The sequence below is a fragment of the Capsicum annuum genome, chromosome 3, assembly GCF_002878395.1.
Source record: "Capsicum annuum cultivar UCD-10X-F1 chromosome 3, UCD10Xv1.1, whole genome shotgun sequence".
NCBI lineage: Eukaryota > Viridiplantae > Streptophyta > Magnoliopsida > Solanales > Solanaceae > Capsicum > Capsicum annuum.
Genome location: NC_061113.1, coordinates 229243993 through 229311515, shown reverse-complemented (window position 1 = coordinate 229311515; position 67523 = coordinate 229243993). Strand labels below are relative to the sequence as shown.

Here is a 67523-nt window from a genome sequence, read left to right as displayed (position 1 = left end):
ATATATATGGAGAATGGATTGGATATCATCATATTGCTTTGGTTGTGAGCATTATATCCTCATTCCATACATATACATTCTTAGATACGGATACCACATGTTTTTAAACAAAATGATAATTCTTTATAAAAACCCTCTTCATGAACACGAGCCAGAGAGGTAGGTTAAAATTTGAGATATGAGTCGTAGTACTCGCTCCGTTTAAAAAAAAAGACCTATTTTGACTTTTTAAGGAGTTTACTAAAATAAAGAAGATTTTTGAAACTTGTGATTTTAAATTAAAGTTATGTCAAATGTACCAAAGTGTCCTTTAATCTTTTTGTCTTAAACATGTCATGTGTAAAGTTGGAATTAAAGTATTGCCACAAAAAAATATGATTCTTTTTGAAACAGGCTAAAAAAAAATAGGTCATTCTTTTTTAAACGTAGAGAGTATATGGGTTGTGAACCGTCCATGGGTCCTATCTTGAGATCTGTGAGCTCGGTAGGTGTAATAATTTTCAAGTGAATAAGTCACCTCACAAGTCACCAAACTAAATCTGATACAAAACAGACCAAGAACACAAGAAAACAAACACCAAAACAGTCCACTAGTTCAAGGAACTATGGACCTCTTTTGGTGACCTCTCTCAAATTTAACACAATAAGAAGATCATGTAATGAGGTGTTTAACACCTATTTTCCAGTAGCAAATCAAACTATATTATAACAATAAAAATAAATAACAACAATGTTACAACAACAATAATCAAACTTCTTGAACAACAACAACACAAACTACAAGATTAGGACAAGAAACAAAGATAGATAGTTAGACAAGTGTTGATGTAGTCTTAACAACCCAAGAGAATATTCCACTCTTAGACCTTTAACACTTCATACAACAAAAACTTAACTCTTACAATAACATAAGTGGGGAATCCACCTCTCAAAGCACCAAAGTCTCAAGCTTTGCAACACACAAGAGAATCCACCCTTATGCTATGCCCTAATTTCAGTTTTGAGAGATCTCTCTCACAAGAGTAGTTCTCTTCAATATCAAGCATAAAATAAAACAATAAACCCTACCATGTTATATTTATTTTACAATGCAAAATAATAGATAAATGACAAAAGGGCCCTTCCATCAAAAAGGCCTCAAGGTCGCCCCATGGAGTGCATTCAAAAATTGATTTGGGCCTTATCCACACTTGGGATTGTGCATTCTTTAGTTGGTCTTCAAGTTTCTCAAAAAATATCTACGGTCATGATCATTCCCGTATCATCCTCTCTATCTTGAGAGGAATTTGTCCACAAATTCACAACCTCACCTCTTTAGAGAGGTATTTCACACGGCCACGCATCTTCTACATCCTCCTCAACTTGAATCCCAACCTCTTCATGCTCTCCATCTTGAGGCTTTCCATCAACCTTAGCCTATTCAATCACCAGTTCTTCTCCTAGGTAGTATAACTTCCCCTCCCTTAGGATCACATTCCTCCGATTTGGACACTCACTAGCCTAGTGCCCCCACCCTTGATACTTGAAGCATTGAAACCCCTTGGGATTGGAAGTAGAATTCAATTTACCTTCATACCTTGGAAGATGTTTTTGGAAAGCCTTAGGTATTTCGGGTTGGGCAGCCACGAAAGAGTTCTCTTTGAGCTCCCTCTCCAACTCTAAAGTCGCTTGGAAGATGCCCTCTATGGTATTAAATTTATGAAGCGTCATGCGAGTGGAGATGTCCTAGTTTAAACCAACCTTGAACCAGATGATGTCATTGCTTACTTGCTCTCCTCTATGATCAAGTTTCAAGATGAGTTGTTGAAATTCGTCATAGTAGGCTGCCATATTTTTGTTTCCTTGCTTCAAGTTGTACAATTTTGCAAGGATTTCATGTTGATAGCTTTCGAGAAGGTACCTTTGCCTCATAATATACCTTAACCAAAACCAAGGAGGGGGTTGCCCCTCAATCAATACATTGCCAAAATGGTTGACATACTCCCACCACGTGGTATCATATCCCTCAAAATGAGCAATGGTGTAGCAGTTTTTCTTCTCCTCCGTGAGATCATTCACTTGAAAGACTCTCTCACATGCAGATTCCCATACAAGAAACTCTTCGGTATCACTTTCTCCTTCAAAGATCGAAAGCCCCATTTTATGGTGTTGAGGCCAACATCCCTTTCCCGAACACCTTGGCCGCCCCTACCTTCAAGCCCTCGGCTATCCCTAGGTTCTACCCTTCTACCTCTCATCCCATCTTACATCAAATAAGAATCATCATACATTCCATACCCTCCCCTTCGGTTCTCCCTCACAAATCCCTCTTCTTGCATTGATGGGTTTTGGATATTTGAAATTTGGTATAGGGGATTGGCATTTAGTGGTGGAGGTCTTTGGATTGGCTGATTTTAGTTTGGACGAGTCAGATTTAAGGGTGGAATTCGGGTTCTAAATCCATCATGTGGGTCTTGGTGATGTGTAGAATGGCTAGGTACTTCAAGGCCTTGGCCTTGTGAATAATAGTGTGCTTGAGGTATGGCATTTGGTAGGTACATTTTTTGGTGTGTGGCTTCGGGGCTAATGGTTGGGTATGTGTTTTAGGTAGTTGAGGTACGAGAACTCCGTTGACTTTCTACCCTTTCCATTCGTCCACTAATAGAGGCCACTTCCACTCCGAACTTCTCCACCGTAGTATTCACTCTAGCCACGTCCCGAGACAAGGACTCAAGACTAGCTACAAGGGCATTCATAACATTATAATCCACGGTTTGTGAATTGGAAGTTTCAAGTTCCATATGTGGTGGTTCCATTTGTAAATCTACCTTACAAGTGTGCAAACTTAATGGAGTACCGTACTTGAGAGGTGAACCAAGACTCTACAACGACTCAAGGAAACAATAACAAAAGAACATACGAAGGATAGTAAACACAAAGAATGGTCACAAAACTAACTTACAAACTAGTAGGATATTACTAGGTTGTCGATTAGTGTCGAGTCAACAAACGAAACTATGAAACAATAATAGGAAACTAAGAAAAATCTAAAATTTGAGCTTATTAATAATGTGAACAGTAGCAAATGGGTGATGTGGCAGCATGAAATTGGTCTTGGTCCCATACAATTTAATCACAAATTCTGAAATTTAAATCTTCACACAATTTGGAAAGGATGACAATTTGTTTTGGAGGGAAAACATAAGTCTTGAATCTCTACAAGTCCACTCTCGAAAGGATGACTTTTTTCTTGTACTATTCCCACAAAACAAGGTTCTTGAAACAAGGAAAATAGCTTGTCCCACAAAACAAAGTTCTCAAAACAAGGAAAGTTAGCTTAAAAGTAGAAATCAAGTCTAGGGAGTGTTGGGTTCTAGTCTTCTCAAAACAAGCTTTACAACTTTCACCTTCACTTTTTGAATCTATATTGCACCCTCTTTTTTTTTGTCTTAAGCCCACGATTGATCTTGTTAGAACAAAATCAAAGATGGCTCTGATAGCAAATGATACAAAACAGCCCAAGAACACAAGAAAACAAACACCAAAACAGTCTACTAGTTCAAGGAACTATGGACCTCTTTTGGTGACCTCTCTCGGATTCAAGAACACAATAAGAAGACCATGTAATGAGGTGTTTAACACCTATTTTCCAGAATCAAACCAAACTATAATATGACAATAAAAATTAAGAACAACAATGTTACAACAACAATAACCAAACAGCTTGAACAACAACAACACAAACTACAAGATTAGGACAAAAAACAAAGATAGGTAGTTAGACAAGTGTTGATGTAGTCTTAACAACCCAAGAGTATATTCCACTCTTGGACCTTTAACACTTCATACAATAATCACCTAACTCTTACAATAACACAAGAGGGGCATCCACCTCTCAAAGCACCAAAGTCTCAAGCTTTGCAACACACAAGAGAATCCACCCTTATGCTATGCCCTAATTTTCGTTTTGAGACCTTTCTCTCACAAGAGTAGTGTTCTTCAATATCAAGCATAAACTAAGACAATAAACCCTACCATTTTATATTTATATTACAATGCAAAATAATAGATAAATAACAAAAGGGCCCTTCTATCAAAAAGCCGTCAAGGTCGCCCCATGGAGTGCATTCAAAAATTGATTTGGGCCTCATCCACACTTGGGCTTGTGCATTCTTTATTTGGTATTCAAGTTGCTCAAAAAACATCTAAGGTCATGATCATTCCCGTATCAAAATCATATTCAAAACAAAAATTCACCTTTCACCTACTTACATTTAATCATTTTCAAGTGACTAAGTCACCTCACAAGTCACCAAACTAAATCGCATTCGAAATAAAAATTCAACTTTCCCCTACTTACACTTAATCATTTTCAAGTGACTAAGTCACCTCACAACTCACCAAACTAAATCACATTCAAAACAAAAATTCACCTTTCACCTACTTACACTTAATCATTTTCAAGTGACTAAGTCACCTCACAAGTCACCAAACTAAACCACATTCAAAACAAAAATTAATCTTTCACCTACTTACACTTAATCAATTTCAACTCACTAAGTCATCACCCAAGTGACTAAACTAAACCTCATTTAAAACAAAAATTTTCAATTTACTAAGTCATCACCCAAGTCACCAAACTAAACCACATTCAAAACAAAAATTTACCTTTCACCTACTTACACTTAATCATTTTCAAATGACTAAGTCACCTCACAAGTCACCAAACTAAACCACATTCAAAACAAAAATTCACATTTCAACTACTTTCACTTAATCAATTTCAACTCACTAAGTCATCACCCAAGTCATCAAACTAAAACACATTCAAAACAAAAATTCACCTTTCACCTACTTACACTTAATCATTTTAAAGTGACTAAGTCACCTCCCAAATTACCAAACGTAGCAAAATTCACAATAAAAAGTCCACATTTCAAGTACCTACGCTTTAACAAAATTCAAAATAAAAGTTCACCTTCAAGTAACTACACTTATTCACTTTCAAGTAACATATTGATTTATAGTATAATAAGTCAAGAAATTGAACAAGTGTAACAAAACAAATAAGTATAGGCGTTGCATGACCCTCTCACACCATATAATCATCACAAAATTCTTACTGCTTTCAAAGCCTTCTACAGCGAACAATCCCAAACTAAACTATATTTAAAGACTTCATTATAAGAAAATAGGGAGAAAACAAATAGGGAGAAAACAACTAACCTTTGCTTGGTCTAAATTGAAGAGAAAGAGATAAGCGGTCACCAAAAAAATAGCAAAGCAATCCTTTTTCTGAATTTGGATTCTGTCAAACAGTAACATCAAATTCCAAGAAACCCATTAGGCAAGTAGAATAAAAAAATCTTGATCATTAGGTAAAATAACAAAAATATTGGGATCCTTATTTACTCATATTCTTTGATTAAAATCACCATAAACAAACCACCAAAATACTGAAACTATAATGGAGTATCAACAAAAGTAAACCCTAATTTACTTGCAAGAACACTTAAAGAGGGGGATCTTGATAAGCTTCACTTGACAAAATATACACATAAAGTGTCAAAATGAAGAAACAAATGAGATCTTGATAAGCCCCAAGTGACCAAAAACACACACAAATGCACAAAATATCAAAATGAAGAAATAAATTGAATCTTGAACTAACTAAAAGGCAATTTCCATTACTTCTTTTAGTTTAAACTAACTAAAATTATGTACTGAAACATAATAACTAGATCAGATGCTTTAGTACCAAATTAAAGTTGAAAAACAAAGATACTCAATAATCTTGACTCTTTTGCTAGTTTCTAACAAGGAAATCAAAGAATTTTTCCTTTAAGTTCAAAAGAGTTGATGTTTTTTGAACTAACCAGTGTAGAAACCTAATTTTGTCCCTCCCAAAGTTCAATTATATTCATATTTTGCCTCATCTTATCATACACCCTCACCTATTCACACTTTCCCCACAAGAAAACAAATACAACAAATCCTAACAAATTAAATATCTAATCCCTAATATTCCTTTATCCTAACTAACGTTTACACCTCACACCCCTACCCCACCCCCCACCCATGTGACCCCCAACCTATACCTTCTTTTGCATGTTTTATTTCCTTCTACAATAATAAGGGATGGAGAAGAGAATACCAAAATATACATACATGATTGGAGAAAAAAAGGGATGGAGAGGGAATTCACAAAGGGAGACTCTATTTTTCCTTCTTTTCTATACAGTAAGACACACAGAGGTTCCAGTTTCCTGGGGGACGAGGCCACTATCATCTTCTCTTCTTCTTTTCATTTTGGGACTCAACATAGTAACCACACGCATATTTGATATTCAATATAATAGAAACACAAAATTCCCACAAAAAATGGATTCTTCTTGACAACACGCAGACGCGATCTTAGGGGGTGGGGATTCTTTCTCTTTTTCTTGCTCCTAACGCACACACACACAAATTGCATACAAATATGGAAAAATAAAAAAATAAAAGAATAGAGGCAAAGGAGATGGAGAAACGATAGAGAAATAGAGAGATGGAATAGAATAGTGAAAAAAAAAGAGCGGAGAAAAGATCGAAAGGGAGTCTGTGAAATCGTATATGGGTTTTTCTCAGTTTATTTTCACCTTTTCTATTTCAATTGGTTTGATATTTTTCATGTTTGTTCTTCTGTTCGAATTGGGGGAAAATTTCTTTAGTTCTGGTTTGGTACCGAGTTGGATTTCGTCGTTAAGGTTTTCAATTTGGGAGTTTTGAGCTCAGATTTCTTTAAAATCGTTATTATCAACAAAATTCCATTATGAAAGGTCCAACTCTATCTTCTCTCTTTTATTTCATTGTATGTGTTTGATTTGCGTGAGATATGATTGAATATTAGGTGATGTTGATTCGTTTGCTTAATTTTGTTAAAAAAATGATTGTGGATTGTTGAAATCATAATTCGTGAATTGTGGAAATTTGGTATAAAAAGGAATTTGGGGTGGAATTGAGAAATTGATAAAAAGAGTTAATTTAGATTAATTTTGATTTATTTTTATGTTGTCTAATTCAGAATAAATATCAAGTTTATGAACTCGATAGGATCATATTTTAGGCCACAAGCTTAATAGGCAAAGTTTAGGTTCGGGTAGGAAAATTTAGGACTCGTGGAATATTGAATTCTTGAAATATGTGTTGAATGGATTGGTTTTATTGCTTTTTTGATCAAATGTATCATTTGGCCGAGGAATGACCTGAGGTATTTGTGTTTATTCGCCGGGAAATGCCCCAAAGTATTTTGTACCCAGAGAACATTTTCGCAGTTTTCTATTTTGAACTGTATAATTGGACTGGACATTATATTTTTGGGATTTAGTTTCCTTTTGTTTGTTTGTTTGTTTGATTATTGTGTGATTGATGTGGTTTATATACTCTTAGTGTTAAATTAGCCGATATGCTCCACCAAGCGATCGTGGTCGAATCACAGGACCGAGAGGTGTCTAAAACCTTCCCCTCGATCAACAGAATACCTTAGCTAGAATCTCTATTCGCGGATCAGTTTTAGAGTCAAACCGTTTTGAAAAAAGATTTCCAAAGGTGACTTGGCACACCCGATTATGCCAAGTAGTGACTCCGAATTTGAATGTAAAAATAATCCTTTTCTGAAATAAATTTTCATCTTTTGTCACTTTAATAATAAAAACCCTTTCGAACTTAAAATCTTAATCTTCTTTTTTGTTAAAAAAAAGAGGGGGGGGGGGGGGGGGTATGACAACTCTGGAGACTCTGTTGGGGATTTTTCAGAATTTGAGCTTACTTTTGGAGTTGTATCTGCTTAATTTGACATTCTGGGAGTATAAATATTGTTTGCACTATCATTTGTGTTTATTTTATCATTGTTGAGTGCCTATGTACTATGTATTTACATTTTTTCTTTATGTATTATCGCTTTATATCTGGCATCATTTGCATAACCCGAGTCAATTCTTTTGTGCAACTAGTCCCGAAGTGCACGTCATGTACATGAATTCTAGTTGAGTCTCGCTTATTTTAGGAGGGGGAGACGTCGGACGTATGGAGTGGGTGGAAAGTTTTCACAGCCACTATGACCATACGCTCCTCCTAATAGCCTTATTAGTGGACCCCAACATAGGTCAGCCTTTAGGTCATGCTTATTTGCATCATATTGAGACCTAGCGGGACTTACTTGGTCCTACATAGGAGACTCACCTTAACAGCATCCCTACATGCTAAATATTGTAATTTTTACGGTAATAGGGTTATTTAATAGATTTATTTAGGGAAAGCATATGCCAGAATTAAAGGAGTGTGCGTTTAGGCCAAAAAAGGGGGGAGGGGAGAAAAAAGTGAGTCAAAAAAAAGTTTCGTAGCTTTTAGTGTTCTTTATGACTTTTGTTTTTCACAATTCAAAAAAGATTTTTTATGTTTTGCACTCATTTTCCAAAAAATCAAAAACATCAAAAAGATTTTCCTTTTGTTTCTTTAGTAAGCATTCCCAATTCGAAAACTCCAAAAAAAATTCTTAATAGGAACTTTTTATAAAAGAAAAATGTAAAAAAAGATGGTAGAAGTTTTGTACATTTCATATAATGAAAATACCAAAAATATTTTACTTTTATAGTTGTTAGTGTCATTTTTTTGTGAAGTGTCAAATTGAAAACTCAAAAAGATTTTTTATTTACGTTCTTCATCTTCTGTTTATGGTCGTGTCTCTCAAGTCAGGATTCAATCGGCTATTTAATTTTTAATGGTCCAATCTGGACAAACTATGCATCCCTGATTCTCCTCTCTTGGGAGTGAGATACGTAGGCAGCCTTTTTGGGTTCGGAGATTTTATTTAAAAAATCAAAAAAAGATTTTTCTCACTCTTCATTTAGAGTAGCTGTCATATACATCTTTTAAAAGTAAACTATAAAAAGACTTTCCTTTAATAGTTTCATATTTTATTTTTGTGTGAAATTCAAAATCGAAAACCCAAAAAGATTTTTCTTTGGTAATAATAAGTTTCATTTTGTATAGAAATCTAAAAAATTCAAAAAGATTTTCTTCACTCTTCATTTAGAGTACATGTCATATACATCTCTAAAAGAAAACTTCAAAAAAAGATTTTCCTTTAATAGGTTAAGTTTCATTTTCGTATGAAATTTAAAATTGAACCAAAAAGATTTTCTTTGGTAATAATAGGTTTCATTTTGTGTAGGATTTTAAAGCTAAAAAAATTCAAAAAGATTTTCATCAATTCTTTTGACAATTTATTATTTTCTTTTCTTCTCAAAGTTTCAAAGAAAAAGAGAGAAAAAGAGTTTGATTGGCCATTTTTGCAAGACTTCATGAACTACGCACACCTGATTCTCCTCTTTCAGGAGTGATATACCTAGGCACCCTTCTTGGGTTTGATGATCTTTTCAAAAGAAAAAAGAGAAAGATTTTGAGAAAGCGTTGAACTCTAACACATTTGTTATCCCTTGTTCAGTTAGTTTAAGATGGTTGGTTTGTGGCATTCTGGTTGGTCCTCCATATCACACCAAGTCTAAGGAAGAGTTAGTCATGTCCAATAAGGATATAGAGAGTGACCTCATGGATCAAACAAAGAGTCAGGAAAATGAGAGTTTAAAGGAAGAGAATCTGAGACTAAGATAGGAAATGATGAAAATATATCGAGCTTGGACCAGTGGGTTGCCTCCTCCTTTATTCCCTACTATTGACCCTGCAAATATCTTGAGTTTTCCATCATAATTGCAAATTTAATTTTCTATTGTTGTTGACGCACCACAACATACCTCGAAATTCATTCCACTTCAGTTGCATCCCAATACTCCACCACTCCTTCTTTAGCTCCTTGGTATAAGCCTACTACATTCATAATACCATATATCATCTTTGATTGTGCTACTCAACCCTCTACTAAAGCTTCCATACTGGCTATCCATCCAACGATTGTGGTTTCTCAGGCCGTTGGTGAACTTATGTTCAATACTCTTGATGATCATTGCTGTTCTCCTGAGCCTATTTTTAAGTTAACTGGACCACCAAAATTTCTTACCAAAAAGTTTGACATAGCAAAAGAGTGAATGGTTGGAAAAATGAAGGGTACAGAAAATTCTATGTAAAGTTCCCTAGGACTCCCTGGTAAAGAATATGTTTCATATAAAGACTGGGGCACGTCTTCAAGTGTCAACCTTCTTCAAAGCTTTGAGATATATAAATTTGAGGAACATGATGGACATGAGGATTCTGTGAATCATTTGAGATGATACTCCAATCAATCAAGGGAAACTGAAGGAAAGAAGAAGGAAAATACACCTATTGTCATACCGGGGCCAAAGCAGAGTTTGAGAGGTCCAACCCACCAATAATGTCAGACTCAATGTCGAACTTATATATTATATCCACATAACCATTTGTAATAAGGTTCCTTTCTCAAAAATCCAAGAAATCCCATTTTACTTCCTCAATATCCTTTGAATAATGCACAATCGTATGCTCATCCATCTTCCTATCCACAATGGTGTTCCACGGTCCCTCAACGTCATCCTCGACCCCCACAAATTTACCAAGGAACCTCTAAATCCAAGTTTTATCCGAGGATAGAGTTTACAATGAGGAGGAAGACAAAGGATAACTTCACGCCAATTGAGAAGTCCTATACCAGTTTGTTCCAAAAATTAAGACAATGGGGCATGATTACTCCTATACTTGAGTATACTCTCGATCCACATTCAAAGTATTTTGATCTTAATGTACGATGTGCTTATCATTCTAATATGCAAGGTCACAGTACTGAAGATTGTCGTATTTTGAAAATAGAAATAGAGAAAATGATTCAAGAAAAATTAATTATGGAGCAAAACATTGGCACCTCAACCATCCCACGGAGTTCTTCGCTAGGACGTGGTACTACAAGATATGTGGGAAGTAATGAGTTAAGCATGGGACCCAGAACTTATTTGTTGAAGAGAATGTATCTGATCGTGGTGGAAACTCTATTCATGCTGATATGGAAACCAGTGCCTAAGTTGTCAGGCTGAGCAACTGAGAAGTCACCCTCTCCCTACTAAGAAGAGGTCTGGAAGTTTGTTTTATTTTCTTTACTATTTTTTGAATTATTTCAAGGTTGTAGTTCGGGATCTATCTTGTTTTGTCCCTTTACCGTTTATGTTAAAACCCTTCTATCTTTTATTTCAACTAAATGAAGTGTCCCTTTCCCTTTGTGTTTTAAATATATAATGTTTGTTTTCTTTATACAGTACATTTTATGTTGATTCTAGTGATATAACATGCGTTCGGAATTTTCAGTCGAATCTTAAAATCCAATTTAACCATGAAATATTGAATTAGAGGGCTAAGGTTAGAAAAAGCATCTAAGAAAATAGGTAAAGTGCTGAGAAATTTGGTGACAAGTTGAAGCCTTCTTTGAAAATTAAGGCAATTATTTTGAGAATCACAAGAATAACTTGGTCATCAATTGAAAGACATGTCTTAATAAGATCAAACAGTGGATGCGTGATCCTATGTCAAGAGGAACCCAAAAGATAACCAGCTCCACGAACGCATGAGTCATTTGACATGAGGAATGTACAACAAAGGTGGAGTTTGTAGAAGAAGTAGTGACGCACAGGCTCAGTTAAATTTAGTGCGAAAAATAAAATATCATAAATAATTTTCATATTTCACTTCATACTGCAGATGTGTACTTGCATTTTTAAGGATTGATATGACGAAGGCATTTCTTTTTGCTATCCAAACATTGTGTCATCCATTGTTTACCCATTTGAGCTTTAATTCTATTTTCTTTCACACCCCTCTTTTGGAATCAAGATAGAGTCAGCAAAGCTCAAAAGAAAAGTATCGAGCAAAAGAATAGAGTCAGAAAAGAAAAAAAAGAAAAAATTATGTGTCAAAAAGAAGGAAAAAAAAATGAGTGTCAAGAAAAAGAAAGTCAGAAAAGTTCCAAAGAGAAAAGAGTCAATGAAAAGAAAAATTAGAATCAAGCAAGAGAACGAGTTGTCAGAACTACACATGACCTGATTCTCTTCTCTCGAGGGTGAGATACATAGGCTGCCCAACTTTAGGCTCGGTCCAATCAAATGAATAGTTTAGAATCACCCAGAAAAAAGAAATTGGGGCATAAGTTAATTTTCATTGTTTGAGTCGATTTCAAAAGTTGTAAGTCCCACGCCACTTCAAGTGTCGTTTGGGCCTCATGTCATTCTTTCTTTCTAACCCTATACAAAAGCTAAGTTACAACCAAAAAAAGACCTTTAGGTCCAATCTTTGAGAATGTTAGGTCTAAGCATTCAATAAATATGATGACACATTTTGGGTACTAGTTGTTTTCCTCAGCATAAGGAATCAGGAGAGAAATAAAAATGAAAGAGTCTTATTGGTGAAAACCTTCACGGGCACCATAAGAAAATGGTGAGCTGAGAGAAATAAAAATGTTAGAGTCTCATGACTGAAAACCCTCAAAGACACCACAGGGAAATGGTGAGCTAAGATAAAAAAAAATGAGAGAGGCTTGTTGGAGAAAACCCTTCAAGGTGTCACTAGCCGAATGAGGTCTTAAATGTAATTGATCTAAGAAAGCAACTCAGTTTCAAGGAAATTAACTCAACAACAATTGGTGAAACTTTTGATGGAAAGACCAGGCAGCTTAATCCAAAATGCATGGCATAGTCATTAGAGTTGGCTGTCATTTTTAGATAAATTTTTTGTTTCTTTGTTTCAAAATGGGGACATTCATTGTCTTTTCTTTCTTATCTTTATTTTTTTATTTTTGTGAGTCAGTTATCCTAATAAGAAAATTATTATCATTTTTTCTCTTGTCTTTGAGTCAAGTCCATGTCAAAACAAGTGAGAAAAGATTTTAAAATTAGCTACCACCTTCTTCAATTGCATAAACAAAGACAAAAGGTGAATACATAAAAGAGACATGATTGTGAGACGAAATAAGGCAGAAAAGAAATTTTGTCCACAGAAAAGTTTGGGAACTCATGGATATACCAAGGTTCAAAAGGTATATCTGAGAAACATGGCAAAGCAGAGACACTGTGTTTTATTTCAGAATCACTCTTAATAATTTGAGTTCGGGCCAATGATGCAACAAGTCAATGACATATGCTAATGGTTTGAAGCAAGATTAAATGTGATGGGGGCAAGAACGATTGTCGCAAAAGCTAAAGCCATAAAATAGCCACCCTATTTTAAACTCACAAGTTTTCTTTGTATGAAACAAGAACGCATGTTACCTTCAAATCAAGGATTTTATAGCCTAAACATCAAAGGTCCTGATTTCTCACTTCTACAAAAGTAAGAAGCAATGTTGCTGTACAGGTTTGATAATCAAATCATGGTAAAAATTCATCATTCTATATCCCTCAGAGACATACTTCCTTGTCTAGGTATTTCAATTTTCAATTGCTAGGTGAGACACTTCTTAAATTGAACCTTCACTCCTAGAAGATGTACTTTCTAGTCGAGTCATTTCCTTTGACTCCTAGTAGATGTACCTCCTAGTCAAGTTATTTCCCTTGATTCCTAGAAGATGTATTTTCTAGTCGAGTCATCCCCCTTGATTCCTAGAATATGTACCTCTTAGTCGAGTCATTACCTTTGATTCCTATAAGACGTACCTTTTAGTCGAGCATTTCTCCTTGATTCCTATAAGACGTACCTTTTAGTCCGGTCATTATCCTTGATTCCTCTAAGATGTACCTTCTAGTCGAGTTATTCTCCTTGATTTCTATGAAATGTACCTTTTAGTCGAGTCATTCTCCTTGATTCGTACAAAATGTACATTTAGTCGAGTCATTCCCCTTGATTCCTATAAGACGTACCTTTTAGTCGAGTCATTCCCCTTGATTCCTATAAGACATACCTTCTAGACGAGTCATTCTCCTTGATTCCTATAAGATGTACCTTCTAGTCGAGTCATTCTCCTTAATTCCAATAAGATGTACCTTTTAGTCGAGTCATTCCCCTTGATTCCTATAAGATGTACGTTTTAGTCGAGTCATACCCCTTTATTCCTAGAAGATGTACCTCCTAGTTAAGTCATTACCTTTGACTCCCAAAAGATGTACCTCCTATTCAAGTCATTTCTCTTGATTCCTAGAAGAAGTACCTCCTAGCAAGTCATTCCCTTTGACTCCAAGAATATATAACTCCTAGTCGAGCTATTTCCCTTGATTCTTGGAAAATGTACTCTCTAGTCGAGTCATTCCCTTTAACTCCCAGAAGATGTACCTCCTAGTCGAGTCATTTTCTTTTACTCTTAGAAAATTCACTTTCTAGTCGAATAATTCCAATTAATCCATAGAAGATGCATTTCTTTGTTTGGGTTTTTCAAGTAGTTATGACGTGACTTTCACAAAAGTCTTCTGATGATAAATGGGACAAAAAAATTTAATTCCAGTTGTTTGAAACTTTACTTTTCTGGGAAATGGAATCTCTCTTTATCATAATCTTTATTTGAAATAATTTTCTTTCTATTTGTGATTTTAGGAGCCCGCCTGAAGAACAGGGAGAATAAATAAAAAAATCAAGAAATATGGTGAAGAAATTAAAAGTCAAGCAATAAGGTGAAAAAGTTGAAAATCAAGCAACAAGGTGAAGAAATTAAAAGTCAACAGATTGAAAAATAGCAAGTCAGGAGCCCGCATGAAGAACAGGATGAAGAAATTGAAAACCAAACAACAAGTTGAAGAAATTGCAAGTCAGGAGCCCGCCTAAAAAATAGGTTGAAGAAATAGCAAGTCAGGAGCCCGCCTAAAAAATAGGTTGAAGAAATAGCAAGTCAAGAGTCAAAGAACCTGCATGGATAGGATTTTTGTAATTTCATTTATGTTTTAACTTGTAATCTTCATTTTTGATATAATGACAGAACCGCAGACCGAAACTTCGACGGGACCTCACTCGACTTTCCAACTCGGTTGTCCTTCTTCCTTCTGTTTCTTTCCTTGAATAATAATCGGGTCAAAATTTGGTCTCGTTGTCTACTTTTTTGTCTGAAAACACATTTTTCTTACACCCAAAAAGGGGCATGATGTAGACACCTAATTTTGTCCTTCCCGAAGTTTAATTTTATTTATTTATTGCCTCACCTTATCATACACCCTCACCCATTCACACTTTTCCCACAAGAAAACAAATACAACAAATCCTAACAAATTAAATCCCTAATCCCTAATATTCCCTTATCCTAACTGACTTTTACACCTCACACCCCTACCCCACCCTCACCCACGTGACCCCTCTCTCCCCACTTATCCTTTCTTTTGCACATTTTATTTCCTTCTACAAAGAGGAGGGATAGACAGGAGAATACCAAAATATATATACACAATTGCAGAAACAAAAAAGGGATAGAGAGGAAATTCATAGAGGGAGACTCCATTTTCTCTTCTTTTCTATACAGTAAGACATAGAGAGGTTCCAGTTTTCTGGGGGAAGGAGGCCACTATTATCTACACTTCTTCTTTATTTTTTGGGACTCACCCTCACGACCACACACATATTTGAGATTCAATATACACAGAAACACAAAATTCCAATGAAAAATGGATTCTTCTTGACAAACCACAGAAGCGATCTTGGGGGGTAGTGATTCTTTCTCCTTTTCTTAATCCTAATGCACACACACATAAATCGCATATAGATACAAAAATAGAAAAAAAAAATAGAGGCAAAGAAGATAGAGAAATGATAGAGAAATCGAGAGAGGGAATAGAATAATGAAAAAGAAAGGAGCGGAGAAACGATCGAAAGGGAGTTTGTGAAATCACATGCGGGGTTTTCTCAATTTATTTTCTCATTTTCTATCTCATATGGTTTGATCTTTTGGGGTTTTGTTCATTTGTTTGAATCAGGGAAAAATTCTTTGGTTCGGGTTTGGTAACGAGTTGGATTTCGTCATTGAGGTTTTCTATTCGGGGGTTTCAAACTCGTATTTCTTTAAACTCGTTATTATCAACAAAAGTCCATTATCGAAAGATCCAACTCTATCTCTTCTCATTTTATTTCATTATACGTATTTGATTTGCGCGAGGCATGACTGAATATTGGGTGATGTTGATTTGTTTGCTTAATTTTGTTACAAAATGATTATGGATTATTGAAATTGTAATTAGTGAATTGTGGAAATTTAGTACAAAAAGGGAATTTGGGGTGGAATTGAGAAATTGATAAAAAGGGTGAATTTAGATTAATTTTGGTTTATTGTTATGTTGTCTAATTCAGAATAAATATCAAGTTTGTGAACTCGATAGGATCATATTTTAGGTCGAAAGCTTAATAGGCAAAGTTTAGGTTCAGGTAGGCAAATTTAGGACTCATGGAATATTGAATGCTTGAAATATGTGTTGAATGGCTTGGTTTTATTGTTTTTTGGATCAAATGTATCATTTGTCCGGAGAATTTCCTGAGGTATTTGTGTTTATTCACCGGGGTATGCCCCGAAGTATTTTTTTCTCGGAGGACGTTCGCGACGAAGGCTCGAGGTGCCGGTTGGAACTTAGACTAGGAATAGCTTAGACTAGAATAGGACTGTATAATTGGACTGGACATTATATTTTTGGGATTTATTTTGCTTGTCTTTGTTTGTTTGATTGTTGTGTGTTTTATGTGGTTTATACACTCTTAGTGTCAAATTAGCCGATATGTCCCACCAAGCGATCGTGGTCGAACTACGGGACCAAGGGGTGCCTAACACCTTCCCCTCGGTCAATAGAATTTCTTAGCTGAAATCTCTGTTTGTGGATCAATTTTAGTGTCAAACCATTTTGAAAAAAGCTTTCCAAAGGTGACTTGGCACACCTGATTATGCCAAGTGGCAACTCTGAATTTGAATGTAAAAATAATCCTTTTCCGAAATAAATTTTCATATTTTGTCACTTTAATAACAAAAATCCTTTCGAACTTAAAATCTTAATCTTTTTTTTTTATTAAAAAAGGGGTGTGACAACCGGAGTCACTGTGGTCGGCGAAGTCACTATAGTCAACGGCAAACGGCGGCAACGGGTCGATTTTGTGTATGTGTACGTTGAATTTGTGTGTGTGTTTGATTGGGGTTTGTTTTGTGTGTATGTGTTATAAACAGGTCGGGTTGGGTCTTGTGGGGGTGGGGTCGGGTAGGCTTTATTTTATAAAATAATTTTTTTTAATTAATTTCTAGAAAACCGACCACACATGGTCAGTTTTCTGGAAATTAATTAAAATTTTACAAAATTGTTCACAAAATAAAATATAAGTGTCGGGTGGAGCTTAGTCTAGGACTAGTTTAGAATAGGATTTATATTTTTGTATTTTTCTATTTTAGACTATATAATTGGACTGGACATTATATTTTTGGAATTTGTTTTGCTTGTGTTTGTTTGTTTGATTGTTGTGAGTTTTATGTGGTATACACTCTGAGTGTTAAATTAGCCGATATGCTCCACCAAGCAACCATGGTCGAACCATGGGATCGAGGGGTGCCTAACATCTTTCCCTCGGTGAACAAAATTCGTTAGCCAGAATCTCGATTCGCGGATCACTTTTTGAGTCAAATCGTATTGAAAAAGGATTTTCAAAGGTGACTTGGCACACCCGATTATGCAAAGTGGCGACTCTGAATTTGAATGTAAAAATAATTCTTTTCCAAAATAAATTTTCATCTTTTGTCACTTTAATAATAAAAATCCTTTTGAACTTAAAATCTTAATCTTCTTTTTTGTTAAAGAAAAAGGTGTGACAATCGGAGTCACTGTGTTCGGCGGCAAACGGCGGCAACGGGTCGATTTTGTGTGTGTGTATGTCGAATATGTGTGTGTGTGTTTGATTGGGTTTTTTTCTGTGTATGTGTTATAACCAGTCGGGTTGGATCTTGTGGGGGTGGGGTCGGGTGGGATTTATTTTATAAAATAATTTTTTTAATTAATTTCTAGAAAACCAACCACACGTGGTCGATTTTCTGGAAATTAATTAAAATTTAAAAAAATTGTTCACAAAATAAAATATAAGTGTTCGATTTAGTTTTAAAATAGTTATTATCGAAAAATGATCATATGTGGTCAATTTTATTAAAAAGGTTAAATCATATAATTAGTTATTTTATCATCATATTAACGCAATGCGTATATGTACAAATCAAATAGTTGGTTATTTTATCAACACATTCATCAATCGATCACTACATCATATATATATATATATATATAAAGATTTTTATATATATAAAATCTTGAATGCGTACTATATACATCACATCCATAAGTATATATTATCTTATAATAGAACACGTTCATTATATTCTGATGACTTATCGGTTATATATTACATTATTATGACTGCAATAGTAGTATAATACCATTATCACAACGGTATGATATATATACACACATATTCATTATACAAAGATTATGCATGTTTAACGTTATTCAACGTATATACAAAGAAAAATATTTATTTTATATATTGAAACATAAGTAAAAGATAAAGATTATGTTTAACGTAATTTGTTTATTTTATTTGATATATTTTTTAGTGTAATTTTTTCACAAAATCCAAGATTGATTGATTTTTATTATTATTATTATATTGGTTATTGACTATGTGTGATTATTGTAATTTCAAAAAATAATATATTAGATTATATATATAATTATTTTTTAATAAAAACCAACCACAAGTGGTCGATTTTTTTAAATTAAATTTTTTTATTTTAATTAAAAAATGACCACAAGTGGTCAGTTTTTTAAAATTATTTTATTTTTATTTTAATTAAAAACCGACCACAAGTGCTCGGTTCTTTAAATTTATTTTATTTTATTTTAATTAAAAACCGACCATTTTCTAAAATTAAATTTTTTTATTTTAATTAAAAAGAAACCACAAGTGGTCAGTTTTTTAAAATTATTTTATTTTTATTTTAATTAAAAACCAACCACAAGTGGTCGGTTTCTGAATTTTTTTTTAATTAAAAACCGACCACAAGTGGTCAGTTTTTAAAAATTATTTTCTTTTTTTCAATTAAAAATTGACTACTTGTGGTCAGTTTTGTTAAAAATATAATTTAAAAGTATTTTTAAAAGCCGACCACATGTAGTCGGTTTTTAAAAATATTTTTAATAATATTTTTTTAAAATAAAACTGACCACAAGTGGTCATTTTTTTTTGTAAAGGAAATAATAATTAGTATAAAAATTATTATTTTTATTGTAAATTATTTCTTTGGTGGATGTTCACATACTATTGTAGCTACACATACTACACATAATACGCATAGTACACATACTATTGTAGGATGTATTAGTTTGTGAATGTACTTTCACATAGTACACCTATTTCACATACTAGTGCTTATAAAAGGCTTTTCTTACTACATGATTTGTACACACACCAAGAAGAAAATAAAAGAAACACAGTCTTATATAGATCTCTCTCCTCTCCTCTTTCATTTTAGCATATTTCAGAATATTTATTTACAACACGTTATCAACACGAGATCCCTTATAAGATACGTATTTGTTATGTAACTATTTGTTTCCAGACTCTACACACATACACACAAATATAAGTTGCTAAAGGAAACAACCTTTTGATAATAATCTATTAACAATATATGATTCTATTTAAATTTATTTGAGCTGGTTATCTTATTTTGAAAATATCATTATATCTAACCTATTAATCTTTTTATGATAGTTTCACTATGTCAAATTTATCAAAACTTGAGTTTGTTGCACTGGACATTACCGAAAAGAATTATTTATCATGGGTTATGGATGTTGGAATTTACCTTGACATTAGAGGCCTTGGGGATACTATCAAACAAGAAAATAACACATCTTGTCAAGATAAGGCGAAATCCATGATTTTTCTTCGTCATCACCTCCACAAAGGATTAAAAACTGAATATTTAACTTTGAAAGATCCACTCGAATTGTGGACCAACTTGAAGGGCCGATATCACCACCTAAAATTGACGGTATTACCGAAAGCTAAATATGACTGGATACACCTTCGGTTTCAAGATTTTAAAACTGTGGTTGCGTATAATTCTGCTATCCATAAAGTAAGTTCAATATTAAGATTACGAGGAAAAACCATCACTGATGAAGACTTACTAGAGAAAACTTTTTCCATTTTTCATGCTTCAAATGTATTGCTACAACAACAATATCATGAAAAGGGATATAGGAAATATTTAGAATTAATTACATGCCTACTTGTGGCAGAGCAGAAAAAAATTATGAAGCTCGTCCCACTGGATCTGCTCCATTTCCTGAAGCGAATGTTGTAGCAGCATATGATCAGCCTGAAATAAGGAAAAATTATTATTGCAGTCGTGGTCGAGGCCATGGTCGTGGACGTGGACGAGGACGTGGTAGAGGATGAAATAATTATCATCATAATGGTGAAAATAAACAAGAGAATAATAAAGATTCTCAAAATAATACTTAAAAGGGTAAAGTTAATATTTTTCACCGATGTGGTGTCATTGGGCACGTGTTTATCATACGCCTGATCATTTTGTCAAAATTTATCAAGCTTCCCGTAAAAGAAAAGAAAATGACGTGGAATTACACTTAACCTTTTGAGGTGATGATGATGAAGCAGCTCCATCAAATACATATGATGATGTTGAAGCAAATCTTGCTTACAATGATGATGACTTTAAGGGCCTCTCAGATATTTACCCATTTGAAAGCTGAAGATTTCTATGAGGACATTGATTGAAGAACTGATAACCTTAGTTTAGAATAAATTATAGAGAAAGTTATTATTTTCTTTTGTTTGCAATTATGTTTTTCTGTTTTATTAAAGAACCATGTATTTCTAATTTCTACATTTTGTATGTTAGTTTTTCAAATTTCTTATAATAGGTTCTTTTTATTTGAAAAATATGGAAATTCCCCAATCATCAATTGGATTCAAAATAAGTTACGATGATATATGTCTTATAGATAGTGCTACCACACATACTACTCTAAAAGATAACAAATATTTCTCTTATTTGGTGATGAAAGAAGCCAATGCTAATACTATATGTGGTAGTACAAGATTAATTGAAGTCTTAGGAAAAGCTAACTTATTACTTCCCGGAGAAACAAATTTGATGATTGATGAAGTATTATATTATAGTAAGTCTCAAAGAAACTTATTAAGTTTTGAAGACATTCGCCAAAATGGATATCATATTGAGACTACAAATGATGAAAAAATTGAATATCTTTATATTACTACAATAATGTCGAGTAATAAATATATACTTGAAAAATTACCCGCTCTTTCTTCAGGATTATACTACACAAGTATTAGCACTGTTGAAACACATGCCATAGTAAATCAAAAGTTTACTGATTCAAATAGTTTTATTATTTGGCATAATGGTTTGGGTCATCCCGGTTCTAATGTGATGCGCAAAATAATTGAGAATTCATATGGACACTCATTGAAGAACCAAAAAATTCTTCAATTTAAAGAATTCTCTTATGTTGCATGTTCTCAAGGCAAATTAATTACTAGGACATCAATAATGAAAGTGGGAATTGAATCCTCTATATTTCTGGAACGTATACAGGGTGATATATGTGGGCCTATTCACCCTCCACATGGACCATTTAAGTATTATATGATTTTAATAGATGCATCTATAAAATGATCACATGTGTGTTTATTATCAACTCATAATTTGGCATTTGCGAAATTACTTGCTCAAATAATAAAGTTAAGAGCACAATTTTCAGATTATACAATAAAGACAATTCGTCTTGATAATGCGGGTGAATTTACATCTCAGGGTTTTAATGATTATTGTATATCAACAGGAATAACAGTTGAACATCCGGTTGCCCATGTTCATACTCAAAATGGTCTAGCAAAATCATTGATTAAACGCCTTCAATTAATCGTCAGACCAATGCTTATGAGAACAAAACTTCCCATTTCGATATGGGGTTATGCTATTTTGCATACATCAGATCTTGTGCGGATAAGGCCCATAAGTTATCATAAAGTTGAAAATGCATCCCGAGACGTCACACGATGCTTAGGTCATAAGGGACCCCAAGCTAACCCATCTACTGGCATAACTCATACGCAACTGAATAAAATACATGAAACTATACAAAATCAGGGGAAAATAACTTTTTCTGAATCCATACTATACAAAACTGAATTTACAAGATTACAACTCTGCTCTTAGAATCAAAACTGAAACTGAATATATCAACTTCTACTGACTGTCAATGAAGCCTTTACTAACATTGACTTTAGATAGCCGGGACATGACCCCAACTATCCCAAATCAATACGACTGAATAAAGAAAATATCAAACTGTAGAACTGACTCGAGCCCTTGAATCAAAAGGACTCATCACTTGCTGACTGAAAGCTGCAACTGTCTAAATATAGTATGCGTGCTACAACTGAACTGATAACTACATTATAAGACAATGTAGCACATAGACGTATATGTGGATTAGTACTTTGAGGATGTACTGAGTATATGGGGGTGTATGCAATAGTTAAACAATATCATCAATCTTTATAGAAATCATGCATGCTAAATGTAAATGACTCACATAGCTTGAATAAAATTCTCATAAGTTGTAGTTAGGAAATAGATAATAGAAATCATGTGAGTCGTTTCACTTTATTCTGGATCTGTATTCTTTCTTTGTTCTCAACTTGTAAATTAGATGAAATCTTAAAGTATCAACTTTCAGGACATAAGCTATAATCTCATGAAAGCAAGAAACTTGTTGGGAACTTAATAATCATGACACTTGAAAACTTTAGAAATCATAGGGTCATAGCCTTCAAAATCAATATAACTTCAAACTTACACTTTTAGCTTAAGGATAGTAAAAACTTTTTTAAAACTCAAGAACTTGATACTTTAGGAACTTTAAGACTTGAGATTGTAGAAAACTTAAGAGACTTTGGGACACTTGGGACTCGGGATTATATAACTTTGGGGATTTCTTCTAATCGACATAAAATAATAAACCATGTGAGCTACATGGAGTCCAACGTCTTGCCCACATTGGGGAGAGCTATTCTATCCTTGCCATCAGAGTAGAACCTTTAAATTTTAGTGATCACTAGCTTAACCCACTTGGGGTAAATCAGAAACCTATGGGGGCACGTAGTTCTGGGGCATGAGACCTCGGAATCAAGCCTAACTCGGTGCTAAATACTAGTCCCTTACTTAGCTCAAAACTTAAAGAAAATCCACCTTAAATAATTCAATAATCTGTAATGCAAGCCAATATGCTTCCCCTTTATCTCAAATCAAACAAAAATGTGGATTTCTTTCTTAGCTTAGGATTAAAACTCAATTCTTTTCTTGAAATCTTGATAGACTTTTCATCAAAGTTTTAAAATCTCAACCACATGGAAATATAAGTACACTTCTTGGAGTATCAATAATTCATCCTCAAAGACTCACAATTTTACAATAAAATTCAACTCATGACAACAACTCTTGGAAATTCTTGGAAACATGATATCAATATAGGAATGTGCAATTTATATCATGAACTCTCAATTTAGATCATAATTGAACAAAATAATCATGCAATTCAATACTTGAACAATTGCATAATCTCATAAACTTGAAATATAGCAAAATAGTATGAATTCATCTTGAAAATAAAAAATTCTTTAAGAAAATCTAAAACTTTTGGGCACAAGAACGAAAGAGTGTTCTTGTTCAAACCCCACATACCTCAAATTATGGACTCTTGGTTTTTGGGATGCTATTTGTACAATTGATAGGTGCTTCTTGTAGCCCTCGCAATGGAGAATCGAAATCTTGAAAAATTATCAAAACCCCACGATTGAATCTTGAGATATTTGGATTTTTAGGTTGAAACCCTAATAAACTTATTTTGGCATCTTGGAGATTTAATACCGTGTTAAGGATGATAAAGGGGTGGAAAATACCATTTCTACCCTTAATGAAATAGAGGAAAGAAGCTTTAAACTTGGCAAAAAGGCTATGGCCAGGGCAGCGCCTTGGCTAAGCTGGACGGAGCCTTGCCCAGAGCCCTTGCTAAGCTGGGAGGCACCTCCCTATAGCCTTTAGATACTATTTCTAAAACCCAAACACACCCTTAGGCTCGTCTAAAAATTCCAAAACTCACCCGAGATGTACTCTTACCTTGCCCCATCGAAACGCAACAAAAAAATCAATAAACGGAGGTCAGGAAGGTCGATAAATAATTCCCCAAAGTTTGAAGGTTCAAAAATAAGCTAAATGTCGATCACTTAGCAAAATTTCTATGTGTAAGACTTATTTTGATTCATTTTGAAAGGCTTAACGACAAGGGAACTTTACAGGGTCTTACACCATTACAATTAATTTTTGGTCAAGAACTAAATATTTCCCATCTAAGAGTTTTTGGATGTGCGGTATATGTTCCAATTGCTCCACCACAACGCACAAAAATGGGTCCTCAGAGAAGATTGGAAATATATGTTGGATATAAATCTCCTTCTATTATAAAATATTTGAAACCTATAACTGGACATTTATTTATGACAAGATTTGCTGATTATCATTTTGATGAAACAATATATCCAATATTAGGGAGAGAAAATAAGTAGTTGGAAAAGAAGATAGATTGGAATGCATTATCATTATCTCACTTATATCCTCGTACAAATAAATGTGAACTAAAAGTTCAAAGGATAATTCATTTGCAAAACATTGCAAATCAACTACTAGATGTATTCACTGACCTATCAAGAATTACAAAATCTCACATTCCAGCTGTTAATGCTCCTTTTGAGTTGATGTCTCGATAGAACAATTAAGTAATGCAAATAAGTCTAAACCATACTTAAAATGTGGTAGACCAATCAGTTCTAAAGATAAAAATTCTCGAAAAAGAAGAGGAGCAAACGATCAAAATAATCATAATATGGAGGAAGCTACTCATGAAGATCAGCAATACATAACAATTTATGAAACCTCATAAAAGGTTCAGGTACCTGAAAATAATGAAAATAAAGAGATCTCAGCCAGTTATGTGTAATATCCCAAATTTTCTTCCTAGCTAATTTCGTCCCAAGAATGCCTAGTATTAGCTTCTAAAGTGAACAATGATTATTACATGAGTAGTTTTCAAGATTTTCACTTATTGTCATGTGAAAAATTCAATAATCTTTCCATAGATATAAAATTTGCCCAAATCTGACACCCGGGCGAAGAGTTAGAGCCTTTTTAGTGAGACAGTGTATTACCTAAGCCTCCAGCGCATCGCGGAGAAAGCTCAAATGGAAATTGTCAATTTCCAGTGTTGCTCCGGATAGTGGCACATCGCGCCAAACTTCCAGGTCACAGACAAGGTGACAACGCGATAGCTCTGCATCGCGCCCCCGTGCAATTTCCCATTTGTCACTTTCCAGTGACTTGGCGCGTCGCGTCAAGGATGAAAATTGGAAAATTATTCTAAAAAATCAAAGACGTGTCCTAGGGTTAAAAGGGTCAATTTTCCCACCCTATATAAGCGTTATAACACGAGATTTGGCCATAATTCATCAACTTATACTCAATTACTCTCAAAAACTCTCAAGAACAAGCCCTAGAGTTTTCATAGAAGGTTCAATTCCAAGGGATTTCATCATAAAATTTCAAGAATCTCTTCATCCAGCTTCATGAAATCACGAACTAAGGTATGCGTAGTGTTCATCCACAGATTCCTTTCATTTATGGAGTCCAAGAATCATGTTTTAAATAACCTATTGTGATTTGCTTGTTGTGATTTGATCATGCTCATGTTGATAGTTGTTATTTATGTTTCAAGATGGTGTCTTGATGACTTTCCATGAAGTATGTGAGTTTTTTGATTGAAAACCTATGAGTTTGGGTAGTTTTATATTCTTAAATTGATGATTTCACCTATGTTATAAAGTGTACATGTAAAGTGTTTGATAAAATGCCTAGAATGAAAGAATCATGTTCCTTATGACTCAATAGTATCTAAATGACAAGTCCATTCTAATTCTTATGATGCAACACAATTTCCATGCTCTTGTTGTGTATTGACTGTTATGTTATGCAACGTTCATGATATTGAAATCATACAAGTATGTACATGTTATATTCATTCCCTTTCATGATCAAGACTATGATAACCATGTCAAGCATGAAATCCCTTATTTATGGCCTTATGAATTATGAACTCTATTCCTATAATCAAGAAGTATTATGGATTGTTGTTGTTGGTCATGTATTTAGAAATGTCATGCCTTGTCAGTTTTCTTCTATCGAGTCCTGGGGGTACTTGTACCCAAAAAATATAGATGTGTGCCTAGAGCCATGTTATGTTTTCATGATACTCTCAGTCAAGCCACGTTCCATAGAAGTCAGTCAGTCATGTGACTCAGAAAATCTCAGAAATCTCATGAAATCGGTCAGTTATCAGATATCAATAGTATTTCGTTAGTCGACAGAATTCAGTAAACTCAGTCCATATACAGTCAATCAATCATGTTTAGTCTCTTCATATGGGAGTAGAAATTAGTACCGAGTGAACCCAAGGGTGGGAACACACACTGTCAAATGAGGGTGTGATTCTTAGTGGTCATCCTTGTGTTCCAGAACCATGTCGCCAGCATAGGTTGAGACATCAACATTGTCAGATGAGGGTTGATGAGGTCGATAAGCACTGTCAGATGAGGGTTCCACCATTCTTTTTGGGGGACACTGTCTGATGAGGGTACCCACAGTTGTCCTTACCAGTGTTATGGTATTGACACCCTTCTAATCAGGACATAGATTGGACCCCAACTCAGTTGTTCTAGCGCATTTGGGGCATGTCAGTTAAATAACTATTCTCATAATTTCAATATCAGTCTCAGTAAAAGAACTCAGATAGTTCTTCAGATGTTAGGACTACCAGATACAGTAACCTCCGTCACAGTATGGAACTCAGATAGTTCTGTCAGATTTAGGACTGTCAGCCACAGTCACTCATATTATCAGTTATTTTAGTTATCGGAACTCCAGTATCAGTCATGCTAGATATCAGTAAATTTATGTCATCAGTATATAGATTCAGTTATCATGTTCTCATAATCTCAGTTACTATGTATTCATGTATGTACTCTCACATTCATATTAGTCTGTCAGTTATTATCATTCATGCATGTAAGCCCCATGTATTCAGCCTACCTCACACATATACTTGGTATATTCTTTTGTACTGATACATTTGTGCTATGGTGTTTTCTTTTTATGTTACACCATAGGTTCAGAGACATTACTCCCAGATCAGCAGCAGCAGTAGCATTCCAGGGTTCAGAGTTTTAGCAGTGAGTCCTCATTCTCTGAGGACGTGATCTTATTTTATCATATTAGTTTAATTTTCAGTTGACAGAGTTAGTTCGGGACCTGTCCCATCAACTCCTTAGTCAAACAGTTAGAGGCTTTCAGAAGACTACAATATTTTTCATGTTTTTCAGACTTCAGTATTTCAGTTTTGTTTTGGTATTGAGATACCAATCTATGTCAAATGTTATTTTTATTATTCAGTTATGTTCAATATCGAACCTTACGGCCTCTCAGTGCATGTTTCTGCATTCTCATGTCTTATTATGCAGTGTACAGGTACAGATATTAGTCATGGGTTAGCTTATGGTCCTTCAGGATCATGAGCACCGTGTAGCATTTCAGTTCAGATAATTGGGGCGTTACATTATGTCTTATCGAGAAAAATATGAAACCAAAATAATGAATTATCGATAATATTTTTGCTTATAATATTGCTAATGAAATAATGCAACAAAATGAGGATCTTGAACCAAAAACTGTCGAAGAATGTAGACAGAGAAATGATTGGCCAAAATGGAAAGATACAATCAAAATTGAATTGGCTTCGCTTGAAAAAGGTGAAGTTTTTGGACCTATAGTTCAAACACCTGAAGGTATAAAGCCAGTAGGGTACAAATGGGTTTTTGTGCAAAAACGAAATGAGAAAAATGAAATTGTAAGATATAAAGCACGACTTGTGGCTCAAGGATTTTCGCAAAGACCTGGCATTGATTATATGGAGACATATTCTCCAGTGGTGGATACAATCACCTTCAGGTATCTTATTAATTTGGTAGTTCATGAAAAAACTTGATATGCATCTTTTGGACGTTGTCACAGCCTACTTATATGGCTCATTAGACAGTGATATTTATATGAAAATTCCTGAAAGATTCAAAATGCCTGATGTGTATAAAACTTCTCAAGAAAATTGTTCAATCAAGATTCAGAAATCCTTATACGAATTAAAACAATCAGGACACATGTGGTATAATCGCCTTAGCGAATACCTATTTAAAGAAGGGTATAAAAACAACCCAATCTATCCTTGTGTCTTTATTAAAAGGTCTGGAATTGAATTTGTCATAATAGCTGTATATGTTGATGATTTGAATATCATTGGAACTCCTAAAGATCTTCCAAAGACAATAGAATATTTGAAAAAAGAATTTGAAATGAAAGACCTCGAAAAGACAAAATTTTGTCTTGATCTACAAATTAAACATTTTACAAATGGAATATTTATCCATCAATCTACATATACTGAAAATATTTTAAAGAGATTTTATATGGATAAAGCACATTCATTGAGTACCCCAATGGTTGTGAGATCACTTGATATTAATAAAGATACATTTCGACCTCTTGAAAATAATGAAGAACTTGTTGGTGCTGAGGTACCATATCTTAGTGCAATTGGGGCATTAATGTATCTTGCTAGTAATTCATGACCAGATATATCTTTTGCTGTAAATTTATTAGCAAGATTTATTTCTTCCCCGACACGAAGACATTGGAATGGTATTAAGCATATATTCAGATACCTCCGAGAAACTATTGATATGAGTTTATTTTATTCAAATGAGTCTGATTCACAATTAATTGGTTATGTAGATGCAGGATATTTGTCTGACCCACCAGGTTATTTGTTTACATATGGAGGTACAACTGTATCATGGCGTTCAACAAAACAAACCATGATTGCTACATCTTCAAATCATGCAGAGATAATAGCCATTCATGAAGCAAGTCGAGAATGTGTCTGGTTGAGGTCAATAACTCAACACATTCAGAAAATATGTGGCCTTACTTTGAAGAAGAATATTCCAACAATATTGTATGAAGACAACACCGCATGCATAGCTCAATTAAGAGGAGGATACATCAAATAAGACAGAACAAAACACATTTCACCAAAATTATTCTTTACTCATGATCTTCAAAAGAGGGGTGAAATAGATGTTCAACAAGTTCGTTCAAGCGATAACCTAGCAGATATGTTCACTAAAGTATTGCCAACATCAACCTTTGAAAAGTTGAGACACAAGATTGGAATGCATCGTCTCCTAGATATTAAGTGATGTTTTTATCAGGGGGAGTAAATACGCGCTGCACTCTTTTTCCCTTCACCAAGGTTTTGTCCCACTGATTTTTCTGGTAAGGTTTTTAATGAGGCAGCAAACAAGACGTATTATAAATCGTTATGTATATTTTATTTCCTTTAGAATTTCTCTTTTACATGAACATCCAAGGGGGAGTATTGTAAATTATTTCTTTGGTGGATGTTCACATACTATTGTAGCTACACATACTACACATACTACACATAATACATATAGTACACATACAATTGTAGGATGTATTAATTTGTGAATGTACTTTCACATAGTACATCTATTTCACATACTAGTGCCTATAAAAGGCTTTGCTTACTTCATGATTTGTACACACAACAAGAAGAAAAAAAAGAAATAAAGTCTTATATAGATCTCTCCCCTCTCCTCTTTCGTTTTAGCATATTTCAGAATATTTATTTACAACAATTTTGAAATTTTAAAATATAAAAGCGACCACTTGTGATCGCTTAAAAAAAAATTAAAGAAAAAACAACCACATGTGGTCGATTTTTTTCGACCACAATTTTTGATCGATTTTTTGTGATCGAAAATCTATCTTTTTTTAGTAGTGCTTTCCACTAATGGTTGAGCCACCTTATGTTAAGGGGTGTCAAACGACAACAATTTGCCAGAAGAGTACACTATTCACGTATGTTAAAATTTTAATTTTATGTATGTATGATATATATGTTGATACCCCTTATTTTTCTTACATTTTTTTTTTATAATTCGACACCCCTTAGTAAAATATTATTTACACTTTAACACTCCTTTGCAAAATTTCAAGCTAGCTCCGCCACAACTTCCTGCCATCCAACTCCAATATGTCTCCTCTCCATCTCCACCTACCTTAATAACCTAGATCCCATCTATCCATAGTATTTATCTAAAATATACAAAAATAGTTTTAGAATATTATTTTTTTGCCGGTAACAAATACGCCCTATATTGTTGGGGTTTGGGAGTGGGGGGGAGGGAGGTTAGTGAAGTTCCTTTTGATACTCCATTAATGATTAACTTAAAAATTGCTAATTAGTTAAGCTTGTCAACGTATTATGGGAGCTAATTGGGTTAAACAACAAAACATGCTTCTCCATTGATATTTTTTTTCTACTAAAAACAATGTCAATTCAACTTCTTCAAAGGTAATTAATTCTTTATATATCAATAAACAAGTCCAAAAAGCTAACATCCCCTTGAGAAAATAAGCCTGACGTAGATAGAAGAAAATGATTGGAGGTGCGGGGAATCGAACCCCGTGCCTCTCGCATGCGAAGCGAGCGCTCTACCATATGAGCTACACCCCCATTTCAACAACTCAAATTGGAACTTGCAAAGAATTCAATGTTCTCTCCGTATAAATTTGTTTATTTGATTTTATCTAAAGCTTTGAACATGTAGTTGAAGAAATTAATAATATTTTTAAATTTTGTGATCCTAAATTAAAAATAGGTAAAATATATCAAATTATTCTTTGATCTTATTGTATTAAATATGTCATGTGAAAAGTTAGAATTAAACAATTACAAGAAAAGGAAAATAACATTATTTTTAAATGCTAAAATAAAAAGTAAGACAAAACAATTGAGAGTTTGGAAATATTGAATTATTTCATCTTAGTATATATGTATGTGCTAACACTACTCCCTCCGGACCATTTTACTTGTGGTCCTTACTAGAAGTGAATGGTAAAAAATAGTAGTCATTTAGTAAACCAAGACATAATTGAGTATACTCTCCACATTTTGTCCTTTTAATAATTATTCATGAAAGTAATAAATAAGCATTGATTAATTAACATAGAAAATTTAGGTAAAAAATACATATACATACTCCAGTACTTGATTGCTTAGATTAATTCTCTTTTTCTTTACTGAAGAGAGATTAAAGAAAGAATATTTATTAAAAGGCATTAATTAATATTTTAAATGATTAAAGAAATAAATAAGGATGTGATAGTTAAAACACACATGAATTTCTTAAGGAGTAAAGAGAGTACTATACTAAACCGAGTACTTGAATTTAACCTTTTTGCTTAAACAGATGCTGCTTGTAATTTTGTTTTTTTCTTTTTAACCAAAGTTTGTTCAACTATAAAATCCTCCAGACAAACTAAAAATGACTACGCAACTTAGAGGTTTTCTCTTTGTCATCTCTTTCTATGTTACAACCCTTGGATCTTGTACTAGTAGCAGCTGGGAACTTTGTTATAAGCTATTAATTGGTGTCATATAGCTAAGTATTGATATTTTTGACATAATAAGTTGCGAGTATGAACTAGCTAATTGATATAAAAAAGTAGCAAGACATATTTGGTTCGTTTGTCCGTCGAGCCTAACATTGGGTCGACCGTCTTCCTCCATTGATCACCACTAGTTCAACGTACCAAGACATGTACTGGAGCTATTAACTGTACAGAACATACTAGACAATCAGCAAACCCTAACAGGCTAGGCAAAGCAAAAGTTAAAAAACTTAGGAGTTTGGCCATAAGAATTTTTCAAATTTTTTCACAAAATTATTTTACTTTAGTGAAAATTATAGTGTTTGGCCATAAGAATTCCAAACGCAATTTGAAATTGTATTTGGAAAAAAAAAATAAAAAGTCAAAAATAATTTCAATTTATATTCATGGACAAACATAACTCCAACTTAAACTATTACTCCAACTCCAATTTCCAAAGTTCAAAAAAATTTGATTTTCACGACCAAATAACTGCTTAACAAGCTTCTGAGAAGGTGTGTGCGTCAAAAGGAACTTTCAAAGTCCAAGGGTATTATTGTCATGACTAATGACTCTCGACAAATAGATATTTGAATACTTCATAAGTTATAAATTCATTCAAATATGCTCTCAGGGGTGGTTTGGATTAGGTTTTTTTTTTTTTTTAAAGTGACTTATAAGCTAAAGAGTCTTATTTGTTTTCTTTCTATTTGATATCCTTTTCTTTCTCCCTTCCATACACAGTTTTAACAGATTCATGCATGCTATATATGCAGGCCTTCTCTTTTATTGTCTCGCGAATGCTCAGTGTTTAGCCTAGGAGACAGAAGGAAGGTTATAGAATTGAGTCTTAATTAAATGTTAACATAGTTCTTTTATGAATACCATATACAGGAGAACTTCTAACTATTAATACTCCCCTTTCTTTCAACGTTCACTTCACGTCAAACGGTAACTGTGACTGATCGGGGACTCCGACGCCGGTGACGGCATTGACGCGCCGGCACAGGTAAGGGCTAATCGATCTCCTTCGTTATCTCTCCCCGACGATCTCTCTCCCGAGTTTCTTTTCCACCGTTGTCACTGCTATCGCCGGCGGACTTAGGGTTTCCGCCGGCTCGACTCCGTCAACGACTTAGGCTGCAGCTCCGGCCATAACCGGTTTAATACAGTGGTGCGACGACGACAACCAGCAAACCAGCGACCAGCTGCCGGTAATAGAAACAAGACGCACCGACGACTTTCCGCCGAGGCCCCGACGGACTCTTTCTGGCGACTCTAGTCCGGCAACCATTTTCGACATCAAGATTGACGCAACCAGCAAACGCAGGAGAACTCCGGTGACATCTGAACCTTATTATTTAGTTTCTCCTTACAGTATAGTTTCTTTGTATTTTGTTTTCTTTAGTTCTTTTTTTTTTTTTGGGTTTCATGTTGTTCTACCAGCTAGGCCAGTAGTGTATTCTTGTGCGTGCCTGCTGCATTCATACTGTTTTTATTACTGTTGCTTTGTTTGCTTGTCTGTTTGTTGCTGGTCGGTTTGGGGTTGTGTTTCTATTTTAAGGTATGGCTGAGGGGATTGATGTTGGAATAGGGTCATGTCTGCGGGGGTTAGGGTTGGGAGTTGTTTTGGGAGGAGGTGGAGAGGGGAGGGCAGGAGTAGGGGTGGGTTCTAGGATGGGTGTTTGGGCTAGCTCGGTGAGGGGTGGGAGAGGTAGGCGAGAGGCGAAAGGTGATGGGTTGAGGATAGGGTCTTGGAATATTGGGATCCTTCAGGGTAAGTCCGTTGAGTTGGTGAAGATTCTCAAGAAGAGGTACATTAATATTGCGTGTGTTCAGGAGACTAAGTGGGTAGGGTCTAAGGCTAGGGATGTGGATGGGTAAAAGTTGTGGTACTCGGGTAGTGATAGGCGGCGAAATGGTATGGGCATCTTAGTGTATGAGGAGCTTAGAGGGCAGGTGGTGGAGGTGAAGAGGGTCAGTGATAGGATGATGACGATTAGTTGGTCATTGGGGGGTTTATAATGCATGTGTGTAGTGTGTATGCGCCATAGATAGACTTGGATGAAGAGGTGAAGGCGAGTATTTAGGAGGCTTTGGACGAGGTGGTGAGAAGCGTGCCTAGCTCGGATAAGATTATCATAGAGGGGGACTTCAATGGGCACATTGTGGCTATTTTGGGAGGTTATGACGATGTGCATAGAGGTTTTGGTTTTGGTAATAGAAATGGTGAGGGGGTTCCCTGTTGGATTTTGCGAGGGTCTTTAGGCTGGTGGTTGTGAATTCAAGCTTTTCAAAGAAGGAGGATCACCTGATTACCTTCGAAGCGCTTTAGCCAAGACACAGAATGATTTTCTGCTGCTTAGGAAGGGGGACAGGATTTTATGTAAGGACTGTAAAGTCATTCCGACTGAGCATCTTTTGACTCAGCACAGGCTTCTGGTGATGGACTTATTTATCAAGAAGAGCAGGAAGAATAGGGTCGGAGAGGGTCAACCTAGAATTAAGTGGGGTGGCTTGACGCCAGTCACTATGCTGGAAATAGAGGAAAAAATGGCGGGAATGGGGGTGTGGGAGTGTAGGGAGGATGTGGATGGTATGTGGGATAAGGCTGCCGGCTGCATCTAGGAGATGGCTAGAGAGGTGTTGGGTGTTTCGAGGGGTCGAAAAGGCCGACACAAGGGGGACTGGTGGTGGAATGAAGAAGTTAAGAAGAAAGTGGAGACTAAGAAGGGGGCATATGTTAAGATGATTGAGAGTAAAGACGAAGAAGAGAAGCGGGTGAATATAGAGGCTTACAAAGTGATAAGGAAAAAGGCTAAGTTAGTAGTTACGGCTGCTAAGACAGCAGCGTTTGAGAGCTTGTATGCGGGGTTGGAGGAGAAAAACGGGGAAACAAATTTGTATAGGCTTTCTAAGGCTAGGGAGAAGAGGGGTCGGGACCTCGATCAAATGAAGTGCATTAAGGAAGAGAACAGAAGAGTTTTGGCAGAGGATGTTCACATTAAAAAGAGATGACAGGAGTATTTTCATAGACTTTTAAATAAAGAGGGGGACAGAGGCATTGTGTTAGGGGAGCTGGAGCGCTCGAAGGAGAGTCGTGACTTCAGTTACTGTAGACGTTTTAACTTTGAGGAGGTCAAAGAGGCTATTCGTAGGATGCGGGGGGTAAGGTGATGGGGCCGGACGAGATCCCGGTGGATTTTTGGAAGTATGCTGGTGGTTCGGGTTTAATGTGGTTGACTAATTTATTTAAAGTCATTTTTAAGATTGTGAGAATGCCTGAGGCTTGGAGATGGAGTACGATGATCCCGTTATACAAAAACAAGGGCGATGTTCAGAGTTATAACAACTATAGGGGTATTAAGCTATTGAGTCACACTATGAAGATTTGGGAGAGGGTGGTCGAGCGGAGATTGAGGAGGGTCGTGTCCATTTTGGAGAATCAGTTTGGTTTTATGCTGGGTCGCTCGACGACAGAGGCAATCCACCTTATGAGAAGATTGGTAGAGCAGTATAGGTGTAGACACCTAATTCTGTCCCTTCCAAAGTACAATTTTATCCATTTTTAACTCACTTTATTACGCACCCTCACCCATGTAATTATCCCTCCATAAAATACAACAAAAACAACCCTTAACAAATTTTACCTTATTTTAATCCTATCCTAACAATCTCTCCAATTAAAAGAGGACACCTCACATCTCACCTACCTACCCCTACCCCCTCACCCGTTCACGTGTCCCTCCTACCCCTACCTTTCTCACGGCCTTTTAAACTAATTCACAAAAAAACAAAAAAAAAAAGAATATTATAAATACACTAAAAAAGGAACTTTCCAGGGAAGGATCCTTTTCCAATATAGTATACAGAGGAGAACCCATTTTGAGGAGGGGACGAATAGAGAAAACATTTTTGGCTTCTTTTTCTTTCTTCTTTGTAAAAGCACATACACAGAGACGCCATTAAAGGGATGATCTTCCCTCTTCTTTTTTTGTTCTTCGCACATTCTCACGGAATACCACACACATACACTCACTCGCAATATACACCTACATAGGAAGAGGAAATCAATAAAATGAAGAGGGATTGAAGGAGGGAGATCGGGAAAGGGATAAGAACGTGAATCCACCGGTTTGACTGTTTTCCGGTGAAACTTTTACCGAAATAAGTTTATAGGTCACCCTTTTGATCGATTCAAGCCTAAGGTACTTAAATCTCTTTGTTTTCCATCGATTTCAAAGCAAACCCAGCCAGAAAACTTTAACATTCACTGGAATCCCTTTTGATTTGTCATTTCTGCTTCCGTTTAAGCACACCGGAGCTCAGGCTAATCATTTTTGGTTTGCGGTTGTGATTGGGTTTTGGGTTCGTGATTCTCGCAGTTCATTTTGATATTGGGTTTTTGAGGTCTACGCATTTAAGTCATATCAACGTTCGTGATTTGGTTTGCCCATTAAGAGTTGTCTCACTGGTTTTTGAAATTGATTGGTTAATATTGCCTTGATACCAAGTTGGATTGTGAAGCTGCTGAGGTTTTCGATTGGAAATTCTAAATCCGGGGCTTCTTTAATATTTCTATCAACCGAAATTGATTATCGAAAGGTCCATTCTCTTAACTCATTCTTTTTTACCTTAATTTGTTGAATTGTTGTGATTATGTGTGGTATGATCATGGTTGGTGATTTTTGTTGATGTTATAATGTTATGATGTGATGATTATGTGTTTGATGATGTGATTTCGGTGATATGAGAACAAATTGGAGTAATGGTGATGGTGTAATTGATAAAAACGAAGCTAGCGGGGTGGAATTGAGAACTTGATAAAAATGGTTGAATTAGATTAACTTGAGTTTATTATTGTTTGTTTAATATGGAATAAACATGAATATTGTATGAACCATGATAGATCTATAATAGGTTGAAACGGATAGGCAATATAGGTTCGGGTAGGCAAAATTTTAGAACTTGTCATTTAGGTTGAATGTTGGAATGTGCGTATGAATGTTTCTTTCTAGTTTATCGTATTTAATTCAAATGTATTCATTTAGTCGGGAAATGCCCCAAGACAATTGTATTTACTCATCTAGAAATGTCCCGACGTACTATGTTGGCGGAAGACGTTCGTGAGGAAAGCCCGAGGCGTCGGGGAAGCAATGGAGCGTAGTAAAGGATTAGTATAGGGTAGAATAGATTTATATTTCCTCATTATTTATTCCTGGACTATATAATTTGAACTGGACATTATTCTGATTTTGAATTTTTGTTTCATTTGTTTGTTTTCTTGTTTTGCATGTTAATGTGGTTTATACATCCGTAATTTTAAATTAGCCGATACACTTCACCAAGAGACCGTAGTCGAACTACGGGATCGAGGGGTGCCTAACACCTTCCCCTCAGTCAATAGAATTCCTTAGCCGGAATCTCTATTCGCAAATCAGTTTTAAAGAGTCAGAACAGTTTTGAAAAGGATTTTTCAAAGGAGACTTGGTACACCAGATTATGCCAAGTGGCGACTCTGAGTTTTCAATATAAAAAGTCCTTTTCGAAATAAATCTTCATTTTGTCACTTAATAATAAAAAACCCTTTCGAAGCATTTAAAATCTATCTTTTTATTGAAAAATGGGGTGTGACAGCTTTGGCGACTCTGCTGGGGACTTTCAGAATTTGAGCTTATTTTTTGGAGTTGTATCGGCTTAATTTGATATTATGGGTGTATAGACATTGTTGTGTTATTAGGTATTTGTTTATCGTTGTTGAGTACCTACGTGCTACGTGTTTACAGTTTTTCTCTTATGTGTTATCGCTTTATATCTGGCATCATTTGTATAACCCAAGTTAATTTTTTATGCAACAAGTTCTCTAGTACACGCTGTGTACATGACCTATAGTTGAGTCACCCTTATTTTTAGGAGGGGGAGCTGTCGGCTGGTATGGAGTGGGTGAAAAGCTAGCGCAGCCACTATCGACCATACGCTCTCCCGAATAGCCTTGTTAGTGAATCCCAGCGTAGGTCAGCCTTTAGGTCATGCTTATTTGCTTCATATTGAGATCTAACGGGATCCACTTGACCCTTTGTAGAAGACTCACCTCTAAAGCATCCCTACGTGCTAAATATTGCATCTTTGAGGGTAATAGAGTTATTTGACAGATTGATTTGGGCAAAAGCATATACTAGAATTAAAGGAAGTGTGTAGGCAAGAAAAAGTTTTTTCAAAAAAAAAAAAAGAGGGAAAAAAGAGAAAAGTCGAATCGAAAAAGAGTTTCGTAGTTTTTTTAGAGTTTTTTTTATGGCTTTTGTTCTTCACAATCCAAAAATTCAAAAAGATTTTTACCTTTTGCACTCATTTGTCAAAATCAAAAACATCAAAAAGATTTTTTTTTTTTGTTTCCTTTAGCAAGTATTCACAATTCGAAAACTTCAAAAAAAGATTTTTCATTTATAGGATTTTTATAAAAGAAAAATGCAAAAATTATAGGAGTTTTGTAAATTTCATGAAAATACCAAAAAGATTTTTCTTTCATAGTTGTTGGTGTCAATTTTATGTAGAGTGTCAAAGTGAAAATCCTAAAAAATATTTTATTCATTTGTCTTTAGTGGTGTCTCTCAATTCAGGGTTTAGTTTATCATTTAATTCATAATTATCCTATCTGGACGAACTACGCACCACTGATTCTCCTCTTTCGGGAGTGAGATACTTAGGCAGCCTATTGTGGGTTCGGGGTTCAAAAATCCAAAAAAATATTTTATTCAATATTCATTTAGAGTGGGTGTTTCATGTACATCTTCAAGAGAAAATTACAAAACGATTTTCCTTTAATAATTTCAAATTTTATTTATGTATGAAATGCAAAATTGAAAATCCAAAAAGATTTTTCTTTGATAATCGTAGGTTTCATTTTGTATAGAAATCTGAAAAAATTTAAAAAAGACTTTCTTCACTCTTCACTTAGAGTGGGTGTTATATACATCTTCTAAAAGAAAAACACAAAAAGATATTCTGTTAATAGTTTCAAGTTTTATTTTCATATTAAATTCAAAATTGAAACCCCCAAAAGAGTTTCTTTGGTAATCATAGGTTTCATTTTGTATAGGTTTAAATCTGAAAAATGCAAAAAGATTTTCGTCGATTATTTTGACAATTTATTATTTCCTTTTCTTTTTAAAGTTTCAAGAAAAAGAAAAAAAAAAGGAAAAAGAGTTTAGTTGGCCATTTTGGCAAGACATCACGAACTACGCACACCTGATTCTCTCCTCTCGAGGGTGAGTTATGTAGGCGTCATTCTTGGGTTTGGTGATCTTTTCAAGAAAAAAAGAGATTTTGAAAAATTGCTGAACTCTAACGCATTTGATATCTCTTATACAGTTAGTTTAAGGTGGTTGATTTGTGGCATTTTGGTTGGTCCTCCTTATTGCACCAAGTCACAGAAAAAGCTATGGCCAACAAGGATATCAAGTTTGTTGTCACTAATCAGAAAGAGAGTTCGGGAAATGAGAATTTAGGAGCTAATGAAGAGATTCAGAAATTAAGGCAGCAAATGATAGAAATGCATCGAGCTTGGGCTAATGGGTTGCCTCCTCCCCAAGTTCCCACTGATAATCTAGAATATCTTTCTAGCTTGCCTCCCGTGTCACATGCCCAATTTCCCATTTTTGTTGATGTGCCACAACATGCATCAGGATCAACTCCGAGGCAACAATATACAACCACTTCCAATGTTCATTTCCTCACTCCCCAATCCAAGAATACCACATACTCAGCTCCACCTGTTGTTCGTACTTTTGTGGAGCCACCCCTACCCGAAGCTTTTACTTTTGATATTCATCCACAAGTTGTGTCTCCCAACTCTACAAGAGAGCCTGTATTGAATATTACTGGTGATCAGCGTTACACTTCCGAGCCTACATTCAAGTTGATTGGTCTTTACAGTGACACTCACCCGCCTGAATTTCCTCCTAACACTGAGAAGCCTATTATGATAGAAGAACAAAAAATTAAGAAGTTTGGAACTAGCTATGAAAAACTTGCAAGGACTTGGGGGTTACAAAAGTGTCTCATATAAGGACTTATGCATGTTTCTAGGTGTCAACCTTCCTCCCGATTTTAAAATGCCAAAGTTTGAGAAATATGACGGACATGGGGACCCAGTGGAATATTTGAGACGTTATTGTAACCAATTAAGGGGCACTAGAGGGAAAGAAGAACTACTCATGACTTATTTTGGGGAGAGTCTTTCAGGCCTAGCTTTGGAATGGTTAGTTGACAAGACATTAACAAGTGGATTAGTTGGGATGACCTAGCTAATGAATTTGTGCAACAATTTTAATACAATGTGGAGTTGATCCCTGACGAAAAATCCCTAACTAGTATGAAGAAGAAGAAGAAGAAGAATACTGAGAGCTTCAGGGAGTATGCGATCAGATGGCACGAACAAGCTGCTAGAGTGAAACCGCCAATGAAAGAAAGCAAGATAGTGCAGGTATTTATTCAAGCGCAGGACGAAACATATTATCAACACTTGTTACCTGCATTAGGCAAGCCGTTCATTGAGGTCTTTAAAATAGGGGAGATGATATAAGAGGGAATTAAGATTGTTCGCATTGTGAGTTTTGTAATATTAAAAACGACTACTCAAGCAATTCAAAAGGGTTCAGGATGTGTTGGGGAGAAAAAGAATGAAGAAGATGTATCTTCTATTGTATTTGGACAGCAGGAAAGGTCAAGGAGACCACGTCGTCGTCGCTCTCAGGCTCAAACCCAAGTTCATGCCCAAGCTCCACATAATCACTCCCAAAATCCATTATACTCTGCTCCTCCACCTCCATATCCAATATATAATGCACAGCTATATGTTCAACCCCTATCTTACCCACAGTGGAACACACCAACTTCTCAGAGTCGTCTTCTAACTCCAAAAACATACCAAAACCCTTCTAAGCCTGATTTTCAATCCAAGCCAAATGATGAAATGAGGTAGAATTCGAGAGATAGCTTTACACCAATTGGAGAGTTGTATGCCAATTTATTTCAGAGATTGGTACAGTGGGGCATGATTACTCCTCTCTTTGGTCACACTCTTAATTAGTGTTCAAGAAATTTTGATCCTAACGTACGATGTGCATATCATTGTGATGCTCAAGGTCATAGTATTGAAGATTGTCGAGATTTGAAAAGAGAAATTAAAAAGATGATTCAAGATGGATCAATTATGGTGCAGAACATTGACAGTGAGGAAAGCCCTAGTCATGCTGATATGCAAACCAGTGGCTAAGATGTCAGGCTGAGCAATTGAGAAATCACCCATCTCCCTACTAGGAAGCGGTCTGGTAGTTTGTTTTGTTTTGTTTTCTATTTTTCAAATTATTTTAAGGTTGTAGTTTGGGATCTATCTTGTTTTGTCCCTATGTCATTTATGTTCAAATCTTTCTATCTTTTATTTCAACTAAATGAAGTGTCCCTTTTCCTTTGTGTTTTAAATATGTGTTTGTTTGCTTTACATATCATATTTTATGTTGATTCTAGTGTTATGACATGACTGGGGAATTTTCGGTCAGATCTTAAAATCCAGCTTAACCATGAAACATTGAATCAGAGGGTTAAAGTTAGAAAAAGAGAGCATCTGAGAAAATAGGTAGAGTGCTGAGATATTTGGTGATAAGTTCAAATAAGGCAATTATTTTGAGAATCACAAGAATAACTTGGTCATCAATTGAAGCTCAATTAGGTCAAATAACGGATGTGTGCTCCCGAGGAACAGAACAAAAACCAACTTCATGAAAGCATGAGTCATTCAATGTGAGGGATGTACAACAAAGGTAGAGTTGTTGTTCGACAAATATAGAGGAAGAGGTTGCACATATGCTCGGGGCAATTTTGTGTTGTAAAACATGTCATAAGTGATATTGATTACGTACCTTCACATTTCATGCTATGTACTGCATTTTTAAGGATTGATATAACGAAGACATTTTATTCTGCTATCCAGATATTGTGTCATCCTTTGTTTACCCCATTTGAGCCTTAGTGTTATTTTCTTTCATACCCTACTTTTGGAATCAAGATAGAGTCAGCGAAGCTCAAAAGAAAAGTATCGATCAAAATAGTAAAGTAAAAAAAAATGTCCAAAAAGAAAGTAAAAAAGAAAAGTGTCGAGACAAATAGAGTCAGAAAGTTTCAAAGAAAAAAAAAGTCAATAAAAGAGAAAAGCAAAAAAAAAATCAGAACCAAGCAAAAGAACAAGTTGCCAGAACTATGCGTGACCTGATTCTCCTCTATCAGGGGTGAGATACGTAGGCTGCCCTACTCTGGGCTCGGTCTAACTAAATAAATAATTTAGCATTACCCAGTCAAAAGAAATCGGGGCATAAGTTAATCCTCATTGTTTGAGTCGATTCTAAAAGTTGTAAGTCCTATACCACTTCAAGTGTCGTTTGGGCCTTATGTCATCCCTTCTTTCTAACTTTATCCAAAATTCAAGTTACAACCAAAGAAAGACCTTCAGATTAATCTTTGAGAATGCTAAGGCTAAGTATGCAATGGATATGATGATGCATTTTGGGTACTACTTGTCTTCCTCAGCATAAGATATCAGGAGAGAAATAAAAATGACAGAATCTTATTGGTGAAAACCCTCACGGGCACCATAAGGCGATGGTAAGTTAAGTGAAATAAAAATGAGAGAGTCTTATTGGTGAAAACCCTCACGGACACCATAAGGAAATGGTGAGCTGAGAGAAAAAAACAGCTTTGTTGGCGAAAACCCTTCAAGGCGCCACTAGCCGAATGAGGTTTCCAAATGAATTTAGCCTAAGGGAGCAACTCAATTTCATGGCCATTAACTCAACAACAATTAGCAGAAAGTTTGGATGAAAAGATCAAGTTGCTTAATCCAAAATGCATGGCATATTCATTAGAGTTAACTGTCATTTTTAGATAAATTTTTTATTTCTTTGTTTCAAATGGGGACGTTCATTGTCTTTTCTTTCTTCTTTTTATTTTTGTTTTATTTTTCTTGAGTCAGTTATCCAAAAAAAAAAATTGTCACTTTTTTTCTTTCTTGTCTTTAGGTCAAATCCGTGTCAAAACAAGTGAGAAAAGATTTCAAAACTGGCTACCAGCTTCTTTAATTGCACAAAGCAAGACAAAAGCTAGCACATGAAAGAGACATAATTGTGAGCCAAAAAAAAAAGGCATGCAGAAAGTTTTATCAACTGACAAGTTGGGGAACTCATGGACATACCAAGGTTCAAAGGGTCTATTTGAGAAGCAGGGCAAAGCAGAGATACTGTGTTTGTTTCAGTCACTCTTAATAATCTGAGTTCGGGTCAATGACTCAGTAAGTCAATGATATATGATAATGATTGGAAGCAAGGTTAAATATGACGAGGGCAAGAGCGATCGTCGGGAAAGCTAAAGCCACAAACCAGCCACCATGTTTTAAACTCATGAGTTTTCTTTGATGAAACAGGAAGCATATTACCTTCAAAGCAGGGACTTCAAAGCATAAACATCAAGGGCTGCAATGCCTCACTTTTACAAATACAGAAAGCAATATTACTGCACAGGTTTGATAATAAAATCATGGTAAAAATTCATCATCCTATATCCCTCGAAGACACACTTGTCCAGGGATTTCAGTTTTCATTTGTTAGGTGATACACTTTTTAAATTGAACCTTCACTCCTAAGAGATGTACCTTTTAGTCGAGTCAATTCCTTTGATTCCTATAAGACGTACCTTTTAGTCGAGTCATTCCGCTTGACCCTTATAAGACGTACCTTTTAGTCGATTCATTCCTTGACCCCTATAAGACGTACCTTTTAGTCGAGTCATTCCTTTTGACCTCTATAAGACGTACCTTTTAGTCGAGTTATTCCTTGATCCCTATAAGACGTACCTTTTAGTTGAGTCATTCTTTGACCCCTAGAAGACGTACCTTGTAGTCGAGTCATCCCCCTTTGATTCCTAGAAGAAGTACCTTTTAGTCGAGTCATTCCCTATGATTCCTATAAGACGTACCTTTTAGTAGAGTCATCTCCCTTGATTCCTATAGGACGTACCTTTTAGTCGAGTCATCTCCCTTGATTTCTATAAGATGTACCTTTTAGTTGAGTCATCTCCCTCGATTCCTATAAGACGTACCTTTTAGTCAAGTCATTCCCTTGATTCCTATAAGACGTACCTTTTAGTCGAGTCATCTCCTTTAATTCCTATAAGACGTACCTTCTAGTCAAGTCATTCCCCTTAACTCTTAGAAAAAGTATCTTTTAGTTGAGTTATCTCCCTTGATTCCTATAAGACGTACCTTTTAGTCGAGTCATACCCCTTTATTCCTAGAAGATGTACCTCCTAGGAATATAAAAAGTCTTTTTCGAAACCAATCTTTATTTTGTCACTTAAGAATAAAAACCCCTTTCGAAGCATTTAAAATCAATCTTTTTGTCGAAAAAAAGAGTGTGACAATAGGGAAAAGAAGAGGGATTTCCACATGGTGTTCATGGACTTGGACAAAATGTATGACAAAGTCCCTAGAGAGGTTCTTTGGAGATGCTTGGAGGTTAGAGGTGTTTCGGTGGCATACATCAGACCTATTAAGGACATGTACGATGGAGGAAAGATTCAGGTGAGAATGGCGGGAGGTAACTCAGGGCATTTTTCGGTCGAGACGGGATTGCATCAGGGATCGACTCTTAGCCCTTTCCTTTTTGCATTGGTAATAGACGTGTTGATGTGGAGTATTCAAGGTGAGTTGCCTTGGTGTATGCTATTTTCGAATGATGTAGTACTGATTGATGAAACGCGGGGGTGTGTGAATGAGAAACTGAAGGTTTGGAGAAAAATCCTCGAGTCTAAGGGTTCAGGTTGAGTAGATCCAAGACAGAGTATTTGGAATGCAAGTTTAGTGACGCGAGTTAGGAGGACAAAGTGGTGGTGAGGTTAGATTCACAGGATATTTGTAAGAGGACAGTTTTAAGTATCTTAGGTCTATGATTCAGGGGAATAACGAGATTGATGAGGATGTCTCTAAACGTATTGGAGCAGGGTGGATGAAGTGGAAGCTCGCCTCTGGAGTGTTGTGTGATAAGAAGGTTCCCCTTAAGCTTAAAGACAAATTCTATAGAGTGGCAGTTCGCCCGACCATGCTGTATGGAGCGGAGTGTAGGCCAGTCAAGTACTCTCACATCCAAAGAATGAAGGTGGCGGAAATGAGAATGTTGCGCTGGATGTGTGGACTTACTAGTGGGGATAGAGTTAGGAATGAAACGATCCAAGAGAAGGTGAGAGTGGCTTCGATGGAGGATAAGATGTGAGAAAGAAGGTTGAGATGGTTTGGTCATATGATGAGGAGGGGCACGGATGCCCCAGTTTGAAGGTGTGAGATGCTAGCTTTGGATGGCTTTAGGAGAAGTAGAGGTAGGCCGAAGAAGTACTGGATGGAGGTGATTATACATGACATGGAGCAGCTGCAGCTTACTGAAGACATGACCCTAGATAGGAAGGTGTGGAGGTTGCGAATTAGGGTAGAAGGTTAGGGTGAGTGTGTGGATTTTGGTAAGGTGTTAGGAGACCGATTGGGTAGCCGGGCAGTAATCCTAGGCCTGTGTCCTTGAGTAGGGGCCTTTAGCCAGGTGAGTTTGGGTGGGGTGGGTGAGTGTATGTTACTAGGACTGTGTCCTTAAGGAGGAGCCTCTGGTTTGTGAATGTAGGTTTCTACTAGGTGGTGTCCTAGTGCTTATTTCTTATTTCAAATTGCTCGTACTTCTGTTTTTCGTACTTCTCTGATAATTATTTCTATTATGTCTTGTTTCTGTATGTCATCTTTTCCTGTTACATGTTTCTTTACTATCTTGATGTACTATTCTCCATCTTGAGCCGGGGGTCTATCGGAAACAACCTCTCTACTTCTTCAGATATAGTGGTATGAACTGCGTACATCTTACCCTCCCCATACCTCACTTTGTGGGAATACACTGTTATTGTTATTGTTGTTATTGTTGTTATAAACTAAAACCTAAAAGTCAAAAACTGATTGTTTGCTACCAATTTTTTACTTTTTTTGGGTACCTTTTTACCTATAGCAAAGTGCTTACAAATATTTTTTGTCTTTATTAAACATCTTCAAAAATTTTAAAGTACTTAAAAGTCAATAACATCTCAAAATAAGTTAATTCAAACACTGTCTTAATTAGTTGGCTAGATATTTTCAGTGTGTCCATATATACTAGCCACTGTACATTTTTTGGAATCGATTTATTAGTCCATACTAGGTAGATTTAAGGGTGACTATTGTATCTAGTACTGTGTGGACAGATGTAATGGTACAATTTCAGTGCATAAAAAGTACCTGCATTGATAGGTCGAGATCACCCCGACTTCGTACTATACAATTAATTGGCCAGATCGACTTAATAGTTACCCCTAACTTCGTAAAATTCAAAGCTGTAAATTGTGAGTTTCATACTTCTAGCTATTGTCATTTAACAAAGGCTGTATTATGAGAGAGAAGGAAGATTTATGTCGTTATCGAGCAATACTATTAAATTATAGGGCCGAAAAATTATAGTGGCTCAATTGGTTGATTATCCGATATTTTATTTATTTGGTGTAGATTCGATTCTTTATTTTATCATCCCTAATACCCTAACCTCCTATTTTTCTGAAAATAAGATATTGAATTCTACAGAAGGTAGCTAGCTAGTCTATCCCCGATAGTGTTTTTTCATTTCTTAGTCTGTCTGAAAGAACTTTACGATGCGAGGCATAATTTTAAGAAGAAGACTGTATATTTGAGATAATATTGACGCTGTTTGATATGGTGAATGCAATTAATTACTTTTGACATATCTATATATTTATGAGAAAACCAACCAGCATCGGGAGAGGCAATAATATTCTGGGATACCTAGAGCATTATGCATAACAAGCCATGAGTAGCTAGGGGACTAAAAATTTTAAGTAACAACGTGTCGATGTTGGAGTCAAGAGGAACATTAATGTACGTACGAAGACACCTCTTTTTCTTTCTTAAATATTACATAGTAATCATAACATATGTTGTCCTTTACAACTGCTTATTCGTGGTGGTAGTTCAGCATATTAATTAGTTTGGCTGCAGTCATTCTTTCTTTCTGCTTCTTTGTTAGGACATCTCAATACTGAGTTTGTCCTTACTTTTTATTTTCTCACCCAGTGTTCGGTGTCCGTTATCTTTATTGACGGGGATTAATCCGGATCACATATTGCGGGGCCTATTTTGAAGATAGTGCTCCCTACAAGATTTTCTCCTTACCCAGGACTCAAATCCGAGATCTCTGATTAAAGGTGAAGTAATCCCACCACTGCACCACTACCCATGTTGGTGAGTTTATCCTTATATTTGTTTAATTAGTGGTATACATTTAACGAAGAATGCATATGTATTAATTAGTTTATCTAGTTAGAGGAAGGATAATATCATGTATAGTTTAGTTTTTGGAGAACTTGTATTCAACTATTGTGTAGCTAAGCATCCATCCTGCATATACTGAGGATGAGACAAGAGAGAGTTATGCAGAAGGTGAGCACTCTTCATTTTTGTTAAGAGTCTCATATCGAAAAAAAATAAATAGGTTATTGGTCTCCTTATATGTATGTAGACAATCTCCCCTCATGAGCTAGTCTTTTGGATTAAGTTAGATTCAAAATATATTCTTTACATGATATCAGAGTGAGATCCATCTCAATTCTTTGTTCACCGATATTGTATTGGGCAATTGAGGAAGAAATTCTCCGTAAAATTTATACCGAATTTATTATCTCTATTAAACCTTTTCATTCTTCCTCTACTTTTCGTTATGGAAAAGGTGTAATTGATTTGTTTAAAATTATATCTGACCTCTAAAACTTGAGGATATATACAGAATCGGTGTAATTTAATTTGTTTTGACATATATTTAGTATTTACAATATATTTGAGTTCATCGATTAAAATTATTGAATTTAACTACTTGTTACTTTTGGAAAAGTTATACGTTTAGCTGCTCAATCAAAAATATTTACAACTACTGATCAATATATGATGTATTGATTATTATTTTAGCAGGCGCCTTCCTATATATTCAAGTTAATTTCTCACTACTTATTTTGTAAGTTGCCTGAAGAACTTAAACCTTGTAAATTAACATCAAATTCTGGCTATAAACTGTTTATTATGATATAATAGGAACAAGTCTGTCAAATAATGTTTATCCATGTATCCATAGTTCTGATACTACTAATATTATGAATTGCGGCCAAAGTCATCGGCAGACACTCAAACTTCTTTCGAAAATTCACTTAAACCTCTCAACTATGACCTGTACCTATCAGACCCCTAAACCTCCCGAATTTTGATCCAATTGGGACTTTTTTTGTCAATCAGCTAAAATCTCAACAGTGTGTAATACACACGCGATGACATGGAAAAATTAACCAATTCGAAAAAAAATATGTGGTAAAAAAAATAATTATATGATGAAATTGCTAATTTGTCCATTTTTCTATTTAATAATAATTTTTTAATTTAAAAAAAAAAATCCACCCCAAGTCGTCGTCTTCGTCAACCCCCTCCTTCCCCACACTAATCTGATAATGCCAATATAACAAAAAATGCACCAAATTCACCTAAACCTCAACTAAATCAGCTCAAAAACAACAGAAATGTCTGACTAAATGAATCTGGTAAACCAATCTAACAAAAAAGGCATGAAATTCACCTCCAAATCTTGACACACTTCAACAAAATCAGCTCAAAATTGTCAAAAACTTCTCCTCACAACACGAGTCTCATAATGCCAATTCAATAAAAAAAAATACATCAAAACTTATCAAAAATTCACTTTATATTTTCCTACAGTTTGAATCTTTTCACTAAATTTCACCTCCAAATTTTCAAAATTTCAACAGAAACAACTCAAGATTTCAATTCCCAAATTCCCACACCAATTTCATCAAAAAATTTCCAAATTTCGATATTTTCGGACTAATTTCATCAAATTTTCAGTTCCAAAGATATTTTTTCAATAAATCTTATCTAATTTATCACACTTATTCTATCATAAGTTCAATACCCAGAATAAAAAATTTTCAATTTCGATGAAATTTATCACTAGAAGTTAGATCGTAAATATTTGGTGTGGAGTGGTGATGGAGATAATTGTAATCTATGAAGAGGAGAAAAAGAAAAAAATATTTAAAAGGAAAATGAGAAAGAAAGAATAAGAAATGGAAGTGAAAGAAAGAGATTAAGAAATGGCAAAGAAAGAGCTGTAAGGAAAAAAATATGAAGACGAGAGAGAAAACATTATTTAAAAAGAAAATGAAAAAGAAAGAGGAAGAGGAAGAGAAAAAGATTGTTTTAAAAAAACTTGTTTTATTAATTTTTTTTTGGGGCTCTCAGTGCCACTTGGCACGTTTTTATTTGTTATATAGTCAAAAATCGTGCTTCACGTGTTCCTAGTGAGTGAAAAACACGCGCAGTGCCTTGTAGGCAAAAAAGTCCCAATTGACTCAAAATTCGGGGGATTAAGGAGTCTGATAAGTACAGACCATAGTTGAGGGGTCTAAGTGAATTTTTGAAACAAGTTTGAGTGTCTATCAATGACTTTGGCCTATGAATTACTATGTACCAATTATATAACATATAACACCGATGTATTAGTTATATATAGACCAAAAATCCTACCAAATAAAGAATAAAATCATACATGATTAATACATGTACTTATTGTGTTTAAATTTATTTGACATTTTTTTTTAGTTCATTTAAAAAAAATGATCTTTTACTTTTTAGTAACTCTTTAATTTTAATTTTTTACGTGTTATGTTTAATTCAATACCACAAGATTCAAAAAAATATTTTTTTAAACTTTGTGTTAAACCAAAATAGGTCAAAGACATTGAGATAAAGAAATTATAATATTTTTTTTCTAGTACATCCCACCAAACGAACCCTAAAAATGATGTGTCAATTTGTCTTAAATAGAAAGGCCATATTACTACTCTCTTCGTTTAAAAAAGAATCACCTACTTTTTCTTTTTATTTCGGTTAAAAAAGAATGATTCTTTTCTTTTTTGGCAATACTTTAATTTCAACTTTCCACATGACATGTTTAGGGCCACAAGACTAAAGGACATTTTGGTATATTTGACACAACTTTAATTTAATTTAAGGTCACAAGATTAAAAAAAAAAATTTATTTTTTTAAATTTTATGCTAAATCAAAGTAGATCATTCCATTTTAAACGGAGGAAGTAGTACTTTCTGAAACATCCTAATTATTTCTGCAAAATTAATTTCTGAACAGAGTCCCCCACTGTCAGTCTCTTCTTCCTCATGCGTTCTTAATTTTCTGGTGTATTTATATATGATCTTTCAAGATCCATATGGTACTTTTCTTTGACTCCCTGTATACCTTTTCTTTATTTACCTTAAAGATAAAACACCATGCTAGTGGGGTGACAGAATATTTTGGTATTTTGTTTGTGCATAATGAGTTGTTTATTTCATAAGATTGTACGAGAGTTTGAAAAGTTTTGACAGTTCTCATAAATTATAAGATTTTCATATTTATGAGAAAAATACAATTTAAGAAATCTTAATTATGTCTAAACTAAATTTGGATTTCAAATCAACTTGATCAAACAGAGCCCCAAGCTAGTATTGCTCAAGAGCACTTCTTATTTAATCAAACACATCAAATCTTAAAAGAATGCCCCTCGTCTATATTTATTAAAGGTTTAGTTTGACTAGACACACTTTATAAGGTAATAAATATAATGATAATCTTAGTATATCACCCTCTAATATTATATGTTATCTAAATATTGATAAGTGAATAACACTTAAACAATAATGATAAAATAGATATAAAACGGTAAACTAGTTTTTGAATTTCTAAACAGATTAAGTAAAAGCTAATAGGGTATTTCTGTGTCGTATATTAAACAAGTAAAAATAGATGAAGAAAGTAATGTACTTAAAATTGACCAAATTAAACAAGCTATAAATTGACACTGGAGTCTAAATTACTATGATTCAGCTTTAATTTGCTTTGCTTGAGCAGTCAAAACTCACAAGAAGATGGAGGTATATTATTGTTTACGGTCTTTTTGGTATAGTTGAATTTGTTACTGAGTTAAAAACACGTGTTACAGTCTTAGCTTTCGATTAGTAATGAACATTTGCAAGGAAATAAATAATGTTAACAGAAGAGTAAACAAATGAAACAAGTAGAGATTAGGAACAAATCTTAAACTTAAAGCATAGCCGAGCGTTAATAAATCAAGGATGGAGAACGTCCCAGCTCGAGTGGTTACAACATAAATAACCAAGAACAGCTAAAGAAGATGTTAATGCTTAAGGAGCCAGCTAAGACATTTTATTGCATATAGAGATAAAGATGAGCAAAATTCAGATATTTTATAATGAGAAAAGGAGTCTCTATTTATAGAATTGCCTTTTGGCCAATAGGAAATCCCAACCCATCTTGAAGCCTTTGGTACACACCCAATCCTTTAGTGTGTGTTAGATGCGATGCTGCCTAGGGCAGCTGGCGCACTTGAAATTCCTAACACAATGTCCTTTAGTTAGTCCGTTGGTGCATGGTTATTAATTATTTGGGGCTGGTTTCGGGCTCCTTTACCCTTCCCCTGAGTGTAAGTCAGTCGTGTTGATGTCGCCTCTACCGTGTGGCTGGCTTTTACTCGTAATATAATCGACCGGTTCTAAATATCCTAAGCCTTTTTTTACCCCATACAATTGTACTATTCATAATATTATTGACTAGATAGGGTTACATTGAATGCTACCAATCACACACAAATAATTCAATAGACTCTATGCTTTATTAGGTTAGCTTTTCAGCAAGTCTTAAAACTTCTTCACCAACCAGCCTCTCGTAGAAGTAAATCTCCTCATACTTATATATAGCAATTGTCTTTATACCAAATTTTTGAGCCGGGGTCTATCGGAAATAGCCTTGCTACTTCTCCGGAGGTAGTGGTATGAACTGCGTACATCTTACCCTCCCCAGACCTCACTATGTGGAAATACACTGGTTTTTTATTGTTGTTGTTGTTGTCTTTATACCAAATTTGGTCAACTTTTTTTTACCCAGGTTATCAATCATTTATGAACACCTAGCTAGGTAAGTACAATAACTCTTGTGATTAAGTCATTTCTCGGACCCACGTATAACGGTATTTTTAGTGCACTGAATTGCCCTATGGACACTGACATAATTCGGTATGGTGTTATTTTCAAGCAAAAGCAAATGTGGTATAAAAAATTTAATTTGTTTTGATAGGGGAAGGAAAATGTTTCTCCCTAAATTATTAGTGATCTTCCAGATATCCATAAATGCAAAATTGGATATATATATATATATATATATATATATAAAAGTGGCAAAGAAACTGATCAATGTAGTTCTTCTAACTGAGATCTTTGATATATATGCTTAGTAATAATATTTCCCATTTCCTAATCTAGTAAGTTCACTGTGCTTATAGTACTACAACTGTGCTCATAGTACTACAGGGAGAAAATTAGCCTTTTACTTATTTATAATATTTTAGCAATTATTTGAAATGTATCGAGAAATTTTTTTAAGGCAAATAATAAAATTTAAATAAAAGAATTCTATAATTTAACTCCAATATACATCTGGTGCTAGAGTTCAAATTTTAACTAGTAATCAAACACTTTGGAGTATTTTGCTGGAGTTTCGAAAAACTTCTGAAGTTTCAAACGTTCAATTCAAACTACAAAATATATTCATGGAGTTGAACGTACTTTATGATTCAAAAAATTCCCAGAGTTTCAAATGTTCACTGAAATATTCCTGGAGTTCAACCTTTATAAATTCAAATTGCAGAAAAAATTCATAGATTTTGAACCTTTGATAGATACTTCATACTAGCCATGAAATTACCTTATTGTGATTTTTTGTACATTTGAAACTGCGCATGTTGTAGGTGCCACACATGAAATTTTCGTTATGGTGCAAGTGAAACTCCAAAAAACTTTCAAAACAATGCCAATGGAACTTCAAAAAACTTTCAAAATGCTACAATTGGCTATAAGTAATCGTTGAATTTGAAATGATGCTAGTGAAACTCCAAGTAATTTTTATTGAGTTCAATAAATGGCGTTAGCTGAGCTCCATGAAATTTTTCTTTGAGTCGGAATGGTGCAAATGAAACTCTAGAAAATATTCAAAATAAAGCAAGAGGAACTTGAGATAAATTCTTATGATATTGTCATAAAATTCAAAAAGGAAACAATTAAAGGTCCATTATTTTTTGATAGAATTTGAACGACACATTTCAAACTCCAGGAATTTTTCAATAGTATGCTGAAGAAGTTTAATTTTCTATATTTTAGTTGGAGGTATTTTGTCCGAATTTATTTTTGCATAAACAAACAACGAAATATTCACTACTTAACAAATAGAAATTAGTGATGGACAAATTTTGAAGCTAAACGGTAAAATCTGTCACTAATCCCATTTATTTGGCGATGAATTATCTAAAGATTTTGTTAGCTAAAAACAATTTAGTGAGGAATTAGTGACAAAGTTTTGACTAATTTAATTCCTTATAGGACTTAAATTGTTTTAAAATAATAATTAAATATTAATTTAACCGCCCGAAATGTGCCTTGTTTGCCCATTTCCTTCTAAGTAATTCCGACCAATATCTTTTATAGAAGAAGGCAGAATTGTGTGCCTTGTTTGCCCATTTCCTTCTAAGTAATTCCGACCAATATCTTTTATAGAAGAAGGCAGAATTGTGTATCGGTCAGCTCAGTTTATTTATGAATTTTATCGATTCGACATATCGTTAATCAGTAATTTCTAGGCATGTTAAATCATTATAGAACCATTATGATATTGGTTTATTGGTCATCAATTTATCAGTTATTGATTGTTATCGATTCGACTATCGATTTAACCGTTAAGATTTCACACCAAAAAAATAATTAAAAATTACTTAAAAACAAATGAACCATGCACATGAGTTGATGAACACTACGCATACCTTAGTTTGTGATTTTGTGAAGATTGACGGAGAGATTCTTGAAATTTGATGTTGAATTCCCTTGGAATTGAACCTTCTATGAAAACACTAGGGCTTGCTCTTGAGAGTTTTTGAGAGTAATTGAGTATAAGTTGCTGAATTATGGCCAAATCTCGTGTTATAAGGCTTATATAGGGTGGAAAAATTGACCCTTTTAACCCTAGGACACGTCTTTAATTTCTGAGAAAAATTTCCCAATTTTCATCCTTGGCGCGACACGCCATTATCGCGCCAAGTCACTGGAAAAGGACAAATGGGAAATTGCACGGGGGCGCGACGCAGAGCTATCGCGTTGCCACCTTGTCTGCGACTTGAAATTTTGGCGCGACGCGCTGGAGGTTTAGGTGATACACTGTCTTACTAAAAAGGCTCTAACTCTTCGCTCGGGTGTCGGATTTGGGCGAATTTTATATCGATGGAAAGCTTATTGAATTTTCTATATGACAAAAAGTGAAAATCTTGAAAATTCCTCATGGAGTAATTATCATTTACTTTAAAAGCTAATACTAGGCATTCTTGAGACGAAATTAGCTAGGAAGAAAATTCGGGGTATTACAATATCTCCCCCTTGGAAACATTCATCCTCGAATGAGACTGGCTGAGAGGGGGAACAATAATATGAACATGAACTAAACATGGATAAATGGAACATGATCTCATGACTGACAAGCTGAACATAACATACTGAACATGTAGATCTGATGCATGTGTAACTGATTCATAAATGCATAACCGAGTGCTCTGAGGCACTAAATTTTCTCACAATGAGAATGCATGCCTGACGCATAATTATATAACTGAGTTGGTACATGAATGCATGACCGAATATGCAATGGAACTTGATACCAAGTTTGTGATGACACATGATCATAAAACTGAATATCAAGTTTTCACTGAATACTGAACGTGAAGCTGAATAAGCTTAAGGAGAACTGTTACCTTGAGCTTGATCTAGATTGGTGGGAAAGAGGTGAGGATACTTGGCACACATGTCTGCTTCTGCTTCCAAAGTAGCTCCCTTGACGGATTGATTTCGCCAAAGAACTTTGACTAGAGGGACTTCTTTGTTCCTCAATCTATGAGTCTAATAGTCTAAGATTTCGATTGGAATCTTTTCATAAGAGAGGCTGTTCTGAACACAATACTATTAATAGGGACTACGACTGATGGGTCACCTATGCATTTCTTGAGCAAAGAGATATGAAATACTGGATGAACTGAGGCTAGATCTGAAGGCAAATCAAGCTCATAAGCTACCTTGCCAAAGTGACTGAGAATCTTAAAGGGGCCGACATATCAGGGACTGAGCTTTCCCTTCTTGCCAAACCTCTTCACTCCCTTCATGGAAGAGATCTTGAGGTAGACATAATCACCAATCTCAAACTCGATATTTTTTCTATGCATATCTGCATAAGACTTCTGTCGGCTCTGAGCAGCCCGGAGTCTTTCTTTGATCAACTGGACTTTCTCTAAGGCATCAAACACTAAGTCAAGCCCTATGACTGAGGCCTCACTAACTTCAAACCACCTTATTGGAGATCTACATCTCCTGCCATAGTGATCTTCGAATGGAGCCATCTTAATACTGAAATGATAGCTATTGTTGTATGCAAACTCAATCAAAGGCAAGTGGCCATCCCAACTACCCTTGAAATCAATTGCACACGCCTTAGCATATCTTTTAAAGTCTGAATAGTTCTTTTTGCTTGACTATCTGTCTGAGGATGAAAGGTTGTACTAAGATAAACTTAGGTACCAAGACCCTTTTGGATTGCTTTCCAGAAGTAAGAGATGAACTGGGTACCTCTGTCTGAGATGATAGATAATAGAACACCGTGTAATCTGACCAACTCCTTGATATAGAGTTTGGTGTAATCCTCAACTAAATATGAGGTATGAACTGGAAGGAAATGAGCTGACTTGGTCATTCGGTCTACTATGACCAAAACTGAATCATGCTGATGACGAGTTCGAGGCAAATCCGTCACGAAGTCCATGTTTACTTCTTCCTACTTCCAAGTAGGAATGGTGAACTCCTGCATGGAACCACTACGCTTCTGATGCTCTATCTTAACTTGCTGACATGTAGAGCAGTTAGCCACAAACTCTGCAATATATCTCTTCATCCCACTCCACCAATAGATCTCCCGCAAGTCACGATATATCTTAGTGCCCCTGGATGAATAGAGTATCCCGCACCATGCACTTCTACAAGAATTCGCTGCCTCAAGTCATCTATACCTGGAACACACAGATGACTCTGACAACGAAGAACACCATCTCCCTCTTGGGAGAAAACCTCTACTTTCTGATTCTGAATTGACTCTTTTAGCTTGACAAGGCTAGGATCCCTGTATTGATTTTCTTTTACCTCGGAACTATAGATGATTCTGAACTACTCTGAACACATACACCACCCTCTGAAGAATCAACTAAGAGAAAGTCTGGCAAGCTGATGAAATTCCTGAACTAACTCCTTCTTACTGTCCTCAACATGAGAAACACTATCCATGGACAGTCTACTGAGAGCATCAACCACTACATTGTCCTTGCTCGGATAATAAAGGACACTCATGTCATAATCTTTCAGGAGCTCTAACCACTTTCTCTGACGAAGATTGAAATTTCTTTCAATAGACTTATACGGATGCGTGGCATACTTGGATTCCATACACGTTTGACATTTTAATTTATTGCGCTTAAAATTTGAAAAAACTTCTAAGTTAATAAGTTTTCGTAAAGTTTTGTAGTTGACATGTCCTAATCGTTTATGCCACAATTTATTAGACTCAAGCAAGTAAGAAGAAACAGAACTTTTATTGATTTCAATTAGTCATTACATTCATCTTAAATAGTCCCTCAGTGCGGTAGCCTTTTCCTAAATACATTTCCCATTTACTAAGTGCAATCTTATCTGAAACAAATACAGATTTAAATCCATCTTTTTAAGAAATGATACAGAAATCAAGTTTTTTGTCAACTCCGGTACGTAAAGGACGTTGTTAAGATTTAACGTTTTACCTTACATCATTTTCAAGTAGATTTTTCCCATCCCTTCAACTTTTGCAGTTGTGGAGTTTGCCATATAGATCTTCTCTTCACCTTGAGCAAAAAAAAAAATGCATCAAACAACCCTTTAATGGCACAAACATGACGGGTAACACCAGAATCCATCCACCAATCTCTTGGATTTCCCACCAAGTTACATTCAGAAAGTATGGCACAGAGATCATTTATTTTATTCTTAGATTCAACCATATTGGCTTGATCCTTCTTTTTGCCTTTCTTTGGTGCACGACAATCTGTTGACTTGTGGCCAACCTTGCCACAATTAAAACACTTCCCTTTGAATTTCTTCTTAGGTGGATTGCATTGTTGTCCAACTTTCTTTCACTTCTTCGAGTTGTTGGGATCGTCTTCCATAATGTTGGCTCAACTCACTACAAAATTTCCTTTCGACCTCCTCTCTGCGGCTTTGTTATTTTTCTCAATGTGCAACCTCACGAATGAGGTCTTCGAATGTCATCTCCTTTCTTTTGTGTTTCAAGTAATTTTTGAAATCCTTCTACAAAGATGGCAATTTCTCTATTATTGCAGCAACTTGAAAGGTCTCATTCACAATCAAACCTATAATGAAGTTCATGTGAACATTGAGAACATATTTTACATACTCAAATAAGGTATTCACTATCTTCATACCTTCAGCAAGGAGATCGTGGATGATAGCTTTCAATTCCTGTACTTGAGATACGACAGTCTTACGATCAATCATCTTGTATTCAAGGAACCTTGCAACTAAAAACTTCTTAGTTTCATCATCCTCAGTCATATACTTTCGTTCTAGCGCATTCCACAACTTTTTGATGTTTTCATTCTGCTGTACATGTTGTACAAATCGTCTTGAAAGCCACTTAGGATATAATTTATGCAAGAGAAATCAGAATATTTCTATGCCTCCATTACAACGAATCACTCCTTGTCGGATGTACCTTTGGGCACTTCTGGAGCATCTTCCAATATGAACCTTTGATGACACAAAGTTGTCAAATAGAAGAACATCTTTTGTTGCCAACATTTAAAATCTATACCCAAAAATTTTTTGGACTTCTCCGCTGGTGCCATAGTTGTACAAATTGTTGTAGCAATATTTGTTGCTGCTACACTTATCCCACCATTAGTTACATGACCATCAGTAGTCATTTTCCTGTCACAAAAAGTCAGTCACCTTTAGTATATCAAAATACTAACTATAAGGTTGTAGCAACTTTAGACACTACTTGTTTCTAGTTTAACGATGAAGATTTTATGTCTTCTAATCATTAGCCGAATGACCTTTAACTTGTGATGAAGTTTTTATGTCTTCAAATTACTTGTTAAGTTCAAATAGAGTAGAAAGCCTAAATTTTTAATCTCCAGAAATCAAACAATACAGATTTTTAAAGTTTAATTCCTTAAGAATTTAGTTTCGGGTACACAATCTGTATGTTTCACACTACACTTCAATCTAAGTTCAAGACTGTTTCAAGAACACCAATGAAGTTTAATACCTTCTACACAAGTTCAAAATGAACTATCAAAGAAGTATGTTTATCTAAAAGAAATAAGATGAAGTAGAAGTTGAACCATGTCCTCCGATTTCATGGAGTGTCCTTAAGGAATTAATTTCCCTCAAGTACCCGAGGTTGCGGAATTTTTCTCTCAAAACAAAATGGCTCACAATCTGAAGGTAGCAGTACCTCAAATTTTCAGATTCGTCGAATACACTTAACGGTTGATGATCACAAAGAGTTTTTAGAAAAAGAATGATGTTTTTCAGCTCTTAAATCGTACCTATACCTGAGGAAAAGTTCAGGTATTTATAGCCTTTAGGTGTCCCTTCAAAAAGGAAGCAATTGTTCGTAAAACAGTCATTATTTCTGAACGTTCATGTCACCTGCACCCGATCTGTGCTGGAACTATGCCTGACCTGCGGCCGCAGGTGGACATTGTGCAAATTCCAGTGACATTTTCGCAACACCTGCGCTGGACCTGCGCGGTCGCCAGGTGCGCGCGCAGGTCACTTTTCTACACGAAACAGTGTGCCTTTTACCTCGAAGGGTTGCGTCCCTTCGAGGTATGTCGTGCATGCGTTTGCATGGCGTCCGAAATGTGTTCGCACATGGAGAAAAACATTCCCATTGGATTTTTTCGGATCACAATTTCACTTGTTTTCCAAGTTTCAAAATCCGAAACCAAAGCCAAAGCGAGCGATGACGATGACAGCACAAGGCATCTCTTTGTTCTTGCCTCACTATCCATTTGAAGGTGTGTTTCTTAATAAGAATACAATAAAGTTGCTTTCTCCTACCAATGTTGGAGAACTAGACTTTCCTAAATTGAAAGCTCACTTTCCCTCCAAATTATTACCTCCATTTTTCATTCACACCTCTAATTTGAACGCAACAATGAAAAAAAAAGAATCAAAAATCGTTATCAAAATAGCTAAACCAATAACTTTTTTTCGATTCGAGTAATTGATACTGGTTCGGCTACGAACAACCTAGAAGATGCAATAAGTTGTAAGGTCTCCATCAGCTATTTTTGGTAGACTAGACTAGACCAAAGTTTATTGCCATTTTTATATATATGTATGTACACCAACAAAGAAAGTATTCTCCTTGAGGCATCCCTTAGTATCACTAAAAAAGCTTAGCTATTCAATTTCCCATAACACCAAAGCAATGGGGAGCCTTGGTCTTAAACCAATTGACACTAAGACCAAAATAGGACCTAAAATGGGCGTGAATACTGCTAATGGCCAGAAAAAAAACACTGTGGTGGTGACAGAGCCAGAACAGGAGCCAGCAAGTCCAGCTACACGATTGTTCCATACAAAGTCTCTTAATTGCTACATTATTGCCATATTAGGTTGCACTACAAAGATAAACCGCGATGTCATCAAGAAAGGCCTTGAGTCCACTCTTGTCAATCACCCTCGATTCTCTAGTATATCGGTATGTACGTAGGTCGAAAAGTTTGTTTGTCGAGTTTAGCTTCTATGTATTGATAACGAAAATTTGCAATAGCTATCAGTGACAAGTCTAGAGTAAAATAAGTTACACGCTACAACATGTTAAAATTTGGGGTGGAGTTGGTATGTGTATAAGTTCGTCAAAACTTTGTAACTTTGGTCCAAATTCTAAAGATGCATTTAAGAAGAGTTAAACTCATTAACTTCAAATCCCGAATCCTAATTAAAAGACATTATTATATTTATCATTATTATAAAAGTTTACACATCTGGCTACCTTTTTATTGCTTCACATTCTTTGTGCTCCCTTTGCTTGTGTTTCAAATGTTTTTGTTTGCTAAAAAAATAGGTGGTGGATGAAAAGAAAGGTGCAAGGAAGTGGGTGAAAACGACAGTAAATGTGGAAGATCACCTAGTATGTCCGGATTTGGATCCTGACATGGATTCCCCAGATGAGTTCCTGGAAAATTACACATCAAGTCTAACAACAACACCCTTAGACATGACAAAGCCACTCTGGGAGGTACACATCTTGAACGTGAAAACATCCGAAGCCGATGGAGTTGGGATTCTAAAATTGCACCATTCAATTGGTGATGGCATATCAATTATCTCCTTAATCTTGGCGTGCACTCGTAAGGCATCGGATCCAGAAGCACTGCCCACTATACCTTCAAGTAACAAGAAAGAAAAAAAAGATAAGGCTGGATGTTTTAGTAGGTTTTGCTACTATGTTTGGTTTTCGTTTATGTTGTTTTGGAATACGATTGTGGATGTTGTTATGTTTTTGGCTACCATTATGTTTCTGAAGGATACGGACACACCGATGAAAGGAGGAGCTGAGGTTGGGGATAGTCCTAAGAGACTTGTGCACAGGACTATCAGCCTCGACGACATGAAACTTGTCAAGAATGCCTTGAACTTGGTAATAAGGGCACATTCACTATACATCTAGTAGTACTAATTTTTTTTACAATAAGTTGCAATCATTTTCATGTCAAAATGTTGGTCAACTCCATTTGATTTGACAAGTAGAAGTGCACCGAGAAGTTTATTACTATTAGGTCGTCCACAAAAATCTGTATATCCAATTACTCTTTTCCAATAGGATTGAAAACCAGGCATTGCAGTTTTAGTCTGCAACAGAATTCTATCTACAATTAATCCTCATGATTTATGCAGATAATTGTTGATCTAACTATGGTACATATTGTGGTTCTTGTAGACAATTAATGATGTAGTGATGGGCATGGCACAAGCTGGTTTCTCACGTTATCTCAATAGAAGATACGGTCAGTCTCTCTACTCTCTATTAAATACACCCTATTGGGAGAATTGGTTTTAGAGGTTACTCTACTTATTAAAAAACACTTTACGAATTCTCCATTTTTACATATAAAAGTCTGAAAAATTATTTTCTTTTATTTATTTTATTTTATAAATAACCAAGGAATCTTAATTCATCATTTCTTTCGATCGTGATCAAACTATAAATATGAATTTCAGATTAATTTATTTGTTCAACTTGTATTTTTAGATTTTTACATGTTAATTTTCACTAATAGCTACTACTCCATAAAACAAAAAGGTGGTATATGTTCAGGTAACAAGAAGGGGAAAGGAAGCAGCAAGACAAATAATCTGCCCAACAACATTCGTCTTAGAGGATCTATTGTTTTCAACATCAGACCTTCTACTGGAATTAGAGTAACAACAATCCTTTCCATGAATTTATTTAAGCTGTGTTTCACTTTCTTCTTTTTATGTTAAAAGGATATTTTGTTAATACTATATTTCCTCTTAAAAAAGAATGATCTATTTTGACTTGAAATGGAATTTAAGAAAATAAAGAAAACTTTTGAATCTTGTAGTGTTAAATTAAAATTATGCCATATATACCAAAATGTCTTTAATCTTGTGATCTTAAATATGTCACATGAAAAGTTGGAATTAAAGTATTGTTAAAAAAAAAATAGATCATTCTTTATAAAGGAAAGTAAATCATTCTTTTTCAAACGAAAGGAGTATAAGTTTCAATTAATTTCAATATGATGACACTCTTCTATAAAAAAAATGACTTGTTATATTTAAGTTTAAAAATTTAAAGGATAGTGTTAGTTTATTACACCGTCCTTTAATTTTTTTATCACAAGATTCGAAAAAATAATATTTTTAAAGTTTGTGTCAAAATAAAATTTTAAAAAGGCATAAAATAAAGAGGAAAGAGTTACTATTAAAAATGATGTATAGTACTTTTATTTTATTTTGTTTATTTTTTCTTCGTATTATCTTTAGTATTAAATAACTACATAAGTAAACTTAAAATTCTAAAGCATTATTAATAATGATAGTTTAATAAAATATATTTCTAATTAAATTATTCTTAAGATGTGTTTCAGCCTCTAGATCAACATGAGTCAAGTAATATGAAAGGATAGGGAGTACCATTTCCTTTTCCAATAAATGTATTGCTTCTGACATTGGGGATTTAATGCATGCACGCAGGCTCTAGTAGAGATGATGGAGAAAAGATCAAAGGCAAAATGGGGCAATGAAATTGGATATGTGCTGACCCGATTACCCATTAGTTTACCCGATAATCCGTTGGATTATATCCGGCAAGCTAAAACAATTATCGACAGAAAAAAACTGTCTCTTGAATCCAGATTCTCTTTTCGTGCTGCTAAGTTATTTTAAGAAATTGTCGGATCCGAGGTGAATTTTCCTTTCTTTTGTGGTCCGTCTCATTTTATATGATCATGTTTAACTATAAAGTTGTGTGATATTAAATGTGTCATCATAACACACATGTATCACTATTAGATCTTTATAACTTCTTTTCAAAGTAGTTCTTAGTCCCCATTTTAGTTGCTTTGAAATAAATGAAGGAACACTTTATTATCTTTTGTCTTGATTTATGTTGATCATCATTATGTCGAGTAAATATCTCAATAAATCACTCAAATAATTTCACATACTTGAATTTATATCTATATAATACTAAGTTTTGCTTTAACCCACGAGCATGTCATATTATTAGAAACTATTCAATCTTAAAATTTTCATTTTATGTTTAAAAAGATGGTTTATTGTCACGTAAATATTACGATAGCTAAATGTTATATGTTTTAACAAAAAAAAAGGTTGATCGTGCTTTAAATAAACAGGGTCGCATAAATTTAAAATATGGAGTATATTTTAAATTTTCTTAATTTAAAATATAGCTAAATGCTTATGAATTTAGTTTAATAAGTTATTGTGTTGTGCACTATATGAAAGGTGGCAGCAAAGCTGACAAGCAGAATACTATCGCACACCACAGTGTTAATATCAAACATGGTTGGGCCTCAAGAAGAGATCACATTTTTTGGGCATGAATTAGCATATGCTGCTCCTACAATTTTTGGACTCCCTCATGTTAGTATATATACTTTATTACTCCCTTAGTTGATTCTTTGACATCTTTAATTAGCAGATTTTGGAACCTTGATTAAACAGGTTATTAGGAGTTCATTAAATTAAAGTTTCACTCATAAAATTTCAACTAACTTCAACTTTTAAATATTCCTTTTTAACTTTAACTTCGAACCAATGAATATTTAAGCACATACTTAATCACATTAAAAAAAATATATATATCTCAGCACGCTCGTTTGTACTCACTAGAGAGAGTTTGAATAACGATGGGCGGGTTTGGTGGAGTTAATAAATGGGCGGATTATATATTGACTCAGGCACAAAAGTTATTTGGTTTGAAATGAATTGGTGAAAAGAGAGTCATATTTCAATCTGTCCAATTCATATTATTAAGTTTTAATTTCTTTGTTTATATTCTTATATTATTTTTAGCACTTTATCAAACTATTATTTTTTTTTATTATGCAATTTATAACATATCAAATAAAAAATATATTTTGACAAGATTCTTCATGAGTCAATTTGCTACATATCAACTCAAGTTTTGATGGGCTAATGTTGATTAGATTGAAATGAGTAGAACTAATAAATAAATAGGTGAATAACCAATATAAAGGACCGGTTTATATTTTCATAGGCTAATTTTGTCACCCTATATGTGTTCTCTATGGTATGTATGTGTAGGCGTCAATGTCATTTATGAATTTGGTGTGGTTTGCAGGCAGTGACGATACATTTTCAGAGTTATTGTAATAAAATTACAATATCAATGGCAGTGGATCCACAAGTGATTCCAGATCCATACCAACTCTGTGATGACCTACAAGACTCCCTTCAAATGTTTAAAGAGGCTGTCACTAATAATGCTAAATAAGTAGTTAGTACTACTGTCTACCAGACTTATTATTGTCGGAGTTATTTCTTTATTTGGCATTATTGGTTTGTTTTAGTTATGCGTAGTCTATCTTTTAAATAAGACAGGAAAGTAAAAGTGTCCCCTCATTATTGTAAATTATGAATTTTCTACCTCTAGCTTTATTGCCCCTTTAACAAGGTCTTGTTGGCTACCTAGCTGTTATGATAGAGAAAAAATGAAGATGTTACGAAGCAATATTATTGAATTCTATTGAAGGTCGTCTCTCTTAGTTTAATTATTCTTTTCTTCTTTTATTTGATTTTTAATAAGCTAGACATAAATTTAGAAGAAATTAATACTACTATGTGATATTTGAGATACTGAAATTGGTTGATAAGAAAATGGGAGGTGATATAGTGCGGTATTTATTTTGACACATATTTATTAGAAACCAACCAAGTATATATACAGTTTAGACAGAGGCAATAAAATTCTGTGGCAGCTAGCTTATTATTATAAGAAATGTGACGATGAGTTTAGTGATTATTGAGGGCCAAAATTAGAAATATATAGGTCAGAGGAAGCATGTCTCAAGGTGATTGAAGCAGCTTAATATTTGATGAAGAAGACAATCTGGTTGACTTTTGATTTTGTATATAAAATAGTGTGGATACTTTATTTATACATCATACATATACGATTATACATTATTTAAATAATGCAAATGCATTAAATAGCAATGTGCAAATATTATATAATATACACATATGGATTCATCTCTTAATACACACATATGTATATGTATATATACGATTATATACTATTAATACACTATAGGTATATATTGCATATGCATGCGAATTAGTTTATTTGGCCATATTACTTGACCGGATGTTTTGGACCTTTTTTTTCCTTTTTTTTTGAAAAAAAGATGTGCTACATTAGATGCAAACTATTGCCTGAACCATACATATGTTGGGCTCAATTGGTGTGAATGGAAAATGAAAAGTTGCTTGGAAGGGACATAACTATTTGAGTAAAAGACACACTTTTGGGAAAATATATGATTGTTTGGAGGGTTGTGGCTGTTCGGAAAAGACACACTTTTTCGAATGGACAGACATGACTGTTCAGAAAGGATACACCTTTCCGGTGAACTATTGCCACCTTTCCGGTGAACCATTGCCACCTTTCGGTAGGGGCATTTAATGGCTATATAAACTTGTATTTTTTTACAGGTTTTGTATGAATTTTTCTGCACTTGAAAACATTTCTTGTCTTCTAAAATACTCCGTTTGATCATCTAACTGTTGAGTGAAATCGAAGAGAATCTGATCGTTTGAGGTACCACTACTGTCGAATTGTTAAGCCATTTTATCCTGGGAGGAAAATTCCGCAACCTCAGGTACTTGAGGGGAATTATTTCCTTAAGGACACTCCGTAAATTCGGAGGACTTGGCTTTTGCTGCTTCATCTAATTTTATTTAAAATACTAAAAACATACTTCTTTGAAAGATCGTTTTTGATCTTGTGTTGAAGGTTTTGAAAACTTCATAAGTGTTCTTGATTTATTCTTGAACTTGTGTTGAAGTTGTTTTGCCAAAATACAGATTTTTTATGTACCTGGAAACAACAATCTTAAGGAAATAACTTTGAAATTTTTTTTCTTTTTTTTTTGCTTGTTTGGTGAAATTTTCTTTTCACTAAAGTTTTTTTATTCTTTCATAATTTGTATTATTTGATTTTTGGAGATTAAAGCTTTAAGCTTTCTACTCCGTTTGAACTTAACAAGTGACTTGAAGAAATAAAATCTTCATCACAAGTTAGAGATCATTCGGTTTACGATTGGAAGTCATAAAAACTTCATCGTTAAACTAGAAACAAGGGGTGTTTAAAGTTGCTACAACTTTATAAGTAGTATTTCGATATACTAAAAATTTACTGTCTTGTTGTGATAGGAAAATGACTACTGACAGTCATGTGCATGATACTGCAACGACTGTGGCAACAACTAGTGTTGCCACAACAAGTCGTACGAGTGATCCGTAAGCAATGGCACCAGCGGAGAAACCAAAAAAATTCACGGGTGTTGATTTTAAAAGGTGGCAACAGAAGATCTTCTTCTACCTTACAACTTTATGTCTTAAAAAATTCACATCTGAAGAAGCTCCAGAGGTTCCCGAGGGAACTTTGGACCAAGAGAAATTTGTCGTTATGGAGGCATGAAAACACTCCGATTTTCTATGCAAAAATTACATTCTAAATGGCCTTCAAAATGAATTGTACAATGTGTATAGTGGAATGAAGACGGCAAAAGAATTGTGGGGTGCGCTAGAAAGAAAATACAAGACTAAAGATGCTGGAACCAAGAAGTTTTTTGTTGCAAGATTCCTTGAGTTTAAAATGATTGACATCAAGTTCGTTGTATCTCAAGTCCAGGAACTGCAAGTGATCATCCACGATCTCCTCGCAGAAGGTATGAGTTTGATGAATACCTTAGTTGAACACATTAAAAATGTTCTTGATATTCACATAAACTTTATTGTAAGTTTGATCGTGAACGAGGTGTTTCAAGTCGCGACGATAATAGAGAAGTTACCACTTATGTTGAAGAACTTCAAGAACTACTTGAAACATAAGCGAAAGGAGATGTCGGTCAAATATCTTATAGTAAGATTGCGCATTGAAGAAGACAATAAAGCCGCAGAAAGAAGGTCGAAAGGAAACTCTGCAATAAGTGGAGCAAATATTGTAGAAGACGACCACAACAATTCTAAAAAGCGGAAAAAAGCTGGACAGAAAAGCAATCAACCTAAGAAGAGATTCAAGGAAAAATGCTTTAACTGTGGTAAGATTTTTCACAAGTCAACGGATTGTCGTGCCCCAAAGAAACGCAAAAAGGACCAAGAAAATATGACTGAATCCAAAAAAAAAGTGGACAATCTGTGTGCCATGTTATCTGAATGCAACTTGGTAGGAAATCCTCGAGAGTGGTGGATGGATTCCGGTGCCACCCGCCACATTTGTGCAAATAAGGAGTTGTTTTCTTTTTTTGCTCCGGCTCAAGGCGAAGAGAAGATATATATATGGCCAACTCCGCAACTGCAAAGATTGAAGGAACAGGAAAAGTCTGCCTGAAAATGATATCAGGCAAAGTGTTGACTTTGAACAATGTCTTGTATGTACTGGGGTTATGAAAGAACTTGATTTCTGTATCACTTCTTGACAAAAATGGATTCAAATGTGTATTTGTTTTCGAAAAAATTATACTTAGTAAAGGAAAAGTGTACGTAGGAAAAGGCTGCCTCACTGAGGGCCTATTCAAAATGAATGTAATGAATGTTGAAATCAATAAAAGTTCAATTTCTTGTTACTTGCTTGAGTCTAATGATTTGTGGCATGAACGATTAGGACATGTCAATTACAAAACATTGCGAAAACTTATTAACTTAGAAGTTTTACCAAATTTTGAGTGCAATAAATCAAAATGTCAAACGTGTGTGGAA

General features: G+C 34.9%; 1 protein-coding gene, 1 long non-coding RNA gene and 1 other non-coding gene across 4 annotated transcripts; 2 read left to right on the top strand and 1 right to left on the bottom strand.

Moving 5' to 3' along the window:
- Positions 1-30643: 30643 nt before the first annotated feature.
- Positions 30644-30716, bottom strand: TRNAA-CGC. Its single transcript has one exon. It is a non-coding gene; the product is annotated as a tRNA-Ala (tRNA).
- Positions 30717-35227: 4511 nt separating this feature from the next.
- On the top strand, positions 35228-47335 carry LOC124897085. The gene is made up of 2 exons (XR_007053675.1): positions 35228-36238; positions 46827-47335. It is a non-coding gene; the product is annotated as an uncharacterized LOC124897085 (long non-coding RNA).
- An 11502-nt stretch (positions 47336-58837) lies between these two features.
- LOC107863135 (wax ester synthase/diacylglycerol acyltransferase 11) lies at positions 58838-63165 on the top strand. 2 transcript variants are annotated; one of them, XM_016708935.2, is made up of 6 exons: positions 58838-59727; positions 60094-60669; positions 60970-61036; positions 61333-61451; positions 62250-62459; positions 63024-63165. In XM_016708935.2, exons 1-5 carry the CDS (start codon positions 59455-59457, stop codon positions 62439-62441), a joined length of 1227 nt encoding a protein of 408 aa, XP_016564421.2. In that variant the 5' UTR covers positions 58838-59454; the 3' UTR covers positions 62442-62459; positions 63024-63165. The 2 variants fall into 2 exon arrangements, with proteins under 2 accessions (XP_016564421.2, XP_016564422.2); XM_016708936.2 differs by having other exon boundaries at positions 59013-59727; positions 61348-61451.
- The last annotated feature ends 4358 nt before the right edge of the window (positions 63166-67523 follow it).

Excerpts from the sequence above, each read along its gene's own strand:
- LOC107863135 (XM_016708935.2), top strand. The coding sequence starts at position 59,455 with ATGGGGAGCCTTGGTCTTAAACCAATTGACACTAAGACCAAAATAGGA. Across the intron at positions 59,728-60,093 it reads CTCGATTCTCTAGTATATCG|GTGGTGGATGAAAAGAAAGG; the intron begins GTATGTACGTAG and ends CTAAAAAAATAG. Across the intron at positions 61,452-62,249 it reads GACCTTCTACTGGAATTAGA|GCTCTAGTAGAGATGATGGA; the intron begins GTAACAACAATC and ends GCATGCACGCAG.